We start from the raw sequence: 72,089 nt of genomic DNA, 5'->3' as shown, positions 1-72,089 counted from the left end.
AAAGGTTCTTTCATACATGGCCGTGGGGGCATATTGTATGGCATCATCATAACTGGCCACGTGCTATACGGGTTGTTCATGTTATCGAAAGGATTGAACCCATATGAAGCAAGGCCAAGTCTGATGTTGCGAGGATCACTAGCAAACCATGGATGCATTTGATCGAAATCAGCCCAAGCTTCGGAGTCCGCTGGATGGCTAAGGGTGTTTCCATTTTGAAGACATTTCTGGTGATGTCATCTCATATTTGTAGCAGTTTTTTTTGCACATATACAATCGTTGCAGCCGCGGGATTAATGGACAATATCGCAAAACTTTTTTGGAGATCTTTTTACCTTTCTTCTGATTAGTTGTATACCTTGGTTCACCACATTCTAGGCACTCGTTCGCATTTTCATGTTCACCATGTCATATCTGTAGCAGTTTTATTGTAGTGTCATCTGACTAGTTAGCTACGGTACCGTGCTCTTAACGTAAGTAACCATCCGGGTTCTGATACTATATAATACATTTCACATAATATATATTTTTGTTTATAAATACCATTTTCATATTCCAAAAATAAAACCCGACTTTTACATATTTCTGAATAAAACTATTATTTCATAATTTCTGAATCATAACATCATAATACTACTGATCACGACATTTGCTCCGGCTATCATATCTCAGCATCTGCACCGTCTATCAAATCTTGGCCTCTACGCCGGCTATCATATCTCAGCATTTGTGCCGGCTAATATATCATAATATACTTGAAATATTCTTTAATTTCTGTACTGATTATTATCGTTCGAAAATCATTGTAATATCAAGCTTATTCCATGAAATAAAAACATATTCTAATATATTGTTAATAAACTCAATTTATACTCATGCCACACGAGTCAGTAATTCTATATAATATTATCTAGCTTGGAAAACGTAATTTACTAATAAAATATTATTAAATATAAAATCATGATTTACTCAATTCAACATCAGTATTTCCCAAAACTAATTATATCGTACATATAATTTCTGAAGCATATGCTGAATAATAATAAACGTTAAATTTTTTGAAAAACCTGACTTAATCTATTCCCTTTTCTAGTTTCCTAAACTACGCCTGCATGGATCCCAAAATTATACCCATAGTGCTCACCCAAACCCTAAATTCAATAACCCTAGTTCAATCAACTTAACCTCAAATAAAATACTATTTTAAAATTTCCTAAGTCCATACACTCCCAAAATAACCAATTTTATTAATTCCCTAAATCTCACTTTCGCTTTGGAGTGGTGCCTAGGACCCCTAAATTGAAAATTTGCTCTGGCCAAAGTGACGACAATCGAGACTAGGACCTCGTGGTGGTGTCTAATCATCGATTTAACTGAAGATCTAAGGAAAAATTAAGAAAAAAAGAGTGAGTATACCTTTCCTCGGGGGTGGTGCCTATGTCGCTCTCATGACAAATCCGCCCTGGTAGAAATGTCAGCAGCGGAGATAGGAACCCAGCAATATTTTCCGATTTTCAATTGGTGCTCGTTAGGCCAATGAAATCGAGGTGAGAGAGAGAGGTGGTGTGAGGGGAGGGAGAGTGGCCTCGCAGCCAAGTAGAAGAAAAGGAGCTTTTTTTGGAGGAAAGAACTGCAATTTAAGATTTCAAACTGAAATCTCTTCAAGAAGCTTCCAGCTTCCAATAAATACATTATAATAGTATTATATTATAAACTTATATATGTACATACATATATATATATATATATATATATATATATCCCATTATCTTATTTATTTAGTTAATTCAGTTTAATATTAATTAATTAATTAATAATTAATATTTTAATTAATTAATTTTATTTACTTTTATTTATTTTTATTTTTTCTACACTTCCATGCATATAATTTTCTGGGGCATTACAACTCATATAAAACCTTTTTTCAAATTTCCTAAATCACACAAAAGGTTTTCAAAATAAATTAAGGTAAAAAATTAAGGCCTATAAAGGTCGACCGATGTTGGTTTTTTTGGGCTTAATTTAAAAGCTTGGTCAACTGAATCTCTGGCAGTATAAATATCTCGGTCGACAGAACCAAGCCTGGTCGAACGAATCTATGACAGTATAAATGTCATGGTTGACCAAACCAGTCAAAAGTCAATATGTTGACTTCACTCGGTTGATTGTTCTGTTTTGAACACATGTTCCATGGTCGACCGAACCAACACGTGTCTAACACCCAACTACTTGGTTGACCGAACCTTGTAGTTCATTTTTGCCACAGTCGACCGAACCCAACGGAATGGTCAACCGATCCTTGCCTTGGTCAACCGAACTTGCAGTTCAAATTATTTACAGTCGACCGAACTCAGTGATATGGTCGACTGAACCTTTAATATGATCGATCGAACATCTCGGGTTGGAAATTTTTTAAGGGTTAAAAAGTCATTAATTTTTTAATTAAACTTTTTTCAAAATACCGAGCGCATCCCCAACGGTCATAATTTTCAGAAAATCTATAAATGCCCCTCCATAACTCAAATTAGAACCTTTGATTAGCCCAAATTTTCTCTCTAATGCATTGTTAATCAAAGTTCTCCTAAAACATTTTTTATTGTTAAAATCATTCTTTTGGGGCAAAATCTTTTATATAAATCTCTCCAATTCTCTTTCATGCTACTATTTCAAAATCATTTTTGAGGAGAGTATTTTATTTAGGGCATTTTATTTGCATATACTCTCATTTAGCACTTAATTTTTGAAAAACATTTTTGAGAGTATTGCTTAGGTTTTGTTTTGGTTATTTCTTTGATAAATAATTTTTGGAGAAAATTATTTACAGTACAAATATTTTCTTGAACTTAAAATCCTAGATTCTCCAAATATTCTTTATTTGCAAAAATATTTATAGGAGAACAATAATACTCATTTTTCATATATTTTACTTGTGCAAAATTATTTAATAGCACCCTTACTCTACTGAGCATAACGCGTATCATTAGAGAGTGCACATATTTTATGAGCTTAAACGTGTACATCTCTGCTTATATTTTCAGAAACATGTTTTATGTACAAAAAATATTTTTTATTGTACCGATTGGGTTCATCCCATTAATTGAACTAGGGAGTCTCAATCCCGTAAGTAAGACCGGCTCGGTTCAACCCGAAAATTGAACTAGGGAGTGTCATCCCCGTAAGTGAGACAAGTTAGGATTAGCTTTGTAATTGAGCTAGGGTTTTCCTCGCCCTGTAAGGAGAGGATGTAAACGACTTCTACTGACTCACTCGAAAAATGAGCAGCTCAAAAGCTATCCCAAGTATAGGAGTTACATCATGTAATATTAAGCCCAAGGGCTAGATCGTCTCCTCTGGGAATGCGTTTTAATCTCAGATTTTACGTTCTTCCAATCAAAGTTAAATTGCACTGAACTTGGTTCAGATTCGGGATTTTAGGGGTGGTTAATTCTACTTTTAACAAATTAAATAACACGTAATTTAAAACTCTAAACTAACATGCACTAAATAAAAGAAACAAGAATAGAAACCCTACGTCTACTTAAGGAAACACTGAAACATGCATTAATTAAAAATGGCAACTTGAGCACAAAATTAAAACACAATGATGGAAACTCAATCGGACACAAATGCATACAATAAAAATTGAACCTTTAACACGAACTTGAACCTCAATCACAATTTAAACACAACCATAAACTTCAATGAAAAAGGAACATTCAAACGATAATGGAATACAGTAAAACACAAACTTTAACAAAATCGACCCTAACTAAACCGAACGATAAATAAATAAAAGAAACTAAATTAAATTCTTCAAATCTAATGGTAACATTAATTAAGAGAAACATAAACAAATAAAAATTAAACTTCACTAAAACAAATTAAAATTATTTAACACTCATTGAAACGAGTTTTTCAAAAACTCTAATAAATAACTAAATAAAAAGAAAAGAAATATTCAGTTGCAATTTTGAAAATAAAAGAAAGAAAAGAAAATAAGAGAGAGAGAGAGAGAGAGAGAGAGAGAGAGAGAGAGAGAGAGAGAGAGAGAGAGAGAGAGAGAGAGAGAGAAGGCAGGCACAGCTGGCCGGAACAGGGATGGTCCATGCAGCAGGGGCTGCACTGGTTTTCTACTGGCTGGCAGCAGGCTGGGCTGCTGAAGAGGCTATAATACTAGGGCTGGAGTTGCAGAGGTAGACAGGGGATGAGGAGATACAGAGAGGTTGCTGTGTTGCTGCTATGGAAGGGGACTCGGGAGACAGGGAAAGGCAAAACTAAGGAAGAGTAGGGGAAGAGAGAAGAGAGTTTGAGGGAGAGAAAGTAAAGGGAAGAGAAGAGAGCAAGATGGAATGAAGCAAAGCAAACTAAAGAAGAAGAAGAATAATAAGGAGAAGAGAAGAAGAAGAAGAAGAAGAAGAAGAAGGATAAGGAGAAGAAGAGGGGAGAAGAGTGGTACGCAGGGCACACCCAGAACAAGGGAAAAAGAAAGAATATATAGGGGAGGAGGCTTGCCCTAACCCACGACCCGGATAGGAGACCCGACCTGAATTGTTATATTTTTTTCATTTTTTTCATTCTCTATTCATCGCAAATCTGACTCTTCTAGAGCCCGTTTCTTGCAAAACTCAAAACATAAAAGTTGTAGATAATCCTTTCCTCTTTCTCTAGAAATTTAAATCGTCTTGATCGAAGCTTGGACAGAAAAGTTTTACATAAAATACAAATAGGTGTCGGTTTTGGTTTCCGAGATTTTTCCTGCAACAAAAAATTACTAAAACTTCATAAATAGTGCAAAAAAGTTCAAGAATGATGATTTTGGCACTTTATTAAAATATTGGACACTTTTGGACATTTAATTAAAAATATAAACCGTAAAGACCGGGTTAAGATGCCCAATTACGCAGTTTTGACGCGTAATCACACCCCCCAACTAACGTTTTGCTAGTCTCTAGCAAATGACGTGAATGAATTTCAGGGTGGTGTCTACAACTACATACTCCAATAATCATGAAATCAATGCACATGCGACAATATTATACCACTTCACATATAAGAACATAACTGAATTTCACACAAGTTTGTTCATATTCAATGCACACGACTCCAAAGCACGTCACTCATGCAAGTTTCATCGTTTATATGTGATTTGAGAGCAGTATACTCACATGAAGTTAATTAGTGGAACATTCAGAGTTAATGCAATCATATAAGTTCGAGTATAAACAGGTAAACTCTCGAGATGTGTGTGATGTGTGTGACTTAGTACACCTAGGACGCCAGTGGACACCTACAGAACGGTCGCTTTGACTCGGCCTAGCTGGTATACCCTCGAGAACACTCAAAGAAAATGGGTTCACTCATTATATGTGAGGAGGAGTGTTGCGATCAAACATCCCACATATTAAAAGGAACAACGTTAATTATATGGAGTGGACTAGTCTGGAAAGGATCTAACCTATCTATGAGATGTCGGGTCCTTCACCCTAGCATCTTCTTACCTACTCGCCATATCCAACTGAGACCACCCTAGATCAACTCATTCACAAACTTGTCGTGAATACATCTAAGGCATTAATTGGTTGAAGCATCTTCATACATGGAAAATATGTGTCGTGTCCTTGTGATATGTATTTGGACCGGCATTGACTTTTCATTTCATGTGCATGTGTATTGCTTATTATTCCTTCTGCTCATTCTTTATTTTCTGTCTTTTCTTAGGCAATAAGGACAATATTAACACATCTTTTGTAATCTTCATACCATCAATGGGAATTGAGCTCGAATAGGAGTTCATGAATTAAGTCTATCTCTAGGGCTGGCTCAGCCTTCACATTTTGAGTAGGCTACAAGACCTAGGTTTCTATCTCCCCACTAGGTGTCACCTCTAGGCTAGCAAATCAAAACATAGACTAGTGTACAAAGGAATCATCTAGAAAAAAGAGAATTGAGTTCCATGAACTCTGATTTGATATTAACGCTCAAAAGGACGATAAATAGCTCAAGGATATCTCACAAGGTGTCATAGTCGCCACGGGTGCTCTCTCAGTGCTCACAGGAAACCCTAAGTGCAATGAATCACGTGAATGTGTTTATTCAGCCTCGTGAGATGCCGTGTAAATACAGGAAATTATATAGCCAAATTAACATGAGTGTACTACCAATCAATTTTTCATGGAGTCATAAAATCATATAAAGAGAAAACTACTCATGATTGACTCAAGTGTGTCATTCTTAAGTTATACATGAGTATGTAAAAGGGTATGAATCAATGTTAAGCATGACATAATGCAGTGTAATTCCTCAGTGCTCCTCCTTTCATTCTTTTTTTTTTTTTTGAGTTTTTGATTTTTTGATTTTTTTTTTGTTTTTAAAACCCAGTACGTGTACGTGCACAGTGTCATATGCGAATGCTCATCCCCCCCAACTAAAGTAGAACTTTGTCCTCAATGTGAAAGCATAGGGGAAATAGAAAAAACTGTGCACGAGAAAAGTAAGGCGTACCTGAGTGGCGAAATAATGGAAAACAAAGATCGAACTACGAGAAAATAGACCTGAAAACTAACTAAAAATAAAATAAGATAAAATAAAAGGAAAATAAGGGAAAGAAAAACATCACCATTGTCTTGGCGGAGGCTTAGGAGGAATTTCGTCTGGTGGCCGCAGGTCTATAAATTGCAATGGCGGTTCTCCAAATTTGCGCCGCCACAGTGGATCAGTCTTCATACCTGCACGAAAATCAACCTTAAATGAATAAATGCGTGTCAAAATACCAAACAATACGTGTGCAGGTCGACCCTCATGTGTAGACAAAAAAGGGTCTTTATTCAACATCGTGTCCATGAAATGTTCTTCTTTATGAACTAATGTGTGATAAGAAGTTATCGGAATAATTATCTGCAGTTCTTCAGAAGCATTAACATTAAAGTTTTTTACCTGGTTCTTTGAAAATTATATGCTCACCAGACTGGTCACCCTCTTTATCGGGTGTACATATCATCATACCACTGCAAGAGTCTGCCTCCACATTAGGCTCCTTAACATATGATTCAGGTGGGAGTGACGGTTTCATGGTTTCTGAGCTTAGAGTATGAGGTACCACAGGTTGGTACTCCGTATGAGTATCAGTCTCCTCATCAACTAACTGCTCCGCTTGTAGCCTCGTTTCCTCTGATTTTTCTTTGAACTCTTTTGGTTTAGCCGTGACTTTTAGTGCTGGGACAACTGGTTGTCTGACGATGAGCATCTCAGGTTGGGGAAATTCTTTCTCACTTCTCGAAGTAGTGGTGGCCTCTGCTGGCTCAAAGAGATCATCGTGCATTTGTTGTTGTGGTTGCTGGTACTTTTGAGGACTAGGATGAGGTTCTGCGAGCAATTCTTCATTTTCTAAGATATCCAACTGTGTGCTTATCGCATTAATAGTATCCCGCAATTCATTATTATGATCAACTTGAGTTTGCATGAATTGCTGGAGCATGTTCGCCATATGTGTTATGCTATCCCCGAAAAGGTCTGACGACGTACAGCTCAGAGGGATTCGTTATAGCTGATATTGAAGCGGAGGGTTGTTTTGAAAGTTTTGTGGCTCGTATGCATCACCACCACTAATTGTGCTGATAGGGTGTGTAGTTATGGGTGCCTGAGTGTATCGTGTATTGCACTGTGGGACATTGTCAACTAAGTAATCAAAGAATGATAATACCTGATCTGGATCCTTGTTGACGGGCTCTCCATTAGACATAGTCTGGACAAAACACTTGCAATCAGGGGTAAGAGCAGTATAAAAACAATCAGCTAACCTCCATGAGTCGAACCCGTGATGTGGACAAGTGCTTAGTAGATCCTTGAATCGCTCCCAGTAAGCCCAAAATGTCTCGTCATCCTGCTGCACAAAATTAAGAATCTGTTCCTGCAAAAATTGAGTTTTCTGTGAGGGACAAAATGCATGCAGGAATTCACGCTCCATATCAGTCCAATTAGTGATAGAATAGGGTCTCATAGAATGAAACCAAATCAGTGCCCTATCCTGCAAAGTAGTAAGAAATAAATTCAGTCTAGTAGTTTCGTCAGCTTTAGTATGAGAGAAAAACATGTTGCAGGTTAACTCCAACTCTGCTAGGTGCTGATAAGGGCACTCAGATTCCGTCCCGTAAAACTCGGGTAGCAATGACGTCCTCCCGCGCTGCATCATGAAATTAAGCTCATTATATTCGAGCTGCAAAAAGTCCATTATCGTGCGCGGTGTAGGTGCAGCCATTTTTTTCAAAACTCAAAATTTTTTTTCTGTTTTTGTTTTAAGCTTTTTTTTTTTCTTTTTCATAAAACTAATAAAAATGACGGGAAAAACACAAAATGGAGACTAACTCGAAAAATGAGCAGCTCAAAAGCTATCCCAAGTATAGGAGTTATGTCGTGTAATATTAAGCCCAAGGGCTAGATCGTCTCCTCTGGGAATACGTTTTAATCTCAGATTTTCCGTTCTTCCAATCAAAGTTAAATTGCACTGAACTTGGTTCAGATTCGGGATTTCAAGGGTGGTTAATTCTACTTTTAACAAATTAAATAACACGTAATTTAAAACTCTAAACTAACATGTACTAAATAAAAGAAACAAGAATAGAAACCCTACGTCTACTTAAGGAAACATTGAAATATGCATTAATTAAAAATGGCAACTTGAGCATGGAATTAAAACACAATGATGGAAACTCAATTGGACACAAATGCATACAATAAAAATTGAACCTTTAACACGAACTTGAACCTCAATCACAATTTAAACATAACCATAAACTTCAATGAAAAAGGAACATTCAAACGATAATGGAATATGGTAAAACACGAACTTTAACAAAACTGGCCCTAACTAAACCGAACGATAAATAAATAAAGGAAACTAAATTAAATTCTTCAAATCTAATGGTAACATTAATTAAGAGAAACATAAACAAATAAAAATTAAACTTCACTAAAACAAATTAAAATTATTTAACACTCATTCAAACAAGTTTTTCAAAAACTCTAATAAATAACTAAATAAAAAGAAAAGAAATATTCAGTTGCAATTTTGAAAATAAAAGAAAGAAAAGAAAATAAGAGAGAGAGAGAGAGAGAGAGAGAGAGAGAGAGAGAGAGAGAGAGAGAGAGAGAGAGAGAGATGGCAGGCACAGCTGGCCGGAACAGGGATGGTCCATGCAGCAGGGGCTGCACTGGTTTTCTGCTGGTGTTGGCTTCGGGTGGTAGCTAGCACGAAGGGAACTGCTCACAGGTTGCTGGTATGGCAGGATGATTGTCGGTGATGTGGTGCTCGGAGAGGCAGAGATGGGCTGTAGTGGCTGGGCTCGGCTATTGGAGGGAATTGCCATAAGTTGAAGGAGGGCTTGGGGCTACTGTTCCTGCTCGGGTGGCTGTGGAGTGTCTGCTTCGGACAGCAAGGGGAAGGGTGGCTGGCAGCAGGCTGGGCAGCTGAAGAGGCTATAATACTAGGGCTGGAGTTGCAGAGGTAGATAGGGGATGAGGAGATACAGAGAGGTTGCTGTGTTGCTGCTATGGAAGGGGACTTGGGAGATAGGGAAAGGCAAAGCTAAGGAAGAGCAGGGGAAGAGAGAAGAGAGTTTGAGGGAGAGAAAGTAAAGGGAAGAGAAGAGAGCAAGATGGAATGAAGCAAAGCAAACTAAAGAAGAAGAAGAATAATAAGGAGAAGAGAAGAAGAAGAAGAATAAGAAGAAGGATAAGGAGAAGAAGAGGGGAGAAGAGTGGTGCGCAGGGCACACCCAGAACAGGGGAAAAAGAGAGAATAAATAGGGGAGGAGGCTTGCCCTAACCCACGACTCGGATAGGAGAACCGACCCGAATTGTTATATTTTTTTCATTTTTTTCATTCTCTTTTCATCGCAAATCTGACTCTTCTGGAGCTTATTTCTCACAAAACTCAAAACATGAAAGTTGTATATAATCCTTTCCTCTTTCTCCAAAAATTTGAATCGTCTCGATCGGAGTTTGGACGGAAAAGTTTGGTACAAAATACGAACAGCTGTCGGTTTTGGTTTCCGAGATTTTTCCTGCAACAAAAAATTACCAAAATTTCATAAATAGTGCAATAAAGTTCAAGAATGATGATTTTGGCACTTTATTAAAATATTGGACACTTTTGGACATTTAATTAAAAATATAAACCGTAAAGACCAGGTTAAGATGCCCAATTACGCAGTTTTGACGCGTAATCATCTACTCCACCCATTTAAGTGAGCAGGTTTAGTGCAATCCTTGGGGGTATGCCCAAGGCGGGTTCGTAGGCTAATTTGGCCTAATCTTGAAAACAAATATCGTGTGTCTCTCTCCTTATCTCATTTAATTTATGAACTTTAAATTCAACATGTGTATGCTTATTCATTCTTGGCTTTGACTAATTGCATGCACACATTTATTTTAATTGAGATACACGTGTATGTCTGCACATATTACTTATTCAGTTTTACATGCACGACCATAATTAAAATGGGATATGATATGTGGTGAATCGGCGTAAATTTTTAATTTATCCAAAATATTTTTAAAACCCAATTCACCCCCCCTCTTGGGATCACACCAATTCCAACAAATCGAACTAATGGAATTAATAATTAATTACAAGCTGAGTTAAGAAAATAAAGCTACTCTACAAGTTTTGATAACCATTTAGTCACTAATTTATATTTTACTATTTTTTGTAATAAAATTAACATATGTGCATGCATTGGCTGCTTAAATAAGCTGAATGATTAGTGATGATTTTAAAAACCATCACTGATATCAAGACTATTAGTGACGGTCTTTCTTCCTAGACAATATATATCAGCAACAGGTCCTATCTGTCCACTGCAACAACTGTTGACCTCATTGGTCACACCCATTTTTGATTATGACAAATACTTGGTACTGATGGTTGTATTAAGAATTGCATGCAGGTTCACCTTCACCTTGTGCGCGCTTTAGGACTGAAAGACATATCATGATGGCGTGAGGTATTCGTGCCGAAGAATGAAGCTATATGTGTTGTATTTTGTATTCACTTGATTATCTATTCATTCTAGGATGTAATTTATTATGAATTGTGCGTGTGTATGACTTGTAATAATTTGCATTATGCATAGTAGGTAGGTATGCTCAAAACGACCATAGTTGGGCTTTAGGTACCTACACAGACCTTAGGGATTTTTCTGTTATGATAGAGTGTCCTTAAGTCTCTAAAAAAATGCATAATAAGTCCCCATTATCATCTTCATATCAGGAGAATTACAATTGGCTAAAATTGGACTGAAAATTGAAAAGGTTGAGAGGGTTCGGGCGACCGAACCTATGCCATGTAAAGCGACTCAGGCAACCGATCAAATAAACATGTTGACTTAACTTCGGGTGAACGAACCTCTTTTGAACATATCTTCCTCGGGCACCCGAATGCTCCTTAGAGCACTTTTCAACTACTCAGGCGACCATCTGTTTACGTTCAAATAGAGGCCCAGGCGAATGAACTGCCTGGTTCGGTTAACCAAACTCAGCTTCAGGCACCCAAACCTCAGAAATTTGGCTACTGACTTTGGTTCAGCCAACCGGTCCTCAACTTGGGCACTCGAACCTCTTAAAGTTGAATTTTTGATTGTGTTTGTTTAGGCATTTGAACCTCAGGCCGGCACCCAAACTTTGCGGGTTAAAATAATTTTTACTGATTTTTTAAATGGGGTAAACTGGGTTAATTTTCTTAATGATGTTTCAATTCTAATTATACCCAGTGTATCCCCAATGGTAAAAAAATCCTCCTTTCCTATATATACCAATTCATTTATCTTAATTAATAAGGATTAGCAAACTTGATTAGGGCAAAAATTCTCTCAACTCTTAAAACCCTAAAAATCCTATATTAGCCAAATATTTCTTGCAAACACTCACATACTCCTCATTTTCTTTCTCTAAGCATTGTGAGTATCTCTATAAGGCTATTGTGCTTAAATTTCTCTAGCTTATACTCTCTCCTAATATATTGATTAATTGATTTTACTTGGGAGTATAGCCTAAAGTTCTTCCACCGACTTCATTTGATAAATCTAGTGTGGAAAGACTTTGAGGGTTTTGGTTCTTGCATTATTGTTGCAAGTTTTATAAACCTAGATTTTGTGTGCAAAAATCTTTTCTCAAAAAAAGCTAGTCTTTCAAACAACTCCATTGTGCTTTATACATTGAAATATCCTATTGAGTTTGTTTGATTTATCTTGCTTAGCATATTTGAAACCCTGATTTGATTTTGTGATATTCAAATAGTGTGTTTCAAATCTTGCTTATATATACACTCTAGATCTGGACTGAAAATATATACGTGATTGAGTGTTTAGCATACATTAGAGCACTGAGCATATTTACACATCATTCGTGCTTGCATTATTGGCTGAGCTATATTGGTGCACACATCTACTTATATTGAAGCGCATTTCCGTGTACAAACAATTTATACATATTGATTGTATTCTAGGTACGGGCTTGAAGAGGGAGACTAGCCCTATGGAATAGTCCCTAATTGGCTTAGACCAGGTTAGGAAAGCTAGGTGCGCCATCATATTAAGGCGCGTCAGTTGAGGTCAGCCCTTTGAATTGACCTAGTTGTATAGGTGCCGCTCCACCCATTTAAGAGAGCATTATAGTGGTATTCCTTGTGCTAGTGTGGCTATGGCGGAGACGTACGCACAGTTGGCCAAACTCCGATAACATATAGTGCATGTTCTTTACATTTCCGCAATTTACATTTACTGCACGTGTATGTTTGTTTGATGATTGTATAGACTGAGCCTACGCTAAATTACATTGTTGTTAATATTTGTTGACCTAGGTAACAAATTTTTAAATACCCAATTCACCCCCCTTTTGGGGTTGCACTATAACTATCAATTGGTATCAGAGCCTTGTTATTAAGATGATTACGCACCGAAACTGCATAATTGGACGTTTAAACCAAGTTTTTTGGTTTATATTTTTAATTAAAAGTCCAAAATTATCCAATATTTTAATAAAATGCCAAAATCATCATTCTTGAACTTTATTGCACTATTTATGAGAATTTGGTAATTTTTTGTCGCAGGAAAATTCCCGAGAATCAAAACCGACACCTGTTCGTATTTTGTACATAACTTTTTCGTCCAAGCTCCACTCAAGACAATTCAAATTTCTGGAGAAAGAAGAAAGGATCATCTACAACTTTTCTGTTTTGAGTTTTGTGAGATACAGGCTCCGAAAGAGCAGAATTTGCAATGAACAGAACAAAAAAATATAATAATTCGGGTCCTCTAAATGGGCCAAATCTCTAATCTGGGTCTAGGGCTTTCTTCCCCAATCTCTATTTATTCTTCTCTTCCCCTCTTTCCCAGCGTGTGCCCTGCGCACCAAGCTCTCCTCTCCTCTCCTCTTCTTCTTCTTCTTCTTCTTCTTTAGTTTGCTTTGTTTTTTTTTTTTTTTATCTTGCTCTCTTCTCTTCCCTTTACTTTCTCTCCCTCAAACTCTCCTCTCTTCCCCTGCTCTTCCTCTCCCTCTGGTTCTCATCCCAGCTCCTCTGTACCAGCCTCTTCTCCAGCCGGATCTGTTGTTGCAGCCAAGCAACCCGAGCACAACTCCACACAGCCAGGACAACCGCAGCCAACTTCTCCAGCACAGCAGCAATGCCCGCAGCCTGCAGCAACTCTTGCAGCAGCCTGCTGCACACAGCCAGCAACACAGCAGCAGCACAGCCCCCTGTTCCAGCAGCCTCTCCTCCAGCCCAGCACCACCGAGAGCCACCACCACGGCCAACTCCAGCAACACAGCACAACCAGCAGCTGTGTGTCTCTGCAACTCCAACAACTCCAACCGTGGCAGCCCCTGTTCCAGCAGCTATACATATCTCTCTCTTTTTCCCTATTTTTTTCCTCTTTCTTTTATTGTTGATTGCAGCAACATAACTCCTTTCTTCTTATTTAGTTAATTAGTAGAGTTTTGAAAACCTTATTTTGAATGGCTGTTAAGTAATTTTTAATTTGTTTGAGTGAAGTTTAATTTTGATTTTTGTTTTATGTTTATGTTCTCTTAATTAATGTTGTCATTAGGTTGAAAGAATTTGATTTAGTTTCTTTTATTTGTTTATTGTTCCTTCAATTTAAATTCCGTTTTATTTCTAACTAAATAATTACATGAAAAGAGAAAATATAAAAAGAAAAAAAAAGAGTGTTTTTGTTTTGAAGTTGTTTTTTTTTAAATTCAATCTTTTTACCGAAGCATGGTTTAGTTAGGGTCGGGTTAAGCAAAAACTCATGTTTTCATTATATTTCGTCATTGTTTGCGTGCTTTAAATTCTCGTTGAGTTTGTGTTTGCGTTTAAAATATGATACTTGATTTAATTTTCGTAGTTTTGTTAAAGGTTCAATTTTAGTATGTGCGTTTGAGTCTAATTGAGTTTCCATTCTTGCATGTTTTAGTTCCATGTTCTAGGTTTCCAGTTTTTATTAACGTGTGTCCCAATGTTTCCTTAAGTAGATGTAGGGTTTCTATTCTTGTTTTCTTTTATTTAGTGCAAGTTAGTTTTAGGGTTTTTAAATTACGTGTCATTTAATTCGTCAGAAGTAAAATTGAACAACTCTGAAAAACCTCGAATCTAAACTGAGTTCAATACAATTTTATTTTCGATTGGAAGAACGTAAGATCTGAGATTAAAACGTATTCCCTGAGGAGACGATCTAGCCCTTGGGCTTAATATTACACGACAGAACTCCTATACTTGGGATAGCTTCCGAGCTGCTCATTTTTCGAGTGAGTCAAGTTTTTGGTGCTGTTGCCAGGGAATGTCGTCTTAGTCTTAAATTTGCGTTTTTCCCGTCATTTTTGTTAGTTTTATGAAAATAAGAAAAAAAAAAAAAAATTGATTGAGTTTTAAAAAATGGCTGCACCTCCACCGCGCATGATAATGGACTTTTTGTAGCTTGAATATGCTACTGCATCATCTTCCACTGTTTTGCCTTATGACGAGCTTAATTTCATGATGCAGCACGGGAGGACGTCATTACTACCCGAGTTTTACAGGTTGGAATCTGAGTGCCCTTATCAGCATCTAGCAGAGTTTGAGTTAACCTGCAATATGTTTTTCTCTCATGCTAGAGCTGACGAATCTACTAGACTGAACTTATTTCTTGCTACTTTGTAAGATAGGGCACTGATTTGGTTTCATTCCTTGAGACTTCACTCTATCATTAATTGGTCTGATATGGAGCGTGAATTCCTGCATACGTTTTGTCCCTCACAGAAAACTCAATTTTTGCAGGAACAAATTCTTAATTTTGTGCAACATGATAATGAGACATTTGGGGCTTGCTGGGAGCGATTCAAGGATATACTACGCACTTGTCCACATCACGGGTTCGACTCATAGAGGTTAGCTGATTGTTTTTATACTGCTCTTACCCTTGATTGCAAGTGTTTTGTCCAGACTATGTCTAATGGAGAGCCCGTCAGTGAGGATCCAGATCAAGTATTATGCTCATCGCCGGGCAAACAGTTGTCCCAGTACTGGAAGTTATGGCTGAAATAGATGAATTTAAAGAAAAATTAGTGGAAACGGGGCTAGAAGCGGAGCAGTTAGTTGATGAGGAGACTGATACCTATACGGAGTACCAACCTGTGGTACCTAATACTCCAAGCTCAGAAACCATGAAACCGTCACCCCCATTTGAATCAGATATTAAAGAGCCTAATGTGGATGCAGACTCTTGCAGTGGTATGATGATATGTACACCCGATAAAGAGGGTGACCAGTCTGGTGAGCTTATAATTTTCAAAGAACTAGGTAAAACCTTTGATGTTAATGCTTCTGAAGAACTACAGGTAATTGCTCCAATAACTTCCCATCACACGTTAGTTCATAAAGAAGCAAATTTCCTAGAAACGATGTTGAATAAAGATCCTTTCTTGTCAACACAAGAGGGTCGACTTGCACACAAATTTTTTGGTATTTTGACACGCATTAATTTATCTGAGGTTGATTTTCGTGCAGGTTTGAAGACTGATCGATTTTGGTGACTTAAATTTGGAGAACTGCCGGTGCAATTTATAGACCTGCGGCCACCAAACGAAATTCCTCCAAAGCCTCCGCCAAGACAATTGTGATGTTTTTCTTTTCCTTCTTTTCCTTTTATTTTATTTTATTTTATTTTTAGTTAGTTTTTAGGTCTATTTTCTCGTAGTTCGATCTTTGTTTTCCATTATTTCACCACTCAGGTATGCCTTACTTTTCCCGTGCACAGTATTTTCTATTTCCTCTATGCTTTCACATTGAGGACAACGTTTCACTTTAGTTGCGGGGGATGAGCATTCGCATGTGACACTGTGCACGTACACGTACTGGGTTTAAAAAAAAACAAAAAACAAAAATATAAAAATAAAAAAAAAAATCAAAAAATCAAAAAGAAAGAGAGAAAGAAAGGAGGAGCACTGAAGGATTACATTGCATTATGCCATGCTTAACACTGACTCATACCTTTCACATACTTGCGTATAACTTATGAATGACACACTTGAGTCAATCATGCGTAGTTTCTCTCTATATGATCTTATTACTCCATGAAAAATTGATTGGTAGTACATTCGTGTTAATTTGACTATATAATTTTCTGTATTTATACGGCATCTCACGAGACTGAATAAACACATTCAGGTGATTCATTGCACTTAGGGTTTCCTGTGAGCACTGAGAGAGCACCCGTGGAGACTATGACACCTTGTGAGATATCCTTGAGCTATTTATCGTCCTTTTGAGTGTTAATATTAAATCAGAGTTCACAGAACTCAATTTTATTTTTTTGGATAATTCCTTGTACACTAGTCTTTATTTTTGATTTGCTAGCCTAGAGGTGACACTTAGTGGGGAGATAGAAACCTAGGTCTTGTAGCCTACTCACACCACATGCATCTTATGTAAAAAGAAGGGGCGCAAAAAATTTGATTGCCTGTTTAAAAAAAAAGCTGTGAAACCTAAACAAGTATGGAAAGCCAAAGAATCACCAATTCCTAACCCATCAAAAGTAAAAAGAAGAAAAATGGTATGGGTGGTTAAGAAAGAAAAGGAAAGACTTGCTCAAATAGGAATTACATGATCACATAGCTCTTCCTTACTAGTTAGGATTAGTTGTAGGGGGTAGCATTCTCTAAAGGGTTAGGTAGTGGTTTGGGACTAATTAATATGAAATCTTGTACTTTCATCATTCAAAAGCATACCAATCATCTTGGAGAATTAAGCCAATATGTTAAATATATATCATTGGCTGTTTAAATAAAAATCCTCTCCTAAATGGATATGGCATGAGTGCCTTAAATTTAAACCTCAAATTGCTTAACCCCTGCTCAAATATGAACACCCTACGTTAAGCATACTCAGTCCATTGTTCAACTCTGAGGTTTGGAATTAAAGTCATAAATCTTGTCCTAATCTTACCTTGAAGCCATTTCATTGTCCTAAATCCTACAGATAATCCACAGGGTCTCTTGCTTTAAGAATCAGATCAAATAAGAACAAGTGGACCATGGTCGGGCGACCAAACCTATCAGTACATTTGTACTTCGGTCAACCAAACCAGAAGGTTGACTAAGCCGTTGATCACACTTCAGGTGGCAGAACTATCAAGGTCAAATAATGTCGGGCTGTTGAACTATCTTCGGGTCCTCGAATATATACTCGGGCTACCGAACTGAGCATTTCGAGCGACCGATTGATTTAGTTCAAAATCGGTTCGGGTGGCCGACCCTCAAAAATACAAAATGACACTTGAATTTCAGCCAACCAAAACCTTCTTCAGGTTGCCGAATAGACTCAGTGACCTCCATAAAGCTGTTCGAGCGATTGAACCAATGCTCAGGCGCCCGAACTGCGCTGATATATATGGTTCTCTGCAAATTTCAATTCATTTCTTCTATTTCCTTGAGAGCCTTCCTAGTTTTCTCTCTCACATCCTTCCCTAGTTTTGTGTGAGATTTATTTCCATGGCCAGAGACCAGAGACGTGTGGCCGTTGGTGTTCCTTTGGATTAGTGGTTTCCTACGCCCAATCGGAGGATCAAATATGAGAGGGTTTCACCTCAAGGATCCCATTCTGGGAAAAATCCTTGATATCGAGTTCATGCAAGCTCACTTCATCAATGTCCTTGACATGTTTCGATATCAAAGATGGTACAAGTTAATAGCCTTTCAGCCCAAGGGGATGTACCTACTGTTCGTTCGACTCTTCTATGCCAACCTTGCCCAAGATGGCCAGGGCTATTACACCAGGGTGCTGGAGACAGATATCCACTTCGATGATGCATACTTGGCGGGGACGTTTGATATCCATCGTGGCGACTTCATTTGCCCTGATTCTTCCTTCACCTGGATAGTCGAGCAGGACTTCACTATAAATTCCTTCATTAATTTGGTCATGGCACATCTGGTAGCTGATTTGACTTATACCCAGCTACAGATCCTTGACTTTAGAGGCAAAGGTGGTACACCACCTGATTTCCTATAACATTTTGCCTAAGTCAGAATCGAGGGATTATGTGTCCTACCTGGACTGCTTCGTCATGTGGTGCCTCTTCACCAGGAAGAAGCTAGACCTGTCTAGATTGATTCTATGGTGGATGTTTGTCAAAACCGTGGGAAAGAGGATCATTTTGCCCTATGGTGGGATTCTACCTAGGATATTTGTTAGGGAGAGGTTGAATAAGTCACCACTTGCCACCATCAAGAAAGTACGACCATCCGATTTCTTCAACTCCACCACTCTAAAGTTGATGGGTTACGAGCTCACCGGCAACATGTGGTTGCCTACTACACATGAGAGAGGCCCATGAGCTCAGGAGGTCCCATAGGAGCTGTCTCATGTTCCATCCAGTGCCGAGATCAAGGCTGCTATTACCGATCTCTCCGCCTCGTTTCATGAGTTCCGTGTCTCCATGACTGAGCAAGTGTCTACTTCACAGGCTAGACTTGACTACTTTATAGCGAGTTCACCGACTTCCAGTACGAGGTGCTAGCTAACTTCCACATCCTTGGTAAGCGACTGCAAGAGATGAATGATGAGGACATCGGTGAGGATGACCAGATGGAGTTGAGTGGGGAGGAGGGAGATGATGATCATGATGACGGAGAGACCTAGGAGTGCTTCATGAGGATCAAGTCCATCACTGTACAACTCCTTATTTGATCATCTATTTTATTCAGATACATTTCTTTTAATTGGTTTGTATTTATACTTAAAACAACTTTTTAATCTTTTTCTATTTGACTTTCACCTCACCACACACACACAGATACTATGATATGGTGACTGTGCTTTTGATTATGATATATATATCTACAATACTTTGACTTGCATGTGTTTGTATTTGAATGACTATTCTGTTGAAATACATGCTTAGTATAGAAAGCCTCTTGCATGACGGATGTAGTGGTTAAGAATTGCCTATTGGTACACTATAGGTTCTCGCATGCCTTACTCTTGAAATACTACCTGTTTGAGAATCGTTTTTGTGCAGGTTAATTTTGGGAAATGTCTTGTTTACAGCCGGCATGCTGCCGAATTTTTTGTAGACATTTGCCCAAAATAATTGAGATGATGTACTTTGTTGTGTGCAAATATTATTTATACTTAAAATATAAATTCTTACGCTTGTCTCATTTGCGTTATTTGATTAAACTTCTTGGGTCTGGTTGTGCGTATTTATTTAGAATACTAGCAAATTCTTATGGATTGCTTACATCTTTAGACAAAATGCTGCCAAAATTTTTGAAATCTTTGCATATAACCTAATATCATTTTCTTAATACTAAACTCCTTCAAACTTGAGTACGTTTCTAAGAAAATTTGTGAATTTTACTCAAGTTGATTTATAAAGAAAATGCATATTCTTAGGGGGAGTCATTTATCTCAAAATCATTAGGTTCTGAGAAAATAAATAAATAAATAAATAAATAAATATATATATATATATATATATATCTTGCATTCACCGCTATATCTTTTGGAAAATATAATAACAATTGTTATCAATGTGCACATCTTGGTAAATCTATATTTGATATCATGTTCATCTCAAAACTAATAATGTGTCCTAATAACTAGTGGTATTGTTTTAACAATTAGTATCTTCTTTACCACGTAGTTATAACGATTGGTATCAGACTCACACATTCAATATACATACCTTATGGGCATACATGTTTGTTTTGGAAACCAAAGATGATCATGATAAAATTAACTTTAAAATATTTTTGAAATGATGAGTGAAAACCAAATGAAAGATTAATCTTCATCCTTGCATAATAATCCATTAGGGGAGTATAGAACATTAAAATTGTTAACGTGCTGCATGCTACTTATACTTCCTTGATGCTTATTCTGTTTGGGTTAATTGATTGAAATATGCTATATACTATTCATTATAATTCCAAACAGGTCACTTAGGTATAAAGTTATGATTGGGAATAGTCTACTTTCAAATGGCATGCTGCCGAATTTTTTAATCTTCCCAATATACTTCTTGTATCTAATTGATGTGCTTTGCCTTCGCGCTTTAGTGCTTAACCCTTTTTGTTGTTGCCAAAAGGGGGAGAAGAGGCAAAAGTGGGTATTACTGTGCTTCATTTTATTTACATCTATTATTACTCATTACTTTAATCACCTTTATGCATAAAGTTAGGGGGGGCATTTCTTGGCTGAACCCACTTTTACATAAGATATTTGTCATCATCAAAAAGGGGAAAATTCTTGACCTCATTGGTCACACCCAGTTTTGATTATGACAAATACTATTGGTACTGATGGTTGTACTAAGAATTGCATGCAGGTTCACCTTGTGCGCTCTTTAGGACTGAAAGACATATCGTGATGGCGTGAGATGTTCGTGCCGAAGAATGAAGATATATGTGTTGTATTTTGTATTCACTTGATTATCTCTTCATTCTGGGATGTAATTTATTATGACCTATGTGCGTGTATGGCTTGTAATAATTTACATCATGCATGGTACGTAGGTATGCTCAAAATGACCATAGTTGGACTTTAAGTACCTACACAGACCTTAGGGATTTTTCCCATTAGGATAGAGGGTCCTTAAGTCTCTAAACAAATGCACAATAAGTCCCCATCATCATCTTTATATCAAGGGAATTACAATTGCCTAAAATTGGACTGAAAATTGAAAAGGTTGAGAGAGTTCAGGCGACCAAATCTATGACGTGTAAAGTGGCTCGGGCGACTAATCAAGTCAACATGTTGAGTTAGCTTCGGGCGACCGAACCTCTTTTGAACGTATCTTCCTCAGGCATCTGAATGCTCCTCAAAGCACTTTTCAACTACTTGGGCGACCATATGTTCGCGTTCAAATAGAGGCTCGGGCGACCAAACTGCTTGGTTCGGTTAATCGAACTCAGCTTCAGGCACCCAAACCTCAGACATTTGGTTACTGACTTTGGTTCAGCCAACCGGTCCTCAACTCGAGCACCTAAACCTCTTAAAGTTGAATTTTTGATTGTGCCTGTTCGGGCACCCGAACCTCAGACCGGGCACCCGAACCTTGCGGATTAAAATAATTTTTACTGATTTTTTAAATGGGGTAAACTGGGTTAATTTTCTTAATGATGTTTTAAACAATTCTGATTATACCCATTGTATGCCCAACGTTCAAAAAATCCTCCTTACCTATATATACCAGTTCACTTGTCTTAATTAGTAAGGATTAGCAAACTTAATTAGGTAAAAAATTCTCTCAACTCTCAAAATCCTAAAAACCCTATATTGGCCAAATATTTCTTGCAAACACTCACGTACTCCTCATTTTCTTTCTCTAAGCATTCTGAGTATCTCTATAAGGCTATTGTGCTTAAATTTCTCTAGCTTATACTCTCTTTTGATATATTGATTAATTGATTTTACTTGAGAGTATTAGCCTAAAGTTCTTCCACCAATTTCATTTGATAAATCTAGTGTACAAAGACTTTGAGGGTTTTGGTTCTTGCATTATTGTTGCAAGTTACCTAAATGTAGATTTTGTGTGCAAAAATCTTTTCTAAAAAAAAGCTAGTTTTTCAAAAAACTCCATTGTGCTTTATACATTGAAATATCCTATTGAACTTTTTTGATTTATCTTGCTTAGCATATTTGAAACCCTGATATGATTTTGTGATATTCAAATAGTGTGTTTCAAATCTTGCTTAGATATACACTCTAGATCTGGACTGAAAATATATACGTGATTGAGTGTTTAGCACACATTAAAGCACTGAGCATATTTACATATCATTCGTGCTTGCATTATTGGCTGAGCTATGTTGGTGCACACATCTGCTTATGTTGAAGTACATTTCCGTGTACAAACAATTTATACACATTGGTTGTATTTCAAGCACGGGCCTAAAGAGGGAGACTAGCCCTGTGGAATAGTCCCGGATTGGCTTAGACCTAGTTAGGAAAGCTAGGTGCGCCATCATATTAAGGCGTGTCGGTTGAGGTCAGCCCCTTGAATTGACCTAGTTGTATAGGTGCCGCTCCACCCATTTAAGAGAGTATTATAGTGGTAATTCTTGTGCTGGTGTGGCCAAGGCGGGGATGTAGGCACAGTTGGCCAAACCCTGATAACATATCGTGCGTGTTCTTTACATTTCCGCAATTTATATTTACTGCACGTGTATGTTTGTTTGATGATTGCATAGATTGACCGTAGGTTAAATTACATTGTTGTTAAAATTTGTTGACCTAGGGAACAAATTTTTAAATACCCAATTCATCCCGCCCCCTCTTGGGGTTGCACCGTAAATATCAACGATGATAGTCTCATACTGGTTCATCTGAATTGTAATCATCTTCACAAGCAACCCACTCATGCATGCACCGACATGGCTACGTAATCTAAATCTCACTCCAGCTTAACTGTGGCCAATGAGGACCTTGAGTTCATCCACTTAGACGGCTACTAGTATCCGTATATACGCCTAGTTTTCACTATCAATGATAGATCTTCCATTTTTTTTCATCCACTATGTTAAGAACAATCCCAGTCCATGGCCAGACATATAGATCTTTCCTTTAGATTTGAAAGAGTTTGCTTCTATTAGGAAAAATGAGAGAAGACCTTTATGACCCAATTCATTGATGAAGCTAAAAAATGAGTAATGTGTTCGCGCGTGAAGCCTTTGAACATTAACACTACAAAGTCTATCTCAAAGAAACTACAAATTAAAATCTTCTAAAGATGATGAAAGTGAGACTTTCTAATTGAGGGAAAAGCTACATAATATGATGTGCAAGGGGTTTGGTCCCATTAAACCTAGGACGTGTTCTTCTCATTGTAGTTTATCTTCAACTCATCTAGATTCTCATTTGTGGTGTCCTATTTTGCTTACTAGCTGGACAATATCAACAACTCTTTTTATCTATCCACTACTATGAAGATAACCTCTTAGCTTACTAGCCCTACTGAATTGTAATAATCTTCACGAGGAAAGGACCCATATATGTACAGACATTTGAGAAAAAAGCGCGTTGTTTCTCTTTCATGCATCCCATTCCTTTTACTGCACATGATGAACAACTTCAAAAGGTCTATCAAATTAACTCTATCAAATTTAAGAAATCAGTCCAATCATTGCAGAACTTCACCACACCTACCCTGGTCTGTACACGGTCATTCCAAAAGGTATGAACTTGAAAAGGTTTAAATTTAGAGATTATTTTCAACCAATATTCACTATATATCAATGACAAATCTTCCATTTTTTTGTCCAATATGTTAAAAACAATCCCACTCCATGGCTAGACATATAGATCTTTCCTTCATATTTGAAAGAGGTTGCTTCTATTAGGAAAAGTGAGAGAAGACCTTCGGGACCTGATTCATTGAAGAAACTAGTTATGCTTCCGCTTTTGAAGCCTTTGTACATTAACACTACAAAGTCTGTCTCAAAGAAACTACAAGTTAAAATATTCCACAAATGATGAAAATGAGACTTCTTAATTAAGGGAAAAGCTGTATAATATGATGTGTAAGGGGTTTGGTCCCATTAAACCTAGGACATGATTTTCTTAGGGTATTTTATCTTCAACTCATCCAAATTCTCATTTATGGTGCATCTCGGCTACTTAGGTAACCTGGAACAATAAGGGTTGGGCCAGACATATATGTTTGTCTAGCACGACAATCGAGGTGATTCCTTGGCCATCTCTGTCTTAGTGGGAAGGCCTAACTTTTAGGTTTGGATTATCTATAAGCTAATCAACTTGTTTTTGTGGCCAACAAGTGCATTATTAGTGGCGGGACTAATATAAGACTATTAGTGTGGTTTAATAAATTCATCACTAATAATATACTATTATTGACAGTTTTAACAAATCGTCACTAATAATAGACTATTAGTGATGGTTCTTCAAAACCGTCACTAATCTTGTAAAATAAATAGCATTTATATTTTTTAAATAAAAAACACTATTACTGACGGTTTAATAAATCCGTCGCTAATAACTTATTATAACTGACGGTTTACTAAATAGTCACTAATATAGTTAAATAAATTTTTTTTTATTTTTTAAATAAAAAATTTTATTAGTGACGGTTTGACAAATTTTCCGCTGATAATGGATTATTAGTGATGTCTTTTACACACCGTGACTAATATAGTACTATTAGTGATGGTTAAATAACTATCACTAATATGTCGTTTTAGTGATGCCTTTAATTTGTCACTAATACCCCAAGAAACGTCACTCACATTTTTCTGAAATAGTTTCTCCATGAAAAGTAGTTTCCCGCTATGGTTTGCGTAGGAGAGTTGGTTTTTAGTGACACAAGTAGTAGTGACGGTTTTAGTTTCATTACTAAAAGTATATTATTAGTGACAACTTTAATAACCGTTACTAGTACTTGCACTAGTAGTGACGGATTTTAAAAACTGTCGCTAATATGTCACTTTCAGTGACGAAATTGGAACCATCACTAATATTTTCATCACTAAAAAATTAATATTAATATTATTATTATTATTATTATTATTATTTTATTTTATTTTATTTTTTATAGAGCATGCAGGATTCTGAGTGGCATGATGCTATGTGCATGTGCGGAGATTAATGCCTTGGAAGCCATCCATACTTGGACTTTGACTCTTCTTCCATCCAATAAGAAACCCATTTGATTCAAATGGGTGTACAAAATCAAACACAACCTAGATGGTTATATGGAACATTACAAAACTCGTCTTGTTGCCAAAGGCTACAATTTGAAAGAAGGTATCAACTACTCTGAAACCTTTGCTCCTGTTGCCGAAATGGTTACTATTCGAACGGTTCTCACCCTTGCTTCTGCACAAAATTGGCATCTTCAACAACTCGATGTCAATAATACCTTCATGCATGGTGACCTTGACTACATGCACCTTCCTCTTGGTTTTCTGATGAAAGGGGTAGACCAGAATCTTAACACTCAATAAGTCCCTACACAGCTTCAAACAAGCATCAAGGTAATGGTATGCCAAGCCTTCTTCAACCCTCATTAGTGCCAGATATGAACAGTTTAAAGCAAATTATTCTATGTTCATCTGATTCAATGAAAACAATTTTACCATTATCATGGTATATGTAGACGACATCATCTTGGCAGGAAACAACTTGGAACATATTGATGCACTCAAGAAATACTTGAGAGAATGTTTCAAACTCAAAGACCTTGGTACTTTGAAATATTTTCCGGGGATAGAAGTAGCTTGCTAAAAAACTAGCATCTTTTTATCACAAAGGAAGTACGTCTCGGAGATACTTGAGGAAATTGGATTTCTTAGTGCTAAACCAGGAAACCTACCCATGGAACCAAATCTGGCTCTTAGTGAGACTAGTGGAGAACTACTCTCAGATCCAACTTCATATCGATGATTGGTTGGGGAACTCATATATTTGACTATCACAAGACTAGACTTAGCATACATAGTACACATACTAAGTCAATTCATGGACAAATCTCGAACATCTCATTTGGATGTAGCACATCGAGTCTTACAATACCTCAAACAATCACCTGGACAAGGAATTGTTCTATCAACTTCTAGTGATATTCAAATACATATTTTGTGATGCGAACTAGGCTCGATGTAGAGATACTTGGTGATCTGTTACTGGGTATTGCAACCTACTTAGAAAATCACCAATCTCTTGAAAGGCAAATAACAATTTCACGATCCTCGGCTGAAGCGAAGCACCGATCTATGGCATCAACTCATCGTGAAGTCACTTGGTTAAAGCAATTAACTTTTGACGGATCTCCAGATAGTGATGGTTGGAGAGGAGCACTCAGCCACTGGTTGTGGCTGAAACTCAGTGAGGATAAATTGCCAAATCAGTAATTTCAATCTGAAAATAAATTACAGAGGAATAAAATCTCTCTCACGGCTCACTGGCTAATCTCTCTCACACACCACATTTTGCTCACATTTACTCACACACAACTCAGCTATTTATAGTAATTATAGAAATCAAATAATCAACAATGGTGGGTGCAAATCTTCAATAGAGGTGGGCTGGTAGGTGGAGTAGGTTGCCTGCAAATCTCCAATGTCCACAACGGTGGGCTGCCGGTCTTCAATGGAGGTGGGCTGCCGGTCTTCAAGTTTAATCTTCAACATCCCCCCTTAAACTTGACTCTCCTAATTTTGTCATTCCGAGCATTGTCTTCAGTCTTGCAAAAATATCATGTCTGAGTGGTTTTGTGAAAATGTCAGCAATCTGATCATACGTTCTGCAAGATATCAATTCCACTTCTTTATTTTTGACATGCTCCCTGATAAAATGATACCGAGTATCAATATGTTTACTTCTTTCATGGTAAACTGGATTTTTCGCAAGTGCAATCGCTGATCGGTTGTCGATGTAAACTTCTGTGGGGTTACCTTCAAGAAATCCCAGATACTTCAGTACATTCCTAATCCATATACCATGACAAACAGCTGAGCTAGCAGCAACATACTCAGCTTCACATGATGATAGCGTTACGATGGGTTGCTTCTTCGAAGACCATGTAAACGATGTATCTCCCATAAAAAATGTGAATCCCGTCGTACTTTTTCTTTCATCAAGATCTCTTCCCCAATCGCTATCTGAATAGCCGATAAGTTTGCAATCATCTCTTGATGAATAAAACATACCATCGGTGATGGTACCTTTGACATATCGGAGTATCCTTTTCGCTGCATTCAGGTGGGACTGGTCAGGAGTCTCCATGTACCTGCTGACAAGTCCAACTCCATAGAGTATATCTGGTCTGGTGCACGTCAAATACCTTAAGCTTCCAACCAGACTCTTAAAATATGTGGGGTCAACATCTCCTTGCTCATTCTTTCTCAACTCCAATCCTGTTTCAACTGGAGTTGTCACTGGGTTGCATTTGTCCATCCCAAACTTCTTCAATACTTCTTTTGCATAGTGGCTCTGGGAGATGAAAATTCCTTTCTCGCTTTGCACGACTTCTATGCCAAGAAAATGAGCCATCTGGCCAATATCTGTCATTTCGAATTCTTTGACCATGCTCCTTTTGAAAGCGGCAAACATCTCTGGATTGTTGCCGGTGAAGATCAGATCATCAACATATAGGCAGGCTATGAGCATGCTTCCATCTGTCTCCATCTTTATATATAGCGCATGCTCGTAGGGACACTTCTCAAATCCATTCTTCTGGAAGTAGTCATCAATCCTCATGTTCCACGCACGAGGTGCTTGCTTCAAGCCATAGAGTGCTTTCTTCAACTTGTACACTCTATCTTCTTTGCCCTTCTTTACATATCCAGGTGGTTGATCGATATAAATCTCTTCTTCCAGAAAACCGTTCAGAAAAGCTGATTTCACGTCTAGCTGGTAAATCTTCCATCTATTTTGTGCTGAAAGTGAAATAAGTAATCTGATGGTTTCAAGTCTAGCAACCGGGGCAAAGATTTCTCCATAATCAATCCCTTCTTTTTGCTTGTAGCCTTTGGCGACAAGTCTTGCTTTATATCTTTGAACTTCTCCTTGAGCATTCTTTTTGGTCTTGTAGACCCATTTCACACCAATGGTTTTGCGGCCCTTCGGGAGATTTGTCAACTCCCAAGTTTTGTTCTTCTCGATGGATTGAATCTCCTCATCCATCGCTTTTCTCCATTTGTCTTCTTCGTTAGCTTCCTCAAAGCTAACCGGGTCGCTGGTTAACAATAGACAGTAAAGAGTAACATACTCTTCAATTAGTTCTGTAGTTTCATATAGGTCGGCTAGATTTCGAGCTCCTCTAGGTCTCATGTCTGAGATTTCACGCTCAATTGGTGATGGAGCTTCATTCCTCTGTGGTGAACCATGTGGAGGTGTCTGCAGCTCAGGAATTTGTGGCTCGATAGCCACTTCTCTTGTCTGTGTAGGTTCTTCTCCTTCAAGTGTCAATTCCGCATCTTTGGAACATTCAACCTGGTCCCATTTCCAGGATTCATTTTCTTCAAAGATGACATCCCGACTATGAAAGACTTTCTTGTTGATGGGATTGTAGAGTCGATATCCCATGGTGCTGTCACCGTATCCTACAAGGATACACTTCTCTCCTTTATCATCCAGCTTTGTCCTTCTTGCTTCTGGGATCTTGGCGTAGGCTATGGAGCCAAACACCCTCAGATGACTCACACTGGGCTTGTGAGTACTCCAGGCTTCATATGGTGTCTTTGTATCAAGACTCTTCGTCGGACACCTATTTAGCAGATAGATTGCACATAACACTGCTTCTGCCCAAAAACTCTTGGGCACATTTTTATCCTTTAACATGCTTCTAGCCATGTTAAGGATTGTGCGATTCTTCCTTTCGGCTACACCATTCAACTGGGGAGTGTATGATGGTGTGAACTGTTTCTGAATTCCTTGTTGTCTAAGGAATTCCAGGAAAGCTTCGTCTTTGTACTCTCCTCCTTGGTCTGACCGGAGTGACTTGATGCGGAAGCCACTCTGTTTCTCCACAAGAGTTTTGAACTCTTTGAACTTATCGAATACCTCTGACTTCCTTTTCAAGAAGTAGACCCAGGTCTTCCTGCTGTAGTCGTCGATAAAGGTGAGGAAGTATCGATTCTGTCCATTTGAAAATGGTCTTAGTGGACCACACACATCTGTGTGTATTAGTTGGAGCGGCATAGTTGATCTCCAGTCGGTTTGCTTTCCAAAGTTGTTTCTATGTTGCTTGCTCAAAATACAGCTTTCACATATCACATTTGGATGATGGATATTTGGTAAGCCTTTCACCATCTTCTTGCTTCCCAATTGTTTCAAACTTTCAAAGTTTAGATGCCCATACCTTAGATGCCATAGCCAGTCTTTGTCTTTGATGATAGCGCTCAAACACCTTGGCGTATCATGTTGGATGGCGAGTGGAAACATTCGATTCTTTGCTATTTGAACTCGAGTAACAAGCTTTCCTCGAGCATCTATTATCACCATCTGCTTATCACTGAGGCTAATTCGATAGCCTCTCTCCACGAGCTGTCCGAGACTAAGTATATTAGTCTTCATGGCTGGCACATAGTAGACGTTGGAGATGTAAGCATGATCTCCAGACTTCTGTTTGATCAAAACATCTCCTCTCCCTTGGACTGCAATTTTAGAATTATCTCCGAAAGATATCTCCCCCTGAACTTTCTCATCAAGTTCAAAGAATAGGTTCTTTCTGCCAGTCATATGGTTGCTGGCTCCAGAATCAAAGTACCAAACGCTTTGGTCCTGAGGAGTTGCATTGTGTGCCATCAGCATCAACGACTCTCCATCTGCATGATCAGTTTCGGTAAGGTTGGCCTCCTCGCTAACCTTTTCTTGTTGTCGCCCCCAACATTCATTGCTATAGTGTCCATACTTGTGACAATTGTAGCATTGAATGTTTCTTTTGTCTACATTTGAGCGATTATTATATCCTCCTCTTCTTCCTTGTCCTCTGCCTTGTGGGACATAGCTCTGTTGATTTCGTCCTCCTCTAGTGGGACCTCTTCTGCCTCTGCCACCTTCTCTGGAGTTAAAATTCCCAGAATTTCTTCCACGAGATCCTCGGTCTCGTCCTCTTCCTTGTTGTGACGTCCCCCCTTTGTCGTATTTATCTGTAGTGAGGGACAACTTCGTTTGGAGAGCTTGCTCCAGTGCTTTATCATCACTTCTTCTATTGACTTTTTGCTCATGGGCTTGGAGTGAGCCCACAAGTTCTTCTACAGACATTGTTTCCAAGTCTTTTGTTTCTTCCAGGGTCACAGCTATATAATCATATTTTGGATCTAAAGATCGCAAAATTTTTTCACAAATTCTCTCGTCATTGAGAATTTCTCCATTTCTTCTTAATTGATTTGATACTACCATTACTCGTGTATAGTAGTCTGAAATGGATTCAGTAGACTTCATTTTGAGAGATTCGAACTCACCTCGCAATGTCTGAAGACGAATCTTTTTTACTTTATCTGCACCTTTGTGTGTTCGATGGAGAGAGTCCCAGACTTCTTTAGATGTCTTCGCGGAGGGCAATGATTTCGAACGTGGCCTCATCAAGGCCTTGGTAGATTATGGATTTTGCCTTGCAATCTTTCTTTCGATCGACTCGCAAGGTCGTTCTTTGAGCTTCGGGCATAGCTGCTTCGGCTTCTTTTGATGGGCTTTCTCTGTACCCATCTTCAACGATATCCATGACATCCTGAGAACCTAGAAGGGCTCTCATTTGAATCGACCAGTTGTCATAATTCTCTCGGGTCAATTTTGGAATGACCGATTGGATAGTACCGTTAGCCATCGAATTCAATATATAAAAAATAGAGAAATGGGGGCTGATTTCGGTAAATCTAATGCCACCAATAAATTCAGAAGATTGAAAAACCTTAGGAACCGGTTTTGGTTTGCAAAGAACCGGTCTAAAAATCACTGAACCGGCTATAGGAAAATTCTGGTGAATTTTTGAACTAACCGGTTTAACTTAACGGCCTTTAAACGGCGTTAACCCCTCCGTTAGGCCACGTGGCGCTTTCTGGGTGCGCCGCGTGTCGGCGCTTAGGAGCGGGTTGGAGGCGGGTCGGACCTCGTTCACGGATCCGGGTTGCGGGTTTGGCACGCGGGTCGCTGACCGGGTCGCGGGTCGTAGATCCGGGTCGCGGGTCGCTTTGCGGGTAGGATCTCGCCAATCGGGCGAGGAAGACGCGTGCAGGCGCGTGTCGCGGTCGCCGGAGTCTTGCCGGCGCGTGGGAAGAACGGTGCTTACGTGGGAGGCTCGTGGGGGCGCGTGGGAGATCTCCCTGTGTCCGTTTTAGACGTGATTTTCACCGTTAGAATCGTCTCGAGTCGAATTGCACAATGGCAGGCTCAATTTGATATTTGGAGCAACTTCAAAACTGAGAAGAAACTTGAATTTCTTCTCTGTTCACCTCTGTTTGGTGAATTCCGGCGTACCTGGACGCTCTGATACCACTGATGGTTGGAGAGGAGCACTCAGCCACTGGTTGTGGCTGAAACTCAGTGAGGATAAATTGCCAAATCAGTAATTTCAATCTGAAAATAAATTACAGAGGAATAAAATCTCTCTCACGGCTCACTGGCTAATCTCTCTCACACACCACATTTTGCTCACATTTACTCACACACAACTCAGCTATTTATAGTAATTATAGAAATCAAATAATCAACAATGGTGGGTGCAAATCTTCAATAGAGGTGGGCTGGTAGGTGGAGTAGGTTGCCTGCAAATCTCCAATGTCCACAACGGTGGGCTGCCGGTCTTCAATGGAGGTGGGCTGCCGGTCTTCAAGTTTAATCTTCAACAGATAGCACATCCACAACCACTCAAGCTATATTTTGACAACAAAACAACTATTTGTATTGCATCAAACCTAGTATTTCATGAGCAAACAAAACATAAAGAAATCGATTGCCGTATCATTCAAGAAAAAGTCCAAACTCAAGTTATTCAGACTATCCACATACCCACAAGTCAGTAGGTCGCAGATCTATTTACCAAAGAACTTGGACCAAAACAATTCTACCTCTTACTCAACAAGTTGGGTGTCATTAATGTCCACTCCAACTTGAGGCGAGTGTTAAGGAAATCGTCCAGACAAAGAAAAAATCACCGAAAGTAAATAAATATAGGAAATCATGCTTGAAATTGGTTAAAACAACTCAAAAAGAATACTCACCAGACACGGACTGATTTGTAGTGATTCAGATTTGATTTAAGCAATTTGTCTGTAAATCTATATATGTGTATAAATACCTTTACAGTATATTGTAATATTCATATGGAGAAATACAAGATATATATTTCTCTTCCTATGTTATTTTACATTCTGAATTTCTACAAAATTTCTCTTTCCAAACACTCCTTGTCTAGAAATTATTTAGCTTATTTACCTTTGTTTCCTGTAAGCATACAATGTCCGGATTCCATATCTCCAGCATACAACTATATTCTTTTTTTCAACACCATTTAGACCTCTAACGTTCCAAGATATGATCTCTAAATTCATGGATGAATTGTGGATAAAGACTCTCCCTTCCTGCTCTGTATTATTTGATAAAACAGCTTAGCTAAATCCTCCATTTGGTCAGCCGAGTCCAATTCCAAGTTTTCACTGAAAATAAGGCTTTATCAATCAACTCATTGTTTTCATTATTATTCTCAATCCTCAAATCATATTTGTGATTTGCTGAAATCAACCGCTAATCTGCATTCACAAAGGTTGCTCAAATTTTCCGCCTTAATTGGAGTCAAACCCGATCGAGCCCAAGTGAGCAATGGTACTCCCACTCTTTCTTTTATAGCCACTGGATCCTCCCTGGTTTTGTTGGCTACCTGTACTTGTAAATTGGAGCAGCTGTTCTGTCTTTTTTGGGGTTTGAAAGTTTCTGCTGGCGTAGAGCTTGACTTGACCTTGCGAAAGTGAATGGGCTTCATCTGATCGAAATCGGCCAAACCAATATTTGTTTCTACTGTGGGCTTGCCGGCTACTTTTGGGCTACGTCTTGGCTTTACTGAATCCTTGATTGGCTGGTTGCTGTTGGGCGCATTCTTTTGTGTATTGCTTAGATGTCCCAACAAAATCACATCATTTTTTGAAAAATAAAGTAAAATAACAGCAGAACTCTAACAAAGATGACATACTATTATTACTTAAGACACCAGAATTCAACATTAGCGAACGTCTGATTCCTTTCCTTCATTTCCTCATCCTTTGCTTTCAAGTTTTCCTCTCATCGCAACCACATCCGATTGTAGCTTTAAAGTCACAACTCTTGGCCGCTCTCAAAACCCAATACAAAATGAATCATTATAGGCCAAAAAAATAAAAAAAAAGGTACAAAATGAGACATGAAAATTTTTTCATTCTCAAATTTGATAGGTGAAATGAGCTTAGTTAATATGTATGCATAAAACTAGTACAAATCATAACTGGCTGCTCTTCTCCAACATTACTTCTTTAGTCCACATATAACTCAGCCTTCCTTCATCTCAGTTGTGAAGATGCAAACCACCACAGAGGCATGCACATAGATTCATATCGAGATCAATTTTTAGCAAATTAGCTAGCTAGCTAGTCGTCCTCTTTACCATGCCAGTCGGGTCTGCCCAATGTGAACTCCAAGCTCGGGTTCTTGCAATCCATATTAGTTCCTAGATAGCTCTTCAGCTGACGGGAATCGCATTCCTGCAATTGTCTGGATTTTCAGTTCTCCTCTTCGAGATTGGCAGAAATCCGTATAAAACGAATTCAAATGCATGCTAGCTCTAGGAAGCATGTTTCCAGCATCAAGAGAAGAGGGCAGTTTTTCAAATTGCATTTGTGAATGTGCAGACTCGAACAAATTGAACACAACTTTGTATTGAGCTTTGTCCAAATCCACACAATTCTGAATATATATATCGAAAGGTTGATTTGGGAAAACTTTCGGGTACAAATAATTTCAGAGTGTAAAATTATTTCTTAATTAATTAGCATTCGACAGTTTAGTTGAGGAGTAAATATTAGTTTAGAATGATTTGCATGCATCGCATCCAATTGTGAGACAGGGTGGAATGCCTTAAGGCATATTAGAACAGTGATATTTAACTCTGTACCTCCGTTTGATGTGGTAATCTGTGGTGTGAGAGGAAGGAAGCTGGCCTCAGCCCATCTATATCGCTGGTGTTATTAGTTTGCTGCCACCCTTCTCTAGTACTGCTGCATAATTTGTGAAAACACTCTAGTAATGTTAGCCAATTTAATTTTTCCAACGCCACACTTAATTGTAAAATTAATAAATGCTTTGTGTGTATATATATATATATATATATATATATATATATATATATATATGGTCCCAGAATTTAATTTGATGCACCTTTGCCTCGTAAATACTTTTTTGGGCCTCAAAACTGAAAATACGCAGAAAAAAGTAGAACAAATTAAGCTCCACTTGAAAAAGGCACCCAGTGGACCTAAAGGGGTGCTGGGGAAATGACAATAAAATTAAAGGCTTCTTAATTAGAAAGGCATGTTGTTGTCCAAACACATCACCCAACAAAAATAATAATAATGATAATAATAAATAAAAATAAAGGAAAGCACCAAAAAAAAAAAAAGCAATCTGCATATCATAAATATATGTACTATCTTTTTTTTTTTTTGTGGTTTTGCTTTCTGTGGTTTGGGGTATAGTACTCCCAGCTGCATGGATAAGCTAATTTTTCGACTGAAGCTAGAAAAATAAAATAATTTTCTGCTTTACCTATAAAAGAGTTAGGCTAATGGGCAATGGAAAAATTAAAGAAACCTACACAGCAGACACACTATATAGCAAGCTCAAAATTATATTGAAAAGACTGTCAAATTCATGCATGCGTTAACTTATGAGAAATTTCCATTGATTCATCTCTCTTTGGGTTTGTATCAGATTACACATGTGATTCTTCTCTTTGGAGAGAAGATGGTGGTGGAAATAAATATTAGTTATGTACACACACATGTATCACTTTCAAGTTTGCCGAATGTGAAACCTAAAAGTGTTGTTCTATTGTTTTTTCATTTTTCTTTTTCTTGGGATGAAAATACAAATGGTTCTGTTATAGTGCAAGTATTCTTAATTGAGTGAATATTTGGATGACTTACATTCAATTTTTCAATATGAAATCCTCTTCTAGTGCTATCTACAATGTTAATTCAACCTCGTAGGCCAAGCGTAGAAGTCTAATAACTTTTGGATAGGTCAACAAGTCCAAAATATATATTTATAAGTTGCTAGATAGCATGTTTTTCCAATATTACAAGCCACACAATAAATCTCTTCAACAACTATTATGGAATTGGGATTAAAGTATAAAAATTTTTCCCCACTTGAATATGCAATTGACTTATGATGCTATATCATTAACATACAACACGAATCTTAATTATCTTACTGCAATAGGATAGAGATTTGCTAGTATCCCATCTTAAGTTAGTCATATAACTCAGTTTTTCTCTCCACACGGAAAACAACAACCATAGTACATTTGGCTATTCTAATACTATTTCTAATGCCTTGGGGCAAGCCTACTCACAACAATTTTGTGTTGGTCAACTAGCTAAAATGCTTTAGTTGCTTGATGGTAGGCTTGCTAATTAAAGCTAAGATTGTTAACTTATAGGTAGTTCAATCATTTCCTCCATAAACGATGTGGAATTGGGAACTAGGGTGTCACAATCTCCTCCACTCAAACATGTGACTTATTGTTGCACCATGTGATCCTCTAACCTTTCCAATATGTAGTAGGCTTGTCCAAACATATAAGTCACACAGTTAATATCTCTTCCTAATTTGCTGTGAGATTGATATTGGTTTATCAAAGTTAACAAATGAGACAATTTGGAGGAAAGAGATATTTTTCTTACTAGATGTGAATAGTTTCATATACAAATGATTTAAATTTTGAACTTAATTTTTTTAAAGAAGAAGATAAGAAATCATAGATTAGAAAAAAGGGGATAAAACAAGGAACTTTGGATAGAACTTGAGATAATTTCCATTGTTCTATGAATTTGAATAGTGGACCTTCATGAGTTCACATGACACTGAAGCTCCAAAGATTCAAATGTTCCATGAAACTGATGTTCTAAAATATGTCTATATTTCTCCATATTTTAAGAACTTGATTTGAAAAATTATCACCTTGATGATTCGTCTAAAGAAGTTAGGCCAAGTGATTGAAGAAAATTGTGACATTCAAGGTTGGATGACTATGAGAAACTATGGAGGATTTAGTTCAGAGCTTGTAGATTTCAAGAAGTAATATTGGAGTACACGAGTATATTACTTAATTAATGTTGATGCTTTTAAAAATTTAGAGCACCTCAAAGACCCAATAAAAAGGTTGAAAATAGTTTGAAAGAATATGCTCAATGTCTATACATGTGAAAACAAAAGGAAAATAGAATTGATAGTTATCAAGTGATAGAAGATTTTAAATGCAATGATAAACTTGAGATGAGTTTTGTTGAAGTAAAGGGGTTGTAATTTAAGACAAAATGTAAGAGTTAATTTCATATTTTAGGATTTTATGAGTTGTGAGGTTTGATTCTAGTGATAAATTTAGGATTAGTTTTAGGATTTTTGGGTCTATTAATAGCCTTGTAAGGTTTCCAGTGGTAGGCACCATTTAGATTAATAAAATCTAGTTTTCCATATATTCCTTATTCTTGGCAAAGAACCCAAGAATTTATCTAGAGCATGGTTAGTTAATTGCTTCAAGGCATTAATACCTTAAGTACCCTATGCTTTTGATTTGTGTCAGTTTGACACACCTTTGTATACAAAGCTTCGAACTTAAAGATTAGAGAAAGCATAGATCCACCATACATTGTGTTAAGGTTTAATTTTAAATTGAAGAATAGATAAGTGAGGATCAAACTGTAGGGCTTTTTTTCAATGAGGCTTTAGTACCCTATCAAATATTTGATTTACCCAAAATTTTAGTCCATCAAAGTATTATTGCTAAATGGAATAAATTTTATAGTCAATAGCCTCATTTGAATGTGATGAAAAAGAAAATGAAATTTGAATTTCACATCGGTTCATGTGTTCTTGAAGAGTGCGATCTCTAGAGAAAACATAAGGGGAGAAGGTAAAGAGGGAGACCCTATTTTGTGTACCAATTAAGTTTCTATGTAGCATTACATATAATGTACACGATAGTTAGATCAAGTAGGGAATTGAGAGATTGATGGTTTGCACATAGACTACAATAAAAGATGATTAGAGCCAAGGTAAATGGAAAATCTACTATACATGGATTGACAACCATTAAGGCAACTAATGCTTTAAACACCCAAGAAACAATACAAATTGACACATATCTGGTCAAGTTTCGAATGAAAAAGCCATAATTATTGAAGAATTTCCTTGAAATTGTGGAGAACTTTCTTGATAATTTACCACTATACATCAGTAGAAGATTGCATAAATTGACACAATTTTTCAAGAGAAGGCCTACGTACTTAGGAGGAGTTAGCGTACAATATGTAATATAGGGTTCCTATTGTGGTGTGATTTGCACAAGGTAGTGTACTTCCTTGGCCATACCTACTAGCCTAAAATCTTTCTAGGTTGGTCATTGAGAGATATATATAAATGTTACTTGTGGAAGAAAAGTAGCTTTGATGGTGTTGTGAATATTAAAGAAACACTTGGCTTGGATCAAGGAAAATATGTGGGTATTATAATGACTAAGGATAAACAACATACTCAAATAAATAATTTGAAGATCTGTGGAAAGCCATTAGAAAAAGTGTTTGGGAGTCTAGAGGCATAGAGAAGTCATTCAATTGCTGATCACAAAATTTTTAAAAGCAAATGCTAGAACTTAAAATTGTATATAAACATGATCAAGTTTGGAGATTTGTGGAAAGCCATTAGAAAAGGTGTTTGGGGCTCTAGAGCATGGAGAAGTCATTCAATTGTTGCTCACAAAATTTTCATAGGCAAATGCTATAACTAGGGTATATAAGCATGATCGAGTTTAAACTAGTGTTAATGACAATACATACATACATACATACATACATACATACGTACATACATACATGTATGAGAACGTTGCTATCAAAACGTGTTTCCATTGGCTATAACTCCTTATATACTAGAGGTATTCAATATTTTCTTATATTTTCGTATCAAGTGTTGGATAAATTGAAGGCGACTTCATTTCAAGGACATACCATAGTGCTCCTATTTCACCAATTCTTAACCACAAACCCACCCTTTATATTCATTATCCTTTGAATGGTAAATTATAATATATTTCTATCTAGTCATGTTATAGGATGGTTTGTTTTCTTCTCAAGCTTATAATTACCTTCCAATCACTAATCATCACAGAATCACTCTTTCCAAGCCCCAATTTCAACCCAATCAAATCTGCTAGTTCACTACAAGCTTAGCCAATTACCAAAAAAAAAAAAAAGAAAATAAAAAGAAAAGCATCAATGCATTGTACATGATTCTTCTCATCATCATCCTTTATCATATATACTTCTCATTAAGGGGTTCCCAACAACAAATGATCAATCATGACTAAATATTTAACTCTATGGCTAAGTCATTAATAAACCATTTGTACAATCTTTACTCAAATCTATCTTGCATGAATAGCATTTTCCTCATGCACCATGGCTTCCATGTAGATGTATCTCCAGTCATAACAAAAACTTCAGCTTACATTATATTAATCTTAGTTATGTTGATGATCCAATTTTAATAGGTAATGATGGCCATAATAATGAAGTTATTATCTTTATTAGAAAGCTTTTCTAGAGTAATTTTTTATATTTTTGGTTTTTAGTAGAGATCGGGTGATCTAAGATTTTTTCTTGGCTTGGACATTACTTGTACTTTTGACTAATCTTTCTTTGTCAATATCATTATGCAACGAATTTTTTGATAAAAACTTTGACATGCTTCCAAAACCATGCTTTACCTTAATGCCATCGGGTTCACACTTATCCTCTCAAGATAATAATCCTTTTGCATGGAACTTTTATATTGGGGGTCTCAAGTTTTTAGTTTTTTAAAGATATATTGAGGGCCTCAACTTAGTTACTAACCTTGAGTTTGAGAAGGGTGATGGGCTAGCTTCTATTATATTGCCTAGGACTGATGGGCCTTCTGAATGAAAAAGAAAAAAAAAAAGAAGAAGAAGATAATACATAAGTATTGAATCTTCAAGCTATGGCCTTTGTTAACATAAAGCTTGTCATGAGTCCTTGTGTTGCTTGTTGATAAACTCAAATTAGACAAATTTAGATTGATTTGATAGGTAGGTCCCTCATGTGAGAATATCAATTTGCAAAAGGAGATAAGGAATGAATGACAGTCATTTTGCATCCATGTTGTGACATTTATGTGTTGTAAGATTTATAGTGCAGAAGGTTGTGGTGTATAATAATAGCAAATTGGTGAGCAATGTTGATTATTAAGTGATATGTTTGGTATGGAAGGCAACGAAGAAGAATTGGATTTTTAAGCAATGTTGGTGGTTGCATCCAATCCATGCCCAGCTCTAATAATGTTTTCATGTTCAAGAAGCTATCCATGAAGTTCAAGGCGCTATCCAAACAATGCATGACGATAATCAGAGCATGATGAAACTCCTGTGATTGAATATTAAACTTGTAATTAAGAATATTTTGGATCTAAGGATATTTTAATTAGTTCATTTCTATTTCACCACTAGGTGATATCCTAGTTTGATTATAGGCTGCATTGGAAACTATTTCGTCAGGAGTTTGACTGATTATTTCATTTCATTTGGAGAGGTAGTTAACAAGCTAGGTTTAATGGCTTTTGTTGTTTGTCTCTACTTGTGATCAATTGTGATTTTGATGGGATATGGTTTCAGTATGAGTTGATTGAATTTGAGGGTGAGATCTTACATGCTTGCAGAATTCAGCTTGGTGGCACTTTTCAAGTTTTGGATAACTTGTACTCCACAATGGATTATATATATATATATGAAGTATCAGGTTGTGCGTACCTCTTTGTATGAAGTGTCCTATTTCTGTGTGTTTTATTAAATATAGGGATTTCTTTTTGGGAGCAAGATGACAAAATAAAACGAAAAATGTAGAACTTAAAATATTCAAGAGCCTTGCTTGTATCTTTGCATTGTAAGAACTAATTAATACCTGAATATGTCATAAAACAAAATTGAATTAGGTTAACTGCTTTTTATAGAAAATATAAATTACCCCAATAATAATAAAAAGGTTCCTTTTTTTTTTTTTTTTAAAGTTGAGTTTACTTTGTATATCAGAAAACAAATTGGGGTTTTCTTTTGGAAATTAATTTAAATTTTGAAAGTCATTAATCCGATCCCACTTACTTCCATATCTTCTTTTGCAAAATCTAATAATCTCATCACCTCACTTGCAACCTGAATTTTCTTTTATTTAACCTCATTATTTTAAAAAATATATAGAAAATAACCATCTAAACAATGAAACTGAGTAGTAACTAATCATTATTATTATTTTTTCTTAAGTAAACTAAGATATTTAGAAAAGCGAAGAACTTCTCAATTTAGGGGCAAATAGATAAAAATATTAATACCATTTTCGTGAAATTGCATATATGCATTATATAAGAAATGATTAAGTAATTAAAAATTTTCTCCCCATTGACATTTTCCTCTTACATGTGATGCATTTTCGTCTTTCTTGCATCTAGCTCTGCATATGTTCAGAGCAAGATATGGGTAACATGCTATCAATTTTTCAGATAACACTTGTGATGGTCTTTAATTATAGGGAAGGTCCACAAGATAAAATGGCAATCTATCTTCCATATTATGCTATCCTACTTTTAATTAATCAATTCTTGTCTAAAGAAAGATAATAACAGTCATATATACGGCTAGTTCATGTTGTTTTGTTTCGTTTTCTTTTTTAAAAATATGTTTATCTGCAACATTAATGGCTTAATGCTTGGCTAGTTGTTGTGCAAATTAAAAATTCTAGTTTCTTTTTCCCTTTTAATATAGAAATTATATATGTATATGTATTGTAAGAAGCAATATTATTATATACAATAATAAAAATAACTAATTAATTAGGAGTGATTAAGACCATAAATTGCACAATAATGAAGAAGGAAAAAAGTGGTGAGGGGATGTTTTATTTTGGTCCAGTGTACGTGCAGCCCATACGCATATATTCACTCCCTAAATAAAAGGAACACAAACTTAATTAAATTACCCATAGAAAGAGAAAGAGAAAAGGGAAAGAAATATTGAAGAGATAGCAAGGACACTGGGGAGTAGCTAGTAGTCCGTTGAAGCAAGCAGCTTGTACCAAACCAAACAATGTCCAACCTCATTCACAATTATATATTATATCACGCGTATCTAATTTTAAATTTTAAAGTTAGCAAGAGAAGATCGAGCAGCATTGAGTCAAGGGATCACTGTTTTTGGTCACAGATGCAGTATTTCCTACCTCGTGAAGAGAATAATTAAGAACTACACCATATAATATATGATTATTTATCTACATAAATACTCATTGGAGGGGGGAAAAAAAAAAGAAAAGAAAAAGCGTGGTAGTACTGTGTTTGATCCTAATTAGCGTTGGATTGTGTTTGTAGCTTTTATTTAATATGTGCCCATCAAAGCTGCTAGGTAGCTAGCGAGCGAGCAACATCCATCAGCAAAAAATTAAATAAAGGAAAAATTAAAAGAAGAAAGAAGAAACGAAGCAGAAGAAAAAGCAAAAGCTGCCACAAGAACCCTTTTATTCTTCAAAAATGGTGGACGTGGGTTTGCATTTCTAAGCTAAGGTACCATGCAAAAGAAAAAGGGAAGCATTGTAGTAGCCCTTCAGACTTCAAAAAAGAATGCATATATTACTCATTCATGCTTCAAAAGCGTACGTACGTGGGCATATCACTCCATCAAAGCCTGTGTTATATATCTGTAGAGAGAGAGAGGGAGAGAGAGAGGTGTGTGAGGGAGAGAGATAGTGTACCTGGAAGAATTACTCCACAAAGTTGTGGTTGTAGAATTGTAGTCCATTTCTTGTTGCATAGACCCATCTGATGCCCCTCTTTGATCGGCGAATCGGCGAATGCTGTGCTCGGTTGCGCTTCCTATCGGTGACATATCTTCTTCTCCAGATCCATCTGACGATTGGCCTTCAAGGAATTAAAAACCCCAAAAAGGAAAAGAAAACATAATAACAAATGAATGAATGCGTGCACTATGTCCCATGCAATGCATAGGCCATACATGTATGCATATGCATCTTACATGTATGTATGCATGCAGGCATGCATGCATGCATGTATACATAGATGGATGCATGTGGATGCGCGTTTGATTATTTTGGGTCAGTTATCTAAAACAGGGGTTGGCAGAAAAGAATAGAGGAAGGAGATTTTCCAATTGCGTGAAATAATTAATTATGAAGGGAAAGAAAAAGGAAAAATCGTTCGGGTTTTCAAAAATAAAGCTGCTAAAAAAGGTGAAGGCTAAGCAATACGAATTACCTGAGGAAGCTGCAGGCTTGTCAGTGGTTTTAACAGTTCTATACATCTGCAATGGCATTGGGAATTAAGCATTGCAAACTCAATTAATTTCTCAGAATAATCAACTAAAATGATACCAGAGAAGTTAAAAATCGACAAATTAAAAACAACAATATAAACCATTCAGATCTCTCTCTCTCTCTCTCTCTCTCTCTCTCTCTCTCTCTCTCTCTCCTGCTAGCTCTATACCTGTAAATGGCTCTTCACATGAGCTAGAGTGAGATCCTTGACATCCATGAGCTCAAGAACTGACTTTGGAGTCGCTCCTATAGAACCCCAACCATGAAATATGTAAACCTCTTTTCATTAAAGAAAAAAAAGTGAACGTACATGCATTCCTAAAATTCAAAAAACCGAACATTATTCAGTCACACACACACACACACACATATAGAGAGGAAAAAAAAAGGAGGGAGAAGAAAGAGAAAAAGAAAAAGCACTCAGAAGAAATAAATTATTAATTAGAGGGCACAAATGAATCAATCTTTACTTTCATGGCCGCCAAGGAGCTCAACAGCGTGAACGAATCGGGCATGAAGTGTACTCGTCCACCGCATTCTCGGAGCTCTCATACTCCTCTTCGCCGGGAGCTTTGGCATGAATCTCGATCTCATCATCCCGTGCGGCGAAGAGACCTCGGAAGCCCCCGCTCCTAACTGATGATGATTATGATGATGGTGGTGGTGTAGTACTTGTTGTGATTTGAAAGCATCGGGCGAAACCCCATTCAACCTCGTCGCGATATTCCTATAATTATAGGATGACAAATTCGATGCGTTCGGCCCCGTGTTTAAGATTGGGCTAATGGGATCCAAACCTCCGCCGTGACCGTAGTGATGGGAAGAAGATGGGTGATGAAGTGTGCCCGACGAAGGACAAAAAGAGGAATTAGAAGGGTAAGGCATTTGGTAGAAACACATCTTGGGATCCTTCTCCCTGCTTGAGGAATATTGATCCAGAGGCAAGAAAGGGAATGGACGGTTGTGATACACCGGAATCCCTTTGATTGGCCGCAGACCGTCGGTTACTTCGGGCGCCGAAACCCCGTGGTTATTAGCGTGGCGGAGATGATGATGGTGGTTGTGGTGATGTGTACTAGTTTGGTGATCGCTGGTGAAAGTAATTCTCCTGCATCGGCCTCGGGTTTCTTCGGCACCAGTGATGTTGTTTGCGGGATGTGCTAGAGAGAGCTCAGGGTAAGGACTCTCGGTGTTCGATTTGTGGGACGCAAGATCGAAGCAGCCTGGGGGATCCCCTTGGTTGCTGCTGTAGGGAATTGAGGAGGCAGTGGATGAGCCGTTGGGAGGACTAATGTGAAGAGAAAGATCTGGAACTGGCGTTGGGGTTGAAGATGCCTCAACGAAAGCCCCCTCAAGGGGCATTTTTTCTCGATTTCTTGGGAAATGAGGGGCTTTGTTTAATTTCTTTTGTTAGTGCAAACCTTTGGGCGAAAGGGTTTTCAGAGATTTAGGGTGAATAGAAGAATTAAGGGAATGACAGGAAAAAGGAGACTTCACTGCATATGCATATGGTTTGTAGACCAAAAGAGTGAAGTAAAGGAAGAGCTAGCTAGACTCCTATATCTTCTTCAACCAACAGACATGCTTCAGAGAGAGAGAGGGAGAGGGGAGGAGAAGGAGAGAGAGAGGAGAGAGGTAGACTCGTATGTGAGTTGAGAAGCAAAGGAAAACTTAAAAAATGAAATCCAGAAAGGGTGGAAAGGGGGTTTGGGTGTGGTGTTCCTCGAGAGTATATCTCGGAAAATGACAGCAGAACAGCAAGGTGTTTCTCTCTCTCTCTCTCGCTCTCTCTCCTCTCTCTCTCTCTCTATCTCTCTCTCTCTCGTCAAAACACGCAAAGCAGAGAAAAAAATACTGCTGTCTTTGATTTCCATCCCGGAGACGACGGGATAAAAAATCATGGACAGACAAAGAGACCCTCTTCTCTGATTCCTTTTCCCCCACCCTCTGCGCTCTCTCTCTCTCTCTCTCTCCCACTGTATATGATTCTTTATTTTAACTTATTTTCTTTTCAACAAATAAAATAAGGGGGCTTCTTTTTCATGCTTAAATATATGGCAGGCTAAAAGACTTCTGCAGTCTGCAGTAAACGCATACATAGAATAAAATATACAAATACATAACAAAAACTTGTACGTTTAAATATATATACACAACATATGGATATGGTTAAATTCAACCAGTCCTTTGGAGATATTGGATTGATTTAAATATAATATTTTTGGACATACATAGACCCATTGACCTCTCAGAGAGAGAGAAAAAAGTGGTGTTTGTTGGCTTTCATTTGTATTCATCGTAAACCCTAATCTCATTTTACCTTCTAATTCCCTTTCATCCTCCCAAATATTCCCTTCTAATCTTTCACCAACCTTGTCTGCCCTCCTGGGTTTTATTATGTCTTCCTGCACATGACCGTCCGAACCCTAAGCCTATACACCTCATTGACCCAGTTGTTTAATTTAGCTGAGGGTTCTCAAAACCCTAGGCTAGCTGAAATAAAGTTAGGGTTTATTTATATTTATATGGGATCCTTAACTCTTATATTGGGAATGACCCCTCTTTTAATGCCTTCACTGGAGATAACAAACTAGGCATTGGGGAATTCATTCTTTAATGGAGGGTACTCACTGTGCCACCCTCCCCAATGGTGCTTGGAAAATGCTAGTTGATTGGCAGTGTGTTTGGATGATGCATTAAATTTGCAATTGGATATAATTAATGCTGCTGGGGCATTGTCATTCCACAACACCTTTTGTATATTGCAAATGGTATTACTATACGTACTCAACATTTTGAGAATTTTATCTTCACATGACTTTTTGAACCAATGCTGCATTAAATTAAAATAAAAAGTAAAAATATATGTGATTTATGAATGTCTTAAATATTGAACTTTATAAGTGGGAGCTTATAAGATTTGGGGTTGCTTAAGGTTGGAGAGGAACTTGTACGGTAAAATTCTTTAACATGTATCCAAATTTTGTTAAACTTTTCTATGCCAATATGGTGAAGGGAGAAACTATGTGTTCTACCCAAGTTATGGAAAAATCTTTTGCAGTAACCCTCAAACTTTAGCCATCAAACTTAGAATCGAACACAGGGAGTTTGAATGTCCGTAAATAGGTTCATCTTGGATAATAGCACAAGATTTAACCCCTGAGGAGTTTTTACCATTGATTATGACAGAAGCTCTTGTATATTTTGGTCATCCTCCCCTGTATCATCAGCTCAACTTGGAGGACCAAATCTTACAGAAACTCATCAAGTATAATATATTGCCTAGGGTAGGGTGACATAACCATGTTTCCTACCTTGATTATTTGGTGATGTGGTGTCCATTAAAGGGGAATAAGCTTGACTTGCCTAACCTAATATTAAAATGGATGATTACTAGAGAAGAGGTTAGATGAGTTATTCTGTCATATGAAGGCATTCTAAACCAAATCTTTGATCATCTTGGCGTGACCAGACCATCTACACTCTTTATCAAACGAACCTATTATGATATTATTCTCATCTACTACGATTAAGAAAATGGGTTACGTTGAATGTGAAGGACATGGTTGGTTGCCAAAGGGTAGAAGGGGACATAGAGAACCTCAACAAGCACCTGCATCTCAACAAGATGCACCACTAGCAGATGATACCCCTTCATGGTTTTTATCTTATCAGCAACAGTTGACTGATTTCCGTGGTGAAGTGCATACTGATTTCAATTCACTTCAATCAAGCCTTACTGGTCTTGATCAGAGGATCGGACACCTAGAAAGCTATATGGAAGGTTCTTCTTCATCACGAGGCAAAGCACCAATGGAAACGAGTTCTGGAAATGAAGATGATGAAGATGATGATGATGATGATGAGGAAGGCACTGAATCAAATGATGGCAATGACGATTCTTTGTTTTATTGTTTATCTTTTAAAATAATTTGAGTTGTAATATTTGAGCTGCTTAGAGCTCTTCATACTATTTTCTTATTTTCTCTTTGCTTATCTTGGATATGACTCTTTTCATGCTAGAATTTGTTTTTATTGAATATCTTTTGCATGATGCATGAATATTTGATGAATATTTGAGTTGAGAAATTGCATGTTGACTCATGGACTATACTTCTTAACTGAATTCTGATTTTAGGTCCTATGTTGCAATGCATGTTAATTTTCTTCAGTTACTCTTTTTGTTGATGTTAAAAGGGGGAGAAATATTGGCAAAATGAGAATTTATAATTGGAATATGAACATAAATTCAAGGGGAATACTACAAAAAAAAATGGTTTTTAGTGAAGAAATATTTAGTGATGGATTCAATTTCGTTACTAAAGGTGGGTATTAGTGAAGGATTTGAGAACTGTCACTAATACGGAACTGTTAGTGACAAAACAGAATCCGTCACTAATAACTTTGTTACTAAAACTCGAAAAAAATCAAGGGAAATAGTTTTTCGAGCAGAAATTATCTCGCAAAAATATTTGCAACGATTGGTACAGTATTAGTGACGAACAAGATCCGTCACCAAAGATATTTATTAGTGACGAATAAATAACCATCACTACTATTATTTTAAAAATAAATAATCTTTTTTCTGTTTCAAAGTATTAATGACGAATTTATATATTCATCACTATTGCCCCAGTATTAGTGACAGATTTGAGAACCATCACTAATACCTCACGTATTTAAAAAAAAAAAAAAAATTTCTATTTCAGAGTATTAGTGACAAATCTCTTTATTCGTCGCTATTTGCTTATTATTAGTGACGGATTTGAGAACCGTCACTAATACTTCCCGTATTGAAAAATAATCCAAATATTTTTGTTTTAAAGTATTAGTGACAACTTTATATATTTGTCACTATTGCCCCAGTATTAGTGACGGATTTGAGAACTGTCACTAATACCTCACGTATTTAAAAATAAATAATTTTTTTTTGTTTCAGAGTATTATTGACGAATTTCTTTATTCGTCACTATTTTCCAATTATTAGTGACGGATTTGAGAACCATCACTCATACTTCCTGTATTGAAAAATAATCCCAATATTTTTTTTTTCTAAGTATTAGTGACGACTTTATATATTCATCACTATTACCCCAATATTAGTGACAGATTTGAGAACCGTCACTAATACTTCCCGTATTCTAAAATAATCTCAATATTTTTATTTCAGAGTATTAGTGACGAATTTATATATTTGTCACTACTGCACCAGTATTAGTGACGAATTTGAGAACCATCACTAATACTTCCCGTATTTAAAAATAATAATAATTTTGACTTCAAAGTATTAGTGACGAACTTATTGATTTATCATTATTGCCCCACTAGTAGTGACGATTATGGATTCGTCACTACCAGTCCTTTTATTAAATTTACCTCAATCTTCCTTCTCTTCCCTCCTTTCCTTTATCTCTTTCTCGCTTGTCTCCCACTGCTCTCCCGATCATCCCCTCCCCGATCCCCCTCCTTTCTTTCCTCCCTTCTTTCTTCCTCCCTACCCACTTAGTCACCGTCGAGTACCCCGCCTCTAGTTGCCCTCGGAGCCGTAGTCGCAGCCGTCGCCACTACCCGGCCACTCGTCGTCGAGTACCCTGCCTCTAGTTGCCCTCGGAGCCGCAGTCGCAAGCCACTGCCGCTGCTACTCGACCACTTAGTCGCTGTCGAGTACCCAGCCTCCGACTGCCCTCGGAGCCGCAGCTGCAGTCGCCATCACCGCCGCTACGCCGTCCAGTCCTCTGCCTCCCAACCCCTGCTATGATTTTTTTTTTATTAAAATTTGGGCGATTTTTCACTTTCCCAGTATATGAGGATATACAGTTGGAATGTCTATGAGATCGTTTGTCATAATGGAATCCAGGGAGGAATGACATTAATGTTAATTTGTGGTTACTGTATTTGAATATAATTGGAATACCAACTAGAATGGAACAAAAATCATATTTTTATAAAAAAAAAATTGAGAAAATTTAATCAAATCCTCTTTTTGATATTGTCAAACATTTTTTTTTAAATAACGTTTTTCTTACAAAAAATAAATTGTTCTAATTTGAGTCATTATTTAATATAATTTGAGAAGGTTCTTCTATAAAATAAATTAAATAAAGAAACCTATTTCTTGGTAGATCTTGGATGCCCACCGTGACCATGGATGAACAAATCTCCGAAAAGTTACAATATATAAAAATAATTTGCATCGCCATGGTTGCTGGCTATGACAACCACTTTATCTCTCAAATATGTGTGTGTGTGTGTGTCGAGAGGGAGAGAGAGATGTTCTTGAAAAGATTTTAAAAAGAAAGATGTGCTTGAAGCATGACCTTGGGGAAGGAGATTAAATTAGTTATCACATTCATTATACTGATCATCATCTCCTTTCTGGAATATATGTATAATTTTAAAATGATTTTGTTAAATGCCAAAAAGCCAACAATGTGGGGTGTTCTGGAAGTATACAGAAGTAGCTCAATCTTTGCCCGTATGCATATGATATAAAAATTTTAAAAAAGGAATGGCTACTAACATCAATATAATTTGATTACCAAAGAATTTAATACTGAAGTATCAGAGCCTTTAGACTATAGCTTTAGTGACCTTTCTCTTCTGGTCTTAAAAATTCTTTTGAGCTTTGAGAGTGGAAATTAGAAACATATATATAAGAGATTCCAAAGAGAAAGAAGAAATTATGAAATAGGAGAAGCTACTAAGCATAGTTCTAATGCTTTCTAGATGTGTTATTTTAACATGTGTCATTCTTGGCCATCCCTCCGAAATCCATGCTTTCATAGTTCACTTTCCCAGTACATGAGGATATACATCATTGTATGAAAATATTACTGTATGTGAAATATTACTAGCAAATTATACAAAGTTCGTCATATTTTTTCTTGGCTCGGGAATGGGTTGTGCATTATGGAATTAAATGAATTTTTTTATGTGAAATAATTAGGTGAAAGAAGTGTGCTTTTCAGATCTGAGTTGTTTGATATCTTCTGTGCCTTCTATTCCCAAATAAGGACTCAATTTAATATGCCAGTCAGGATACTTTGTAGTGACAATGCTAAGGAGTACTTTAGTACCGAATTCAGTACTTATATGACTAGCTCTGGTATGATCCATCAGTCCTCTTATAGGAATGCACACGGTGACTCAAGGGGGAAGTGCCTTTTCTAGTAATTTAAGGAAAAAATTGTTGTTTCATTAAAAAATAAAATAAGCTAACATTACATATAAATATCTATATTTATAGATCATTTTGTAGTAAAAACAATCCAATATCTTAAAAGCAATACAAAATACTCCTAAAGGAGAATATATTCAACCAAAATTTCTTAGATAAAATTACATTTATAAAATTTATTTTAGGTGTGTTAAAGTTTAAACTTAAAATGAAAATCTATTTATATTTCATTTTAAATAGGTCAAGATTTGGATCGAAAAAATCTACTTCTTTCAATAAAATAAAATAAATGCAAAGATATTACAAATGTTAGATAAAATATAACAAACTAGAATAGGTGAACTCCTCTAATGTCTTTTAAAATTATATTTGGGCATCTCCTCTCATCATTCTGCCAAGAATTTTCTTCTCAACAAGAAATGTAAAGAGTGATTCTCTATACACATATATGTATAACACATTTACTATCAATAGACATTCAGTCATACAAGTTAAACATACATTAGATGATAGTGTCAACGGGCCATGTTCTACACCATGTCAAAATAAAAATCTTTAGCCCATCATTTACTCCATTAGTGGCTAAGACTCGATAGCATTCTCCAATTTTAAAGAGTGTCTAGAAAAGGAATTATGGCACAATGAAATGAATCATGATGCCTTGACTTTGTGCACAGGGGAACCATTGACTTCCTATTGATCATCTCTTTCATTTAATTTAATCTCCATTGTAAATTGAACTACTGAAATACATGCTTATGTTGAACGCCAACTGTATGGCTAATGCAGTACATTGTGAATTGTATGCTGGTAGTGGATTTAGGTTCTCGCATGCTCAAACTGACTGGTATCTACATGATGCGTATTATTGTGATTTGTTTGCTTGAATCTATCAAGTTTTAGTACAATAATTTTTTGGGATATGTTCAATTTACAGACGGCATGCTACCAAATTTTCGTTAAAGTTTTTTCATAATAAAACTATGCACAAATAAATGTATACATGATCAGTTAAAACTTAAAGTCATTCTAACTCGCGCCTCTTACGTGTTGAAATTAGTAAGAAAAGAGGCGATCTTAGGCTTATAATTGAAAATCAAAAAGACTTGGCTAAGAACAACAATCTGAAGTGTACAGTGAAAGGTCAATAACTAAATGTCATATGAAGTAAAATGCCAAATTAATTACTGTCATTTTATGTATTCATTGAAACTTAGACCCATCCAAGAACGGTTACTATACATTCATACCTAATTGTACATGTGAGATAAATCAATTGTTATATTTCAATTAATTATTAGTCATACTATGTTGACTAATAATCACTTGAACATTATAGTTATTTGTTTCACTTACGATTAGTAATGTTTGTATTTCAACCATTCTTAGATTTTCCAATGTGGACAGTTCAGGAAGTTGTATTTTCATTATTGTCATCGTTCATGCTTTGTCAATTGTCATTATTTATTTCGAGCGCGTCTGTACTTGTGTTCTCTGGGTGCATAGTTGGGTCTCCTAACAATTTATTAGTGATGGAAAACTAGCAACATGTTCACTTCCCCCATCTTGTGTACTTGGAGAGACATGGGGAGATGCTTCCGAAGTTTATAAAGACTACGACGAAAGAATTTGAGCAATTGATCGCAATGTAAATGCAACATTCTTGAATGGGATAGGATCCGTACTCTTTAGAGTATGATGGTTGATTATAAGATTCATGATGCATGCGTTATAAACATAATGAGAACCACAAAAATAACACAATTTACTTGAACATGTTATAGGGTAATTAATGAACATGGATAAAAGTTAGATGACTGCTCGAGGTAGGTTTTTTCCAAAATACGTGAAAGGGGTACATGATTTCATAGAGTTCGCCCGTCCTCGTGCAGTCAAAGCCAGTAGAATAAAGTGTCCTTGCAAGAAATGCCAGAACATAACATTCAAACATATTGATTTGGTCCATTCACATTTATTAGACTTTAGAATGGAGAAAAGGTACACAACATGAGTGTTCCACGGTGAAGATTACGCTGTTCAGAGCGATGATGATAACGATGAAGATAAGGGGGCGAATATAGTAGGTGGTGATACCTGTTTAGAAGGGGTAATTGAAATGTTAGGTGACTTGCAAAGGGGGATTGCAATGGACACGGGTGATGTCGGTGTGTCGCGTACTGGTGATGAATCTACTTCAGCAGGTACCGTACCTTACGATCCTAGTACGTTGAATCGAATCAATAAACCATTTACTAATCTCATGAGGGAAGCATGGGTGTCCCTATATCCAAATTGTAAAAAGTTCTCAAAATTAGAGTTTTTGATAAAGTTGCTTCATGCAAGGATAATGCATGGGTTATCTCAAATAGCATTCAACATGCATTTAAGCCTCACTAAGGCGGTACTGCCTGATGGTGAAATACTTCCCAAGTCTTTTTATGAGGCGAAGACATACATGCATGAATTGGGTCTTGGTTACACTCTAATACATGTGTGTAGGTATGATTGTGCCCTCTTTTATGGTGAACATGAAAATGCGAACGAGTGCCTAGAATGTGGTGAACCGAGGTATACAACTAATCAGAAGAAGGGTAAAAAGATCCCCAAAAAAGTGTTGTGATATTGTCCATTAATCCCGCAGTTGCAATGATTGTATATGTGCAAAAAGATTGCTACAGATATGAGATGACATCAAGAGAAACGTCTTCAAGATGGAAACACCCTTAGCCATCCAGCGGACTCCAAAGCTTGGGCGGATTTTGATAAAATGCATTCGTGGTTTGCTAGTGATCCCAGCAACATCAGACTTGGCCTTGCTTCAGAAGTGTTCAATTATTTTGGTAACATGAACAACCCGTATAACATGTGGCCAGTTAGGATGATGCCATACAATATGCCGCCATGGCGATGTATGAAAGAACCTTTCATTTATATGTCTCTGCTCATTCCCGGACCAAGAGAACTTGGTAATGATATTGATGTTTACCTGTGTCCATTAATTGACGAGTTGAAAGCACTATGGGAAAAAGGAGTGGACACATTCGATGTGGAAATCGGGACAACATTTCGAATGCATTTTGTAGTCTTGTGGACAATTAATGATTTCCCCACTTACGGCAACCTATCGGGTTGGAGCACAAAAGGTTACTTAGCATGGCCAATATGTAATAAGAATGTTGGGTCCTTATCCTTGAATCCTAGCCGCAAGTTATGCTTTGTATGTCATCGTCGTTTTCTACGAACTGGACATCCTTGGAGGACTCGTGACATTAGAAGCTTTAATGGAAAACCTAAACGAAGGTTGCAGCCAAAGCGACTAAGTGGGGAAGAGATATTAAACTAGTTAAGGTTGATTAGAGATATGAAATTTGGGAAACCACCAACCAATAGAAAAAGAAAACGCGTTGAGTGGGAGTTGAATTGGACAAAGAGAAGCATCTTCTTTGAGTTGCCATACTAGAAAGATCTTCCACTACACCACAACTTGGATGTCATGCACATCGGAAAGAACGTTTGTGAGAATGTCATTAGTACATTGCTTGATATAAATGGGGAGACAAAGAACACTGTAAATGCTCGTTGGGATATGGAAGATATGGGAATAGGGCCTGAGTTGCTCCTGTTTCTTGATAGGGACAAAATTCTCATGCAATCAGCTTGTTACACATTTTTGAAGGATGAGAAGAATAAATTCTTCAAATGGTTGAAATCAGTGAAGTTCCCTGATGGATATGCATCAAGCATAGCTCGATGCATAAACACGAAGGAAGGGAAGATGTTAGGAATGAAAAGTCATGGCTATCACGTCCTTCTACAATGGGTTCTACCTGTTTTACTTCATGGACATTTGACTAAAGATGTTCGTTCGGTGCTGATTGAGCTAGGGATCTTTTTTCGACAATTGTGCTCCAAAAAATTGAGCATAAACGTACTTGAACGATTAGAGGATGACATCGTGATCATGCTATTCAAGTTAGAGAAAATATTTTCGCCAGCATTCTTCAATGTGATGGTCCTCCTAGCCGTCCATTTACCAAGGGAGGCCATAACTGGAGGACCGACTCAATATCGGTGGATGTGTCCTATTGAGAGGTAAATTATAAAGTCTTTGTATAATGGTCATGTGATTTCCTTGTTTTTTTTTCTTCTTTATTGTGTGTACAAGTCTATAATGATATGTAAAATGCATAGGTTCTTGTCCACTTTGAAGGGGTATATGCGTAATAAGGTACGGCTGGAAGGTTCAATCATTGAGGCATACATTGACAGTGAATGTCTTGCATTTTGCTCAATGTATTTACATGATATTGACACAAGTTTCACTCATGAGGAGCAGAATGTAGAAGTTCATGCTTTTAATGCCGAAGATGAAGAATCAAGGAGCTCTATATTTCGAGAAAATGTTCGGCCTCTCGGTGCACGAGTTTACGATTTCATTGATATGGATGACCTACAAAAGGCTCATTTTTACGTCCTCAATAATTGTGATGAAACTGTTCCATATATCGAGTATATGGTTCTAAACTCCTTACTTTGCATTGTATTTACATATGCATATTTATATACTTAGTTGACATTAACATGTACTACTGTTGCATGTAGCGAAAATAAAGCTGAACTTCTGACCCAAAATGAATGGAATGTTGACGAAAGACATAAAAAGGAATTTATCAATTGGGTTTGGGGGTCGTGTAAGTAACAAATACTGCTTGAGTGAGAAACAATGTATGTTTCCACTATTGACGATTTATTCTTCTAAATTCATGTTTATTTAATAGATGAAAGTAATGTATTACAATAAGGAACCAACAGCAAGTAAAGATTTATATGTGTTGGCATACGGCCTCGATCAATGAGTTAACTGTTACAACAATTGCATTGTCAACGGGTTACGATTTCATACAAAGTCCCTTGAACTACATAGAAGAACCTAAAATTGTGGGGTTGTGGTGCTAGGCACAGAAGGAGATGAAGAAATTGATTACTTTGGTGTGTTAGACGACATTATAGAGCTTAGCTATGGAGGCAACAAACTTGTCCACCTATTCAAGTGTACCTAGTGGGACATTGGCAATAAAAAGACTGGGATAAATACCAATGCCTACTTTACCAGTGTCAATTTTACCAAGACTTGGTATCAAAATGACCCTTTTTTTCTTGCAACGCATGCCTAACAAGTGCTTTACCTTAAAGACACCAAATCGAAGGGTGAATGGCAAGTGACCCAAAAGATTCCTCCTCAAAGTTTGTATGCTTTTACAGAAGTTACAGATAGGGAGAATAGTGCTAATGAGGCTGCATTCCAAGAAGATGAGCCATTTGTCAGTGCAACAGTGCAATTTTCTTTTAATGTTGTCGAAGAAGGAGCCAATCCTATACCATTGAGTAGGGATGGTGCCACGGCAGAACATGTAGGGACTACTGACATTACAATTGAACCTTTTGTAGACATTCACTTCATCGATGATGAGGAAACTAATGGGGAAGATGAAATAGGGGTCGAGTATTGTAGTGAAGAGGAAGACACTTTAGAAAGTGAGGAAGATACCGATATTGAGGACGTATAGGGGGGTAAGCATGTTATTTTTATCACTATGTATCTGACAGGTGTAAATAACTTAAAATATATGTATTATGCATCCATCTAATATTCGTACTTCTTATATTTAATTGTTTAAGAATTTGCAGATATGGCACCAGGAGGTTGATGTGGATGACTTCCTTCCAAGCACTCGACTCCATAGCGTGAGGATGATCCGACATCCTCGAGACCGGTGGAGCCCATCGATCCTAATACGGCGGCACCATTGTCTAAGCCACTGGCACCTCTGCCAGACATGGATACCACTTATACGACTGATACGTAGGGTGAGTTGCCGACCATGATGAGCAGTGTTGATAAGGATACGATTAATTTACTTACATTTCAACTATTGATGTTAGTTATTCACGTGTATGATTATAAAGTTGTTCTTAATTTAACTCTGCTTTCGACATCTACATCCATGGTCAGGTCAGGCCATGGTGCAGCGAAGAACATGTCATTGAAGAAGCACTTGGACAGGACAAAGTAGTGTATTTGGATTGACATTCCTCTAAGCTACACTGCCTCGCTCAACGATTGGTGCACCTCGTGGACCCGAAAGCTTGGCATTATATGCCGACAGTATATTCTAGTCATGACCTTCAGCTGGCCGCAGGTGTCTCAGGAGCAGCGCATGGTTTTTTACATGCGCATTTTGGTAAGTAATCCCAAACCCTTTTTTTATTTGTTTTTTTGTTTTTTTACTTTTAATATACTAGCCAATTAACAACTATCTAACATTCTAATTGTATTACCTATGTAGGAGGAGTTCGATATGGACATCCTCGAGGATGACCATGTGAAGAGGGCGCTTGACGTCCAATTGTGCAATAAATTTAAGAGCTATCACTAAAAAATGCACGAGCATTTTTGAGCGATGGGAGATCAAACATTAGTGCGGTCATACGATAAGATATCCCAAGGGGATTGGGAGGTGGTGTGTTGCCATTTCTACGACCCCCGCTATCAGGTGATGTGTTTGTATTATAATCACTAATTTTTCACATTGATGTCGCTAATAAACCATCACTACATCTTCCTTGTAGGCCATATGTTAAACAAATGCTGCGAACCACAACAAACTCCCTACGACGCATTGCGGTGGATCGGGGTTATTCGTAAATCATTGATAGGTAATGACTATGTAGACACCCTATTTTTGCCATAACCAAATAAAATACGGGGTCCCCTCTTATTTTCTTATTTTCAATATTATTATTATTATTATTTTCCTATATTATTAGTACTTTACTAGCACTTTTATTATCTTTATTTTTATTTTACTTTACTATAATTATTTTTATTTTTCATTTATTTTATTGTTTGTGATATATTATTATTATTATTATTATTATTTTGTTCAAAATTGATACTTTATTATTATTATTATTATTATTATTATTATTATTATTATTATATTATTATTATTATTATTATTATTATTATTACTATTATTTGTTTATTATTATTTATTTATTATTATTATTATTATTATTTATTTTCCTACATTATTATAAGTAATTTATTATTATCACTATTATTTATTTATTATTATCATTATTATTATTTTATCTTTATTATTTTTATTTTTACTATAATTATTTATTACTATTTACTATTTAGTAGTATTATTATTATTATTACCTTATTGATATTTATATTATTATGATTATTATTATTATTATTATCATTATTTCCATTTTCATTATTACCATAAGAAAAATAAAATCCAAAAAGGAAATATTTTTAGGGTTTTCAAAAAAAAAAAATTTTATTAGAGGGGATGCACAATACAGCCAAGGGAGGAGGCAGCGCACACACAGAGCATCGCAGCCGAGCAAAAAAAAAAAAAGAAAACCTTCTTCTTCTTCTCTTCCTCTTATTCTTCTTCTTGGTCCCGAGCCCTGACAAACAGCCTCCATCGTTTTGTTGTGCCCTCTCTCATTCTCTCATTCTCTCTTGAAGTCCTTAGCTCCGCTCTCTCCGGCGTCACCCCCCAGCTCCGCCGTCAGCCCACCATCTCCGGTCATCTTCATCCTCTCCCAAAAACCAGTCACGCCCAACTCTGCAAGTCCCCCATCTTCATCACCTGTTCCACTCTCCTGCTACTCCACCACCGCCTGAACCTGCTCTTCACGTCGCCGACACCAGTTGGGGCCACAGCAACTCCACGCCCTCCGAGGATCTGCTTTCGCGCCGCCAGAACCCCCACGCATGGCCACCAGCTGTCCCTGCAATCCCCTCTGAACGCAGCGCCAACAACTCCGCAGCACTGCACCACTGGGGTTCCCCTGCTTCTCAGCCACAAGCTCTTGCTCCCGGCACCGCCTCTGTAAGTACCCAGTGTTGTCCCTCTTCCCTGCACACACACACACACTCACATGCACAGAATACACACAATACTGCCCCAAAGGTGAGATTTTGCTTTTGGTATTTTATTTATTTACTTATTAATATGGTTATATTTGTATTTGTTATTATGTATGTGTGTATGTATGTGTGTATATATATATATATATATATATATATATATATATACTAACTTTAATTTATTTTTTTGCAGGATTTTTTTTAATTTATTTTTCATCTTGTGTAATAATATTTATGCAGGTTTTATATATATTTGATGTCCATTTGTTTATTTGTTAATTAATGAATTTATTTATTTCTCTGTTTCTTTTCTTATTTTGACTTGTTTGAATACTTAAAGCTTAAGACTTCATTGTATAGGTGTTTATATTAATATGTTATTTATCGTAGTATGTAAATATTCGCATTTAGGCTTTCTATTATATATATGATAAATTTTTAAATATTGTATTCACGATCGTATTTAATCGCGGTGATGTTTGTTTAAATTTTTTTGTGATAATTATTATAAATATTACCCGGTTCGCTCTCATTATTGTTGTCCTATCATGTATATAGTTTATCATTTTAGTTCCTTATTGTTATTATGTATTTATGATATATAGTTTTGTCATTGTTACATTTTTGTGGTATATTATATATTATGGTGGGTATATTATCATAGAATTTTTTTTTTATTATTGTTATATATATCTAAGGGGTTCGTATATCATGTTGTTGTGTAGATATTATTTAGGTTTTTGGTGTATTTAGGATATTTATCATGTTTATTTTTCATACGATATTTAGGGATTTTGTTTATTATTTAGGATTGTAATATTTATGCACATCTAGGATTCTTGATTATTTACATTATTTTCATAATACGACCATTTAGGGTTTTGGGCTATTGTTTTATTTTAGGGTTTTGGCTATTTCACGTTATTAGGGTTTTGAGTAGTGTTTTATTTAATTTACTTTATATTGTTATTGCGTATATATTTATGTTCATTATTGTTTATTATTTATTTATTTCTTGTATATGATTGTATTATTATTTTGTCGTGTTCATAATATTGTTGTGGAATTTTTAATGCTATAATATTTATTTGAATAAGTGATATTTATATTTAGCAACTTAGTATTTTAAGTAACATTATACATTTAATTTAGTATTTTAGGTGACTGTGTACATTTAGTAATATAGCATTTTAGGAAATATTATATATTATTATTATATTTTTAGTATGTTAATATACAAGGTATTATTTATTATGGTAAGTTTGGCATTTTAGTTAATAATGTATATTTGGTGTTTTGGTATCATGCTATTATATTATATATTTAGTATATATAGTATTATGGTAATTTGTTATTTATTATAGTATTTGTAGATATTAATTATTATTATTATTATTATTATTATTATTATTATTATTATTATTATTATTATTATTATTATTGTTGTTGTTGTTGTTATTATTATTATTATTATTATATGTATAAAGGTATGTTTGAGCATTTTAGTTCATAACGCGCATGTAGTATTTTAATATTAACATTTTAGTTTGTGTTATGTACATTGACTAGCATGAATTGTGGTATTCTAATATTTTAGTTTATTATTATTATTATTTTTTTATCTTTATTATATGTTTAAATTATTATGTTTATTGTCCAAAACCTCCTGGAGTATTATTGTTCATACTTAGAAAAATCTTATAAATTAAAAAAAAAATCCTAGGAGTGTATTTTATAAATCTATTTTCTTGATTTTCAATCCCTATGATTTTATTGCGGGGGTATGAGCCTTTGGGCATCACGTACCCTAAGCTCTGAGGGAATATATATATGTATATATTTATTTATTTATTTATTTTTTACATGTATTTATAAATTCATAAAAAGGAGTAATTTAAAGAATTATTAGATTAACTTAGGGATAATTTCAAATTAATTAGGTACCGTTCGTAAGAACGGGCGCGTAGGGGGTGCTCGTACCTTCCCCTCGCGTAACTGAACTCCCGGCCCCAACTCTGGTAATGTAGACCGATTCTACCCCTAACGGGGTTGTAATCATGTGTTCTAACCGCACTAAAGGTTAGTGGCGACTCCGATATTCCATGATTTCCTTAAAAATAAAAACTGATTTTAATTTCGCCGCCCGAGGCACACGCGCGCCCGGGACGTCGCGACAGACTATATATAAAACTATTTGACCATTACATGACATAATACTAATGATGTCTTATATGATAATGTAACGTGATTCCGATATTGGCATAGTGGAGCCGTTGTCAGACCTTTATCGGAGAACACACCAACGACGATCGGGGCAGTGGTGCGAGGGTGCGTAGGGTAGACATGTAAGTGAAAAAAAAAATTTAGTTTATTACTTGATTCAAAACAAAAAAGTTGTAGTCTTACTTATTCCTTTTTATCATTTTCATGATTGAAATTAGGCACGGATGGTCGAGCTGAGGGATGCACTTGCTTCATAGGGGAGTCAGCAAATGACAGATTTCTAGATAACTTCACAAGTGCTTGGGGAATGAGCCGGGGGGGGGGGGGCTGGGTGAAAGGTCTTGGAAGTGGATACATTGCCCCAACAACATCATCATCCATGGGTGCAGCGACTCGTGCAGACATGGAACAAGCACGTCAAGACACCGAGTCTCGTGTGGAGGAGATGGCTCGACGGAGGCAAATGGTGGAAATGGAGAACCAGCAATTGAAAGACACGGTCTCCACCTTTCAAGCGCAGCTACAAGACATGATAAATAGGCAAGCGCAGCTTGAGCAAATGATGCACCAATCTCGACCAGATGATGCGACTAGCTCCTCTGATTAGAAGGTATGTATGGTACTTATGGCTTAACATAGTACTTATGCAAAAGTATTTTATGATTTTTTTTTGTTTTATAATATAGCTAATTTTTAAATGATTAAAGAATACTCATACTAGCTCCTCTAAAGAGCTTTATACGTTATTCTAACTTGGACACTACAAACTATTAAGCTGAGTGTTAGGGGGTGACAGTAATGGGCTAATTTTTTTTTTTTGGGGGGGGGGGGGGGAGATAGCATTACATGTATTCTTTAGGATTTATAATAATATCAAATTACTTGTGTCAAAAAATAAAACCAACACTATTATTTACGTGATGATTACCCACCATATGTACACAAGACAAGCAGCTACATGCAAATATAATGCCCTAAACAAGCTTGACTTGTGACATTCTCTCCCTTATACAGGTGACATGATTGTAGAGTTTGATTATAAGTGATTTAGACTTTATCCATGAGTTGTCTTATGTCTTCCACTAACGTTTAATTGAATCTTCTTCTACGAAAATTTTCCACTTCATAAGAACTCGTGCAATTTTTTCCTTGATAATGTGAATTCTCTATATGTAAGGATAACTTTAACTTCTCATATGGTTGCGTTGTCTCTAGTGGAGTTTGGTTGAAATTTTTTTACCAAAGTCTGCAATATTGACAATAAATAGGTTAAGTTTGAATTGAGGTGTTTATAAATGATTGAATAAGACGAGCTAATTAATAAGTTGTAAATGATAAGCTTTAATAGAGTATTGTGCTCATCATCTTAGAATGTTAATTTTTTTTATAAAAATAATTTCAATTTTATATATTAAAAAATAATATTTGGAAAAACAACTTTAGGATATATTCCTCTTTTTTTAAGAAGTATGGGTCATAACATTCAATTTAACCCACCTATTGCAAAAGTACAAATTCGGGGAAGAACTAAAGTCTCATTAATGGACTAAAAACAAATTTCTGAACGTGGATTGCATTGGTTTTGAAAAGATCTATTTTAAATTCAATGACATGAGGCATATATTTTGAATTCAAGTTTATAATTATTTGTTTTTTCATTGAATAATATTATTTTTTGATCTTTGTTGTTCAGAAAGCTCCATCAGTGTTGCACTTTTTGGATGCATTGTCCTTGTGAAAGCATCCTCCTTGTGGATGTGCCTATGCATCCTCTCTACGGATTCAACCTCCTTTTGGATGAGGCTTCCTTTTGAATGCGTCTTCATTTTAGATGTGTGCTCCTTCTAAATGCATCCTCCTTATGGATCCATCCTGCTTTTGGACGTTGTTATCTCTAATTACTTGATATGGTTGCATAATGCATACATGTTTTCTTTTTTTATTGTTATCATAGTTGTATATCTTGTTTAGTTGAGAAATTTTCATATGATAGATATTCATCTTGTACGGATGATAACTTTACTCATTGGCATTTGTGAATTAAGCGGTGGTTAGGAAAGCTGGAATTTGGCACTTGTTTGAGATAAAATGTGCACTTAGTTGGGATAACACTGCTATATTCGGAAAGAAAAAGTGTAAATGTATGTTATTTGAATGTTATGTGATGGTCACTTTAGATGAATAAATTGCCTAGAATTAAAAGTGTGTTGATGCATATTGTTTTGAATAAATAGTGTGTTCGTGCACCTTATGATCATGCATACATGTAAGACAACACGTGTTAAGTATTGAAATCATAAGAAAGGATGAGTGAAAGTTAGTAGGTCATAAGAAATGAGGCAATGTAGGCTTAGTTCATTTAAAGCCACAAATAATGATAAAATGAATGTTAAAATATTTTTGAAAGGATGAGTGAAAGTTAGGAAACATAAGAAATGAGGCAATGTAGGCTTAGTTCATTTAAAGGTGCATTCATTTATATATTTTTGGTCCGATAAGCCCAAAGCGCCGAGCCTAAATCATTGAAAATATTAGAAACACTTGGCTAAGGATTTGAAAAATTGAAAAAGGCATAAGTCAAATATATACATAACTCAGAGGGAGCATCATCTTCATAATTCTTTAAATTAAATGTTCTCATCATCTCATAACGTTCATGTCCATATGCCTAGATGAATAACAATATCCATTGTTCTCTGCTATTTATATTCTGAATTTAATGGATAGATTATATGTTGTGAATTGTTGATTATTGCAAGATTGAATGCTAGTTTAGAATGCCTCTTGCATGGCAGATGCAGTTGATGTGTATTGCATGCTGGTAGTAGATATAGGTTCTCGTGTGCCTTGAACTAAATTATAAATGACTTATTTGAACATATCAGGTACTGGTTTTATGGGAAAATTTCCAATATACAGACGGCATGCTGTTGAAATTTCGTTAAAATTTTCGTAAAAAAAAAAATAAAAAAATCATGTACAACAACAATAATGATAAAATGAATGTTAAAATTTTTGAAAGGATGAGTGAAAGGTAGGAAACATAAGAAATAATGTTATAATGACCTGAAGAATAATTGTATTTAAATAATTAAGGGAGAGGAAAATGGGAATAATAAAAGGCGGCAGCAGAAGCGTTCGTCGATGACATGGTGTTTTAGGCTCGTCGACGAGGGTACGCTTCGTCGACGAGAAAATACCGAGAGGATGTTTTTGGAAAATTTGAATTTCTTTGACGAGGGGGAGAGTTCGTCGACGAGATGCCTTCTTGACCTCGTCGACGAGGAGACGTTGCTCGTCGATGAAGCCCATGGTACAAATAGTCTTAAACCCGGATTTTTAAGCAGGAAAATCAGAAAATCTCTTCCCTCTCTCTCCTCTACGGCTTCTCTTCCTTCTCTTTTCGATTCTAGCTCCATTAGTCATCGATCGACGATCTGAGGCCATCACGATGCTCGTCAGAAAGTTCTCTCCAAGTCTGCCGGAGCGGATCGTTGGTGGGATGAAGTTGGATTTCATCCCAGATTCAGGGTAAGGTCTTTTATGCAATATTTGGCTTTCCAGCAGTTGTAGGAAATGTAGTAGTTGAAGAAATAGTGATATTTTGTTCTGGTAAATATTGTTTTCAGGGTGTTGAGTAGGGAACCCTGCGGGTGTAGGACCCGTCACAGTAGGGGATTTTAGCAGGAATTAGTTAAGGGAAATATGCTATGCAAGGCAATTCTATTATGATTTAGTACAAATCATATGTTTTAGAAAATTATTGTTTAGACCATATATACAGTTTTCAGAGCCTGATAATATTGATATTTAGTTATGTGGTATGAGTTTAATATTAGATCAGCATAGGGTTAAAAAATTATTAGAATACCATGATTTTCAGTATACGTACAAAAACTTAAATTTTGCAGTGTTTTCATAATATTATGATTACGAACCACAAAACCATAACATTCAGTTACTACAGTTAATCAGATACTTCAATTATTCAGTTATGCAGATATCTCAGATATTCAATTTTTATAGTCTATTCAGATTAGTTTATATAATGTTATGGTTATTTCAGCTATTACAAAATCATGGTAAAAGCAGTATTTTAGAAATATAAGTTATTTATATATAGTATCAGACCCTGATGGATCATATTCATCCAGCAAAGCACGATACCATAGCTATATTCAGTTCAGAGTGCAACCACTACTCAGATAGTATGTGGTATTCAGAAGTCGATTGTGCTTATATTGTGGACAGGCTCCCTATTAGATATGGTTCAAGGGGGCCAATCTGACTATCGAAGTTAAGTTGACTTACCCTGGTCGGTCAGCCAGGTTAGGTCCCGCCTTCGTTCTGCACAACCCTGTCATGATGGGTTAAATCATGACTTTTAGTTATCCATCAAGTGAATTTTCTCAGTTATTATATATTCGTATGATTAGCTTCACAGACAATAGTCTTACCTATAGATATTAGTAGTATTATGAAAATAATATTCAGAAAAATCAGTTTATCTTAAGCAACCTAGGTATGATTTATTTTGCAGCAGGTATACAAGTTTTATTCAGTTGTGTTATTTATAGTATTTTTTTCTAAATCATATTTTACAAGCATGTAGCTCACTTGCCACACACTAGCAATAGCATATTTCGTCTTACTGAGCATCGTCTCATCCCAATAAATTGACATTTTTCAGGTGATCTAGTTAAGTGACCAGACTAGGCTCACAGGTAGAAGGGCTACAATGCTGCCTTGTCAACAGGGTGAGTCCTTTTGGGGAGGAGAGTATTTTTGTATAGCTTTGCTCAGTGGTATATGTGTATTTTGAGACTAGTCTAGCACTCTGGTATTGTATGGTATATATGTGGTTGTGGATTCATATCAACTCAGCTTCTCGCTGCTTAGGTTATAGTTAGATTTATATCAGTAGGTAACAAAGCTGTGTAAATATCATTTTATATGTATATTAAAAAAAATTATTTAGCAAGTCATTACAGATGTAATGTAGGCTTAGTTCATTTAAAGGCGCATTCATTTATATATTTTTGGTCCGATAAGCCTAAAGCATTCGTTGCCGAGCCTAAATCATTGAAAATATTAGAAACACTTGGCTAAGGATTTGAAAATTTGAAAAAGGCATAAGTTAAATATATACATAACTCAGAGGGAGCATCATCTTCATAATTCTTTAAATTAAATGTTCTCATCATCTCATAACGTTCATGTCCATATGCCTAGATGAATAACAATACTACACTGAACTCAACACTATCCACTGTTCTCTGCTATTTATATTCTAAATTTAATGGATAGATTATATGTTGTGAATTGTTGATTACTGCAAGATTGAATGCTAGTTTAGAATGCCTCTTGCATGATGGATGCAGTTGATGTGTTTTGTATGCTAGTAGTGGATATAGGTTTCTCGTGTGCCTTGAACTAAATTATAAATGACTTATTTGAACATATCAGGTACATGCTTTATGGGAAAATGTCCAATTTACAGATGGCATGCTGTCGAAATTTTGTTAAAATTTTTCCAAAAAAAAAAAAACCATGTACAACGACAATAATGATAAAATGAATGTTAAAATATTTTTGAAAGGATGAGTGAAAGTTAGAAATCATAAGAAATGAGGCAATGTAAGCTTAGTTAATTTAAATGCGCATTCATTTATATATTTTTGGTCCAGTAAGCCTAAAGCATTTATTGCCGAGCCTAAATCATTGAAAATATTAGAAACACTTGGCTAAGGATTTGAAAATTTGAAAAAGGTATAAGTTGAATATATACATAACTTAGAAGGAGCATCATCTTCATAATTCTTTAAATTAAATGCTCTCATCATCTCATAACGTTTATATCCATATGCCTAGATGAATAACAATACCACACTAAACTCAACACTATCCAGTGTTCTCTGCTATTTATTGAACGATCTGCTTATCTTATCATATATTAAAACATAATTAATAATAAAGTCAACTCGAACCCATGGGTAACGGGGACACATCTGACATTCACAGCGAAACCTAAGCAGCAGTAAATTTAAATCACATTTTCCAAACCATAAAATACATAATACTAGAGTTAATTATAAACCATCATGTTTCTGTATTTATATGCAATCTCCAAAATAACAAAAATACCAAAAAGTATTCCTAGGATCCTACAACAAAATTTGTTGATCCTAGTTCAACACTTACCCTCCTAGCGGATAACACTAACATAACTCAACGGCAGTCTCGATCCGCTGGTTTGTCTGGGTTTCCTAAAAATTATTTAAGTTTGAGGGTGAGACACTTCTGAGTAAGGGAAAATAAACTAAATACAGCTATGTTGCAATATGAATATTTAGTACTATAATACATATATAGTACATTTCATATGCTGGAAAACATTCATGATATCATATCTAAATAATCATAACTTTCATAATTTCTAATAATTCATACTAATCATGAAATATATGATATAACTGATAATACTAAAATTTACCCAGGATGTATATTTAGTTGATGTCATGTATTACCCCCCATGGCAGGTTGTGCAGCCCGAAGGCGGGACCCGACAATGGCTGGCTGTTCACTGCCGAGTCAAAAATGTTTGTAAGTACGATGGGCCCGCCATACCCTGGTCCCTACTGCCAGGTGGACGTCTACAACTCTACACTGAAAGTCATATTGACTATCATCTCCCACCCCCTTGTGGGGCGGTTAGCACAAGTTTGAACATAGTAATCTGATCTGTGTAGCTACAGTACCGTTCTCCTGTAACTAAACTGAACTATCATTCAGGTTTTGATAACATATAATACATGATAATATACTTGTCTAACATAAATGGATTGATAAAATTTTTTGAAATAACATATATACATATGGCCTTATGCCAGTTTCTTTCATATCTGCGGCCTTGTGCCGAACATTCATAAATACGGCCTTGCACCGGAATCAAACATAAAACATGGCCTTGCGCCGACTATCAATTATGGCCCTGCGCCGAATATTTCATACATATCATTCTGAATAAATAATTCATTTATCATGTATTTCAAAATCCATAATGTTCTGCATTATTGCATAATTTTTGAAAACATACTTCATTCATTAAATTTGCCATAACATAATACTTGGCACATAAAATAATATTCATGCCACACATTGCTGTATAAACCATACATTCCATTCAAAAATCATATTTTCTGGCATTTCATACTAATATTTATACATTTCAACATAATAGCAGTATTTTCCAAAATATGCATTTTTACCAATCTTCTTATATATATATATATATATATTATACATGCTTCCTAAAAATAAATTTGTTGATTAAAAATAATATATTTTGCATAGAAAATAACTGCTTTAGTTTATTCCCTTACCTGACTTCCGAGAAGAAAGTCCCCCTAAAGTACACTCATCCTGCACCCGCAGGGTTCCTCATTCAACACCCTGAAAACAAAAACTCTCAGAACTAAACTTCAGTATTTTTCCATGACTAACATTTCCTATAACTAGGGAAAGACCAAATTTTGCATAAAAAGTCTTACCTTAAATCAGGGATGAATTTAATTTCAGTTCCATCAATGATTCGCTCCGGCATATTTGGAGAGAACTTCCCCAAGAGCATCGTGGTGGCCTCAGATCGTCGATTCAGCGAACGTCAGAGCCGAAATCAAAGAGAGATGAGAGAGAAACTGTAGAGAGGAGAGAGAGTGAAGATTTTTCTAATTTTCTTTGTAAAAATCTAAGGTTTGGGCTATTTATACTATGGGCTTTGTCGACGAGCCACGTCACCTCGTCGATGAGGTCAAGAGGAAATTCATCGACGAACTCTCCCCTTCGTTGACGAAATTCAGAATGGCTCAAAATATCCTCTCAGTATCTTCTCATCGACGAATTGCACCCTTGTCGACGAGCCTAAAACACCACGTCGTCGACGAATGCAAACCGTTCGTCGACAAAGTCTGCTGCTACCTTTTTATATTCCTGTTTACCCTCTTTCTCTATTATTTAAATATCATTATTCTTTGGGTTATTACATTCTCCCCTCCTTATAAAATTTCGTCCTCGAAATTTACTATTCATATAACTCATCATCCCTTAAAGGAAAATGGTCCACTTATTTTATTACTTACCCTCACTTATGGTAGAGGAATACCATGGTTACATTCCAAGTCTTGGGAGATTACATATACAAAAGAATTTCCACCAAAACTAAAATATCTCTTACTAACTAAAGTTTTACATGTATTTGCAAAAGAAACATTATACAATCACGTACATTTCCTAGTTACATCTGATCTTCTTGGAACAATTGTGGATATTTTTGTCTAATTTGTTCCTCAAGCTCCCAAGAAGCCTCTTCTATTGCTTGATTCCTCCGTAGAACCTTTACTAGAGGAATCTTCTTATTACGTAGTTCTTGTTCTCTTCTATCCAGTATCTGCACTGGTACCTCCTCATAAACTAGTGAATCGTTGAGTTCTAATTCACCATTACTGATAATATGAGAAGGGTCTGGGACTTATTTCTTCAACATGGAAACATGGAAAACGTCCTGCATCTTGGATAACATAGGTGGTAAAGCTAACCTGTAGGCAACCGGCCCCACCTTCTCTAGAATCTCAAATGAATCGATAAACTTAGAGTTAAGTTTACCCTTCCTTCTAAATCTTATAACCCCTTTTAGGGGAGCTATCTTCAAAAATACATGATCACTAAGATCAAATTCTAATTTCCTGCGGCGATTATCAGCATAACTCATCTGTCGGCTCTGTGCTACACTAATTCTATCGCTGATGAGCCGAATCTTATCGTATGCCTACTGCACAAGCTCTGGTCCAACAACTCGCCACTCACCCATCTCATCCCAATATAAAGGAGATCGATATCTCCTACCGTATAAAGCCTCAAATGGTGCCATGCCAATGCTGGCCTGATAACTATTATTACACGCGAACTCTACCAGCGGCATGAACTAAGTCCAACTACCCCTAAAATCTAATATGCACACTTGAAGCATATCTTCTAGTATCTTTATCATCCTCTCACTTTGCCCGTTTGACTGAGGATGGAATGTCATGCTAAAAGATAACTAAGACCCTAGTGCTTCTAGTAAGCTTCTCCAAAAATGTGACGTGAAACGTGGGTCTCGATCTGACATAATAGATACTGGCACCCCATAAGGACGAACTATCTCTTGAACATAAATCTCCGCTAAACGGCTAAGGGAATAACTGATCTTGATAGGGAGGAAATGGGCAGACTTAGTCAACCGATCTACGATCACCCAAATCGCATTCTGATTATGCAATGTTGACGGCAGCCCCTAGACAAAATCCATAAATATATGATCCCATTTCAACTCTGGGATTAATAGTAGCTACAACTGACCTGTCGACCTCTGGTGCTTAGCTTTTACTTACTGGCACGTCAGACACTGTGCTGCATACTCGGCAATTTCCTTCTTCATACCACTCCACCAGTAAAACTCTCGCAGATCCTTCTACATTTTTGTACTGCTGGGATGAACTGTATACAAAGATTTGTGAGCCTCCTCTAAAATAGTATTCCTGATGTCAGCATTGGAAAGAACATATAACCTGAAACGGAACTGCAAAGCTCCGTTGTCAGAAATACAGAATTCCTCTCCCTAACCAGTCTACACTTTAACTAATACCTCTGCTAATTTTGGGTCTTCCTTTTGAGCAAGTTTAATTCTTTCCTGTAGAGTAGGTTGTACCACTAAACTAGAAATACATACTAAAGGATTGCTCTCCACCAACTCTATGCCGAGTCTCTCCAAATCCCTCATGATCGGATACTAGATCTCCATAGCTGCTAACACTGGTCTCGTGGACTTCCTACTCAACGCATTAGCTACCACATTTTCTTTTCCTGGGTGATAAATGATCGTACAATCAAAATCTTTAATAAGTTCCAACCACCTTCTCTGTCTCACATTAAATGCCTTCTGAGTGAAGAAATACTTCAAACTCTGGTGGTTAGAGAAAATCTCACACCGCTCGCCGTACAGGTAATGCCTCCAAATCTTCAATGCGTGTACCACTGCAACCAATTCAATATCATGGGTAGGTTAGTTCTTCTTATATTCTTTTAACTATCTGGACGCATATGTCACCACCCTGCCATGCTGCATCAATACACAACCAAGTCCTTTCAAGGACGCATCACTGTAAATGACATAACCTTCACTCCTTGATTGGATAATCAGTACTAGTGCGGTGACTAGCCTCTCATTCGATTCATGGAAACTCTGCTCATAAATGTCGTCCCATTCAAATCTAGCATTCTTCTTAGTCAGTCGTGTCAGAGGCCCTAATAAAGCTGAGAATCTCTCAACGAAATGACTGTAATAACCAGTTGACTCGAAGAAACTCCTAATCTCTTGGACGTTCCTCGGTCTAGCCCAATTCACTACTGCATCAATTTTACTGGGATCCACATAAATTCCGTCTCCTGAGATAACATGCCCCAAAAACACAACTTTCTCAAGCCTGAAGTCGCATTTACTGAATTTAGCATACAACTTCTTCTCTCTAAGCATCTGCGAAACTTGCCTCAAATGTATCTCATGCTCCTCATAGCTCCTTGAATAGACTAGTACATCATCAATAAAAACAATAACAAACTGATCTAAATATGGATGAAAAATCCTATTCATCAAATCCATAAATATCGCAGGAGCATTCGTCAGACCAAATTGCATAAGAAGGAACTTGTAATGCCCAAATCTGGTCCTGAAAGTCGTCTTCGATACATCTTCCGCTCATACCTTTACCTGATGGTAGCCTGATCTGAGGTCGATATTAGAATATACCCTTGTACCCTGGAGCTAGTCAAACAAATCATCAATACGGGGTGGAGGATACTTGTTCTTGATGGTCACTTTATTTATCTCGCTATAATCTATGCACATCCTCATAGACTCATCCTTCTTCTTCACGAATAGTACTGGAGCTCCATACGGGGATACACTAGGTCATATAAAACCCTTGTCAAGTAAATCCTGCAATTGATCTTTTAGTTATGCTAACTCCACTGACACCATTCGATACGGTGCTTTAGAGATTGACATTGTACTTGTAAGCAGATCAATGGGAAAATCTACCTCACAATTAGGTGGTAGACCTGGTAATTTATATGGAAACACATATGTAAATTCTTTCATTACGGGCGCATTAGTAAGCTTCATTTCATTCTCCGACATTTCCTTCACAAAAGCTATAAATCCTTGGCAGCCACTCTAAAGTAGTTTCCTCACCTAAATAACCGTAATTAACTCAGGTAGAGATTGTACTTATGACCCTGTAAATCTGAATTTCGATATTCCTGGAGGTCTGAATATCACTTCTCTTGCACGGCAATCTATACTAGAAAAATTAGCTGCTAGCCAATCTATGCCGAAAATGATATCAAACTCATGCATGTCTAGTACCACCAAATCAGCTGATAAAATTCTCCCCTGAACATCAATTGGACAACCACAGAGCATCATACTACACCTCACCACTGACCCAGTCGGTGTAGTCACTACTAATTCAATATCTAATAACTATATTTCAGCCCCACACAATTTAACACATTCCACAAATGCAGACAAGTGCGTGGCCCCTGAGTAAAATAGTACAATAACTTTAAATGAAAACATATTTACTATACCTGTCACCATGTCACCGGCTGTCTCAGCATCACTTGGCGTCAGAGCAAAAACCCTGGCTGGAGCAATATTCCTTTGCTGGCCTCCACGTGACGCCTGATAATCTCCTCGAGCAGGTCTAGGAGCAAGAGCAGCACCAATCTAAGCCTGATAATCCCTCATTACATGCCCTGGCTCCCCACATCGGTAGCAGGTACCTCGCCCGGCACGATACTCCCTTGTGTGTCTCTTCCCATAAGTCGGGCAAGATGGAAATGGCTGCATACCTTGAAAACCACGATTCCTTGCCTATTGTCTCTGGTCTCTATAGTAGCCACCTCTCTTCCATGAACCACGACCACCTCCTTACTGGGAACGAGAAGGTGCAGATCTCTTCATCTACCTCTGCTCCTCAACCTCCAACCACTCTCCAACCTTTGCTATAGTGGTCC

At 36.7% G+C, this 72,089-nt stretch overlaps 1 protein-coding gene across 4 annotated transcripts; it reads right to left on the bottom strand.

Moving 5' to 3' along the window:
- Positions 1-32,238: 32,238 nt before the first annotated feature.
- LOC131160026 (transcription repressor KAN1) lies at positions 32,239-44,567 on the bottom strand. Of its 4 annotated transcripts, none has more exons than XR_009137910.1 (7): positions 43,092-44,567; positions 42,791-42,867; positions 42,563-42,608; positions 42,043-42,196; positions 34,128-34,230; positions 33,174-33,717; positions 32,239-33,093 (listed from the first exon to the last, which is right to left on the bottom strand). XR_009137910.1 is itself a non-coding variant. In XM_058115311.1 (6 exons), exons 1-6 carry the CDS (start codon positions 43,981-43,983, stop codon positions 33,604-33,606), a joined length of 1,386 nt encoding a protein of 461 aa, XP_057971294.1. In that variant the 5' UTR covers positions 43,984-44,567; the 3' UTR covers positions 33,155-33,603. The 4 variants fall into 4 exon arrangements, 2 of the variants coding, with proteins under 2 accessions (XP_057971294.1, XP_057971295.1); XR_009137911.1 differs by having other exon boundaries at positions 34,128-34,227; positions 43,092-44,565; XM_058115311.1 differs by lacking the exon at positions 32,239-33,093 and having other exon boundaries at positions 33,155-33,717.
- Positions 44,568-72,089: the final 27,522 nt, after the last annotated feature.

The sequence above is a fragment of the Malania oleifera genome, chromosome 7 (genome assembly GCF_029873635.1).
Source record: "Malania oleifera isolate guangnan ecotype guangnan chromosome 7, ASM2987363v1, whole genome shotgun sequence".
Taxonomy (NCBI): Eukaryota; Viridiplantae; Streptophyta; class Magnoliopsida; order Santalales; family Ximeniaceae; genus Malania; species Malania oleifera.
The sequence above is the reverse complement of the archived record's forward strand: the minus strand, read 5'-3'. Positions and strand labels throughout refer to the sequence as shown.

What these genes read in the sequence shown, in the direction of transcription:
- LOC131160026 (XM_058115311.1), bottom strand. Translation starts at nt 43,983, where the DNA reads ATGCCCCTTGAGGGGGCTTTCGTTGAGGCATCTTCAACCCCAACGCCA. An exon ending in GCTCCTTGGCGGCCATGAAA is followed by an intron (nt 42,868 to 43,091) that starts GTAAAGATTGAT and finishes GGGGTTCTATAG; the next exon opens with GAGCGACTCCAAAGTCAGTT. An exon ending in CAAGCCTGCAGCTTCCTCAG is followed by an intron (nt 42,197 to 42,562) that starts GTAATTCGTATT and finishes GCCAATCGTCAG; the next exon opens with ATGGATCTGGAGAAGAAGAT.